The following is a 72,089-nucleotide window of genomic DNA, read 5'->3' on the forward strand; positions in this document are numbered from 1 at the left end:
CCGACCTTTCTTCTCATGTTACTTTTTCTAAGTTACAAAGCCAGGGCTCAGAGTGTGGACAGGGGTGTACCCCTAATCCAACTCCTTGCCTGTTCCAAAAACCAATTCAATTTCAAATTGAATCTAATTCATGGTCCCCACAAGAGAGATATACCAGATCTGAGCCAAAACACAGAACAGATACTACACTTGATCTTAGACAAACGTTCACTGCTCCCTGTGGTGATATGCATCACTGTAAATACACAAGGGGTTAATGTAGATACACAGGACTAGGTAAACACTAGAGGGAGCACCACAACACAGACATTCAACCAATAGGCCAGTAAGATAGGACACGACCAATGGGCAATCAAGACACCGAGAGGTGACACGACCACAAGGGGGCTACCCATATAAAGGGACAGGGCACACATGCTCTTTCTCTTTCCACAGGTGACACTCAGTGAGAAGCACAGGGGCAGATCGGAAGCATCACACTCACTGCATGGATTAGAGCAGACTGGTTTGTTATATTGAGTTACGATAGCAAGATTAGCAGGAGAGTCAAACTCAAGGAGGAGAATTGTTAACTGTTCAATAAATGTGTTAAACCTATCTCCAAGTCTGAACCTTCCTTTGTCAAGAGTATACATCAAGGAAGCAGCATATGCTACATGAAGAAGCATAACACAACACTCCCAACTGACAAAGTGCGCTAGTGACACACACAGGTACAGAAGGAGCATTACCATGAGACGCCCTGGCAAAGCCCTGAGAGGTAACCCATAGATTTTAAATGATAGCAATAACCTTAAAGAACATGCGAGGCAATTCAACATTCTGCAGCAAATGGGCTGTGAAGGATTGAAAGCCTCCCAGAGACTGCCCGGGGACTCAGCAACTGCAGACGACAGGTCTATATTTTATGCCATTGTTCCAGCCACAAAACGATTTTTTTTTTATTTGCTCTGGCAGGGATAGATTCAGAGTGAGTAGCGCGCAGCCGAATGACAGATCTGGGTGTGACCTTGCTGCTGCTGTGGGCGGGAGAGGCAGATCCCTCCATCGGGCTTTGGCACTCGCCGAGCTGTTTGGATCAGCTGGGCCACCGTCCTCGGTTGCTACGGACGACGGCGGCTGGCGGTGAGGGGGCGGGAGCACCCATGGAGCGGCGGGAAGAGCCGGAGAAACGGGGCCGGGATTTCAAGCAGTTGGTCCAGGACAGCAAGCAGGTAGGGCAGCCGGACTCCGAGCATGATCCCGGCTCGCGTACCCACTCCGTGGGCTAAAAGCCGGATGGAGCAACACAGGGGCTATGGCAAGGAATATAGCCACGCACAAATGCGTTGTTCCGTTTCCCACGTGACAATAATGGCTGCCTTTCAAAAAGTACTGAATTACCTGTAGTGTACTTTAGGATATCTTGATGTCTCGGTGTGTCTTCTAGCACCAGTGAACGTACTCCAGTAATAACTTATATTTATGTAGCGCCTTTAAAGTAATAAACTTCCCAACGTGTCCACCCTGACAACTGAACCAGATCGCCCAGTTTGCAGGGGGGAATAAGGTGCCTTCCTTCGGAACAAGGCAACAAACCCACCTCGGATGGGAGATCTGCCTAGAAACACTCAGCCGGCCGGGCAGCATCGATGGAGAGAGAAGCTGAGTTAGCCATCTCTGGCCAAGGGACCTCGAACTGCAAAGTTAACCCCTTTTTCTTTTTGGTCCCTCCACAGATACTGCCAGACCTGCTGAGTATTGCCAGCATTTTGGGCTGCCAGCTCTCCCAGGATTGGCCTGGAGACTCCAGGAATTTCAAAGATTAATCTCCATTGTGCTGTGGGCAATCCTGGAAAAAAATCATAGAACATTAAAAATATATATTTTAAATTTCTTTAAAAATTTCTCTTTACGAGATAGCAAAATATTAAATAGGAGGGGAAAGGTTGTTCCACAGATAGTCACAGTAAGAAGTCTTACAACACCAGGTTAAAGTCCAACAGGTTTGTTTCAAACACGAGCTTTCGGAGCACGGCTCCTTCTTCAGGTGAATGAAGAAGGAGCCGTGCTCCGAAAGCTCGTGTTTGAAACAAACCTGTTGGACTTTAACCTGGTGTTGTAAGACTTCTTACTGTGCTCACCCCAGTCCAACGCCGGCATCTCCACATCATGGCCACAGATAGTCAAGCATCATTGAATTGGATAAGTAATGAGGTTTTTTTGCTTTCTAATTAGTGTAGATGTGTTGGCTGACTTATGTCTGGAGTATGGGGGTAATTCATGTGAAGAAACCCCAGGAGCACATTTAATCACAGTTGGTAACCCTAACAGCATTTTCTGGGGGTTTTTCAGATTTTCAGCATCTGTAGTATTTTGCTTTTGTTTGAACACTTGCAGTTGACTTGGTCAACATTTATTCCTCAAGGAACACCAAAAAGTTTTCTCTTTTAATGGAATATAGCTACGCACAAATGTGTTGTTCCGTTTCCCACGTGACAATAGCTACTATTGTCTTTCAAAAAGTACTTTAATTACCTGTAGTATACTTTAGGACATCTTGATATCTAGGTGTGTCTTCTAGCACCAGTGAACACACTTCAGTAACAACTTATATTTATGCCTTTAAAGTAATAAAACTATTCAGGATACTTCACAAGAATATTTCAAAACAAAATATGGTGCCGAGACACATAAGAAATATTAGGTCTGATGACCAAAAGCTTGGTCAAAGATGTAGGTTTTTAAGGAGTTACTCAAATGTGGAAAGCAAAATGTGGAAAGCAATGTGGAGAGCTGTAGTGGGGAGAGTTCCACAGTTTGCAGCCCAAGGAACTTAAGGTGCAACCATCAGTGGTGGATTGGTTAATATTGGAGATGCTCAAGAGGCCAGAATTTGGTGAGTGGAAATATCTTGGAGGGTTGTGTGGCTGGAGAAGATTACAGAAATAGAGCGGGGTGAGGACATGGAGAGATTTGAAAAGAAAATTGAGAATTTTGAAAACAAGAGGTTGCTTCAGCTGGTGATAATCTAGGTCAGCGAGCACAGGGGTGATAGAGGAGCAGAACTTGGTGTGAGTGAAGATATGGGCTTCAGTGTTTTAGATTACCTCAAGTTTATGGAAGGTAGAAGTGCATTCGAGTAGTCAAGTCTAGACGTAAGAAAAGCATCAAAGATCATCAATGCACAGAATTTGAACTCTGATCTCTAAAATAGCATCTTTTACCTATAGTTAGGTAGATGTTGATCAGCAGGGCTGTTATGACAATATATAAAATTAACAAAATGCTATATTTAAACAAAAATGAAACATTCAGGCAATTTTGTATTGTTTAGGAAATTGATGCAGTGCAAATTACCTTGGAGAAACTACGTGGTCTCTCCAAGGATGAAAAAACAGAAAATGCCTTATTACGATCCAGAATAGATGAACAGTCGCAGCTCATCTGCATTCTAAAACAACGAGCTGATGAATTCTTGTTGCGTTGCCAAACTTTGGAGACAATTAACACTGAGCTGGGGAACCAGCACAAGGGCCTCAAGCAACAATTAGAGGGCCAACGAAAGCAGTCAGCCCAGCTCGAGGAGCGATTCATGGACCTGGCATTCAACCACCAAGAAATTATCAAATTTAAGGATGAATACAAGAGTCAGAATGCAGAGCTCAGAAAGCAAAATGAAAAGCTCCAGAAAGAAAATGAGGATATTTTTTGTAAAGCCCTGGAACAAAAGGACGATGAAATATTCAAGCTCTCCAATGAGTTGGGAAAATGTTTAAAGAGGTGCGAGGCACTGGAACAGGAATGCAAGTAAGCAGTGTGGATGATGATTTCAGAATATGAAATATATTAATTTAGCAAAACACAAATATTTAATCTGTTATAACATTTTTAAAGTGAAAATCTACCAGAGTAAATCATGATTTAATTTTTTTTTAAATAAATTTAGAATACCCAATTTTTTTTTCCCAATTAAGGAGCAATTTAGCCTGGCCAATCCCTCAACCCTGCACATCTTTGGGTTGTGGGGATGAAACCCACTCAGATATGGGGAGAATGTGGAAACTCCAAACACAGTGGTCTGGAGCTAAGATTGAACCCGGGTCCTCAGCGTCGTAGGCAGCAGTGCTAACCACTGAGCCACCGTGCTGCCCCATGATTTAATCTTAATGCTCAGTACCAATTTGTGGAGTCAGGATGCACAGCTGTACCGTTGTCTAAAGCAGCGCACAATGTTCATGATGGATGCTCATTATCAAAACTCAAGTGCGTAGCCAACATGACTTGCAGTATTCATTAGTTGCACTCATTGTTTGGGAGGGATGAACATAGAATATTTCTGATGCCTCTTAAAGGCAATCAGTTCCTCTTAAAATGAACACTTGCAGGGCAGGAAACACTTGTCAATATACCATTGGCAACAGCAAGCACCAGGAGGTCACCAGGGTCCAACCTTGATATATTGAAGGTCCTGGTGTAAGTAATGGACAGGAGGAGGAAGATGCTCTTTTTGTCAAAGTTCAGAAAGGACTCCTGGCAACAGTGTCATTGTCAGAGATTTCAAGGTAAGAAAATTACTCTCTCACTCTGCTCCCATCAACACTGTTTCCACCCACCATGTGCCCTTCTCCCACTTTACCTTCTTGTTATCATTACACCTCCTCATTCCTATTCATATACTCATTTTAAAGCTTAATTGCTGCTATCATTGCCCCAATGCTAGATCAAGGGGTAACATCAGTGTATAATTAGGCTGACATGGTTCACAATGGTATATAAGTAAAGTGCATCTCCTGACCAGCACTTTGCTCGTGATTGAGGTTTGTTTGCCTGCCTTTCATTGCACCTCGACTCAGCACTATGCTTCACACGCAACACCACATCACTCTCAGAGGAGTATCCCGGGCAAGGGTCTACCTGCCATACCAGCTGTAAGGGGTCTTGTGAAGGGGCCAGAGGGCAAGGCCTCCAGTGGGAAGGGAGCACTAGTGGTCAGAGGTTCGACACAAAAACATGATGTGTGGGGTTTGAGGTAGTGGGAGGCATCCTCTGGGCTAGAATGGGAATGAGTGTCACAGAGGGACATAAGCGAATTGGGGTCAGAATGGGAGATTGTGAGATGAAAACATGCTTAAGTTCACATGGCTGATTGCAGGATCTCTGTGTCTATTCGTCTACCTGTAACTCCGTACCATGTACCAAATAACAGATTCAAGACAGGGCTTCTTGGGTTAAAAGCAATTTGAAACTTATTTTGTCAGCTAGTAGTATCTACTGGTTAGCTTCAAGTTTAACACAAGTACAGAATTTAGGAAGGTCCGACTAGCCCTGCAGTAAGCTAGTCAGATGTATCGATTGTTTGTTCTGATGCATATACAGATAAGTTGAATTGAATTTAAAATACAATTATAGTTTGTGGTAATTCAGCTCCAAATCAAAATGTACAATATAAAAACGAAACAAAAAAAAGGCGGTTTGCAAAGCTAGCAATAGGTTTCAGAAATTAGGTAAGATTAGAAAAAGAGGACTTCGGTGGCAGCTATGAAGGAGTAAGTCGCACATTTGGTGGCTCGCGCTCGGATTGGACTTTTGGACCTTTTCCCCCGATTTCTTACCGGACTTGAACTGTAAAACTGAAGACAGAGGCAATTGTGTACTGAATTCCCACATCGGTGCAAGGAGAGAAGGACTAGAAGTGCTTGTAAAAGCAGAAACAGAAAGACAGAGAAGGCTTGGGCTGAAGCTGCAGCAGGAGACAGCATGGCGGAGGACCGGACCTCTGGTTTGTCGACCGAGTGGTCAACGGAGCAGGTGATGCAAGTTATTTAGGAAGGCTTTGCTAAGCAGAAACGGAACTGCTTGGACCTGATAAAAGAGTCGATTGAGCGGCTGCAGCTTAGATTGCACGCCCAAGATCGGGCGATCCAGAAGATGGAGAAGGCGCTGGCTGAGAAGGAGGAACATCAAACTGCGGTGGAGTTGGAAGTGGGGATGCTGAGAGACCAGCAGAAGAAGCTCCTGCAGTAGGTGGAGGACCTAGAGAATAGGTCCTGCTGGCAGAACTTGAGAATCATTGGGCTCCTGGAGTGGTCTGAAGGAGCGGACTCGGGGGCATACATCACAGACATGTTTGAGAAGCTGCTGGGGGACGGGGCATTCTCCCGACCCTTGGAGGTGGACAGGGCTTACAGAGCACTTGTGAGAAAGCCGCGAACGGGAGACCCCCCGAGGGCAATGGTGGTGAGATTCCACAGGTACTTGGATAAGGAACACATTCTACAGTGGGCCAAGCAGACATGCAGCTGTAAGTGGGACTATAGTATCCTGCGGGTCTACCAAGACCTGAGTGTGGAGGTGGCCAGGAGAAGGGCAGACTTCAACCAGATTAGGTCGATCCTTTTTAAGAAAAAGGTTAAGTTCAGACTGTTGTATCCGGCCTGTCTCTGGGTCATGTACAAGGAACAGCACTTTTATTTCGAGTCACCTGAGGATGTGCTGGACTTCGTGAAAAGGAAAGGACTGGTGGTGGACTGAGAACTTTTGAACTTTGCCGCAACGTTCATGGTTTTTTTTTCTTTTTGTTTCTCTGTTCTTTAAAAAAAAGTTTCCCGTTTTTCGTTTTGTGGAAGCTGCTTGCAATGCTTTCTATATTGATTTGGGACCAGTGGCAGAGCTGAGTGAGTTAAGGTTTTCATTTGCACTGTTGGGGGAAGGAGGTGTGCTTGCTTAAATTTTGGTGTTTTTCTGTCGGGCATTTATGTGGGGATTGTTTGAATGAGGGGAGTTGGGGGGCGGGGGGGGGGGAGGGAACAATTGGTGGGAGACTATCCAACGCCAGGGATGGGGGCCACCAAGCTAGCTTGGGGGGCGGGGGGGGGAGGGAACAATTGGTGGGAGACTATCCAACGCCAGGGATGGGGGCCACCAAGCTAGCTAGGCGGGCTAGCTCATGGAAGCGCAGTGGGGGGTGTGCATATGTTCGGTTTATCAAAGGCGCTGGGTTACAGAGTATTGTTACTGGGGGGGGGGGGCAGGACGAAAATGTTCTGCTGATGAGGAAGGGACTTGAGCCAAGGGACAGAGAGGAGGTTGGGGGAGGAGGCTGCCTGGGGGCAGGCCGGTGGAGGCGTGGAGCATGAGCTGGAGCGGGCCCAAGAAAGGGGATGGCTGATCGGCGAAGGAGAGGGGTGCTGAGCCCCCCCCAACTAGGCTGATCACCTGGAATGTTCGAGGTTTAAATGGGCCGGTCAAGAGGGCACGCGTATTCACGCATCTTAGGGGACTGAAGAAGGACGTGGTAATGTTGCAGGAGACGCACCTTAGAGTAACTGACCAGATTAGATTGAGGAAAGGCTGGGTCAATCAGGTCTTTCACTCGGGACTGGATTCAAAGACTAGAGGGGTCGCGATCCTGATCAATAAGCGGGTGATGTTTGAGGCGGGAAGAATAGTTTTGGATGTGGGAGGTCGGTACATTATGGTCAGTGGGAAACTGGAGGGGGTGCAGGTGGTATTAGTAAATGTGTATGTGCCAAATTGGGATGATGTGGAGTTTATAAAGAGGATGCTGGGGAAGATTCCAAACCTGGACTCGCACAGGTTGGTCATGGGAGGGGACTTCAACACAGTTATTGACCCTGGCTTGGACCGGTCAAGCTCGAAAATGGGCAGGGTTGCCAGCAATGGCAAAGGAACTAAAAGGGTTCATGGAGCAGATGGGGGGTGGATGCATGGAGATTTGGGCAGCCGTGGGTGAAGGTGTTCTCCTTCTACTCACATGTGCATAAAGTGTACTCCCGGATCGATTTCTTCATTTTGAGCAGGGCCTTACTGGCAGGGGTGGTGGACACGGGGTACTCGGCGATCACAATCTCAGACCATGCTCCGAACTGGGTTGACCTGCAGGTTAGTAAAGACAGTAACCAGTGTCCGCACTGGAGGTTAGATGTGGGACTTTTGGCTGATGAAGGGGTGTGCGAGCAGCTGAGGAAATGTATTCAGAACTACCTGCAGGTCAACGACATGGGGGAAATTTCAGCAGCGGTGGTCTGGGAAGCACTGAAGGCGATGGTTAGAGGGGAGTTGATCTCGATTCGGGCCCAGAGGGAGAAGGTAGACAGGGCAAAGATGGACTGACTGGTCAAGGAGATACCGTAGATCAAAAGGAGGTATGCAGAGACCCCAGAGGCAGGGCTTTTAAGGGATCGGCAGAGGCTACAGTCGGAGTTCGCTTGTTAACCACAGGGAGGGCGGTGAAGCAGCTGAGAAAGGCGAGGGGGGCGATGAATAAGGCGTTTAGGGATTTCTACAGTGGGTTGTATAGGTCGGAACACCCTACGGGGTTCGAGAGGATGAGGCACTTCTTGGGGGGGCTGAATTTCCCAAAGGTGGATGGGGAGCTGGTAGAAGGGCTGGGGGCCTCAATCGGGTTGGAAGAAATAGTGGAGGACCTGAAGGCCATGCAGGCGGGTAAAGCCCCGGGGCCGGACGGGTACCCAGTGGACTTTTATAAAAAATTCTCTGGGATATTGGGGCCGGTGTTGATGAGGATGTTCAATGAGGCAAGAGAAAGAGGGGTGCTGCCCCGACGATGTCACAGGCCACGATTTCTCTGATTCTGAAGTGGGACAAGAACCCGGAGCTCTGTGGCTCCTACAGGCCGATATCCCTGTTGAATGTGGACTCCAAACTGCTGGCCAAAATCTTGTCCTCCAGGATTGAGGATTATGTTCTGGACGTTATTGGGGAGGACCAGACAGGGTTTGTTAAGGGTAGGCAGTTGGTGGCCAATGTAAGAAGGTTGTTAAATGTGATCATGATGCCCCCAGAAGGTAAAGAGGTGGAGGTAGTGATTGCAATGGATGCAGAAAAGGCTTTTGATCGAGTAGAATGGGATTATCTGTGGGAGGTACTGGGACGGTTCAGGTTTGGGCGGGGCTTTATTGACTGGGTCAGGTTGCTGTATCAGGCTCTTGCGGCAAGTGTACGGGCGAATAGGACAACATCGGACTGTTTTAGACTGCACCGGGGGATGAGACAGGGATGCCCCCTCTCCCCACTGTTGTTCGCGCTAGCTATAGAACCTTTGGCAATTGCTCAGAGAGCCTCAAGGGGCTGGTCCGGTGGATGGGGGAGGGGGGGTGGGTGGAGCACAGAGTTTCGCTCTATGCAGACGACCTGCTTCTGTATGCATCGGACCCACTTGAGGGGATGGAAGAAATCATGAGGATTCTAGGGGAATTTGGCCGGTTTTCAGGGTATGAGCCAAATATGGGGAAAAGTGAGATGTTTGCAGTCCAGGCGAGGGGACAGGAGAGGTAATTGGGAGAGCTGCTGTTTAGATTAGTAGGGGGAAGCTTTAGGTACCTAGGCATTCAAGTGGTGTGGGAATGGGACCGGCTGCATAAATTAAGTCTGGCCCGGATAGTAGGCCAAATGAAGGACGATTTTCGGAAATAGGACGTGCTCCCGTTATCATTAGCTGGGAGGGTGCAGACGGTGAAGATGACGATCCCACCGAGATTCCTGTTCGTGTTTCAATGTCTCCCCATCTTTATTCCGCGGTCCATTTTTAAACTCATCAACAAAGTGATCTCTGGCTTTGTTTGGGCGGGCAAGACCCCGCGGGTAAGGAAGGTAATGCTTGAGCGGAGTCGGGGAGAGGGCGGGCCGGCGCTGCCAAATTTTAGTAACTATTATTGGGCGGCGAATATAGCCCATGATCAGGAAGTGGGTGGTGGGGGAGGGGTCGGCATGGGAGCTTATGGAGACGGCTTCATGCAAGGGGACCAGTTTGAGGGCGTTGGTAACTGCGCCTCTGCCATTCCTGCCGCCACGGTACTACAACAGCCCCATGGTGGTGGCGGCCCTGAGAGTCTGGGGGCAATGGAGGAGACGTGGGAGCAGAGGGAGCATCGGTCTGGTCCCCAATCTGTAAAAATCACCGGTTTGTCCAGGAAGAATGAATGGGGGTGTTCCGAATACGGTGGAGAGCAGTGATTGAGAGGATGGGGGATATGTTTATAGAGGGGAGCGTTCCGAGTATGAGGGCTCTGGAGGAGAAGTTTGGGTTGGCGAGGGGAAATAAATTCAGGTATCTGTGGGTGCGGGATTTCCTACGTAAACAGGTGTCAACCTTCCTGCTCCTACTGCTAAGGGGGATTCAGGACGGGGTAGTTCCCAGAGGGTGGGTAGGAGAAGGGAGTGTCTCGGACATTTACAAGGAACTTATGGGGTCAGAGGAGAGGCAGACCGAGGAGCTGAAGCGCAAGTGGGAGGAGGAGCTGGGAGGAGAGATAGAGGATGGTCTATGGGAGGACGCGTTGATTAGAGTCAACGCGTCCGCAACATGTGCCAGGCTCAGCCTGATACAATTTAAGGTAGTTCACCGGGCTCACATGACAGTGGCCCAGATGAGCAGATTAATTGGGGTGGAAGACAGGTGTGCGAAATGTGCAGGAGGACCAGCGAACCATGTCCACAGGTTCTGGGCATGTCCGAAGCTTAGGGGATTTTGGCAGGGGTTTGCAGATGTCATGTCCATGGTGTTAAAAACAAGGGTGGTGCTGAGTCCAGAGGTGACGATTTTCGGGGTGTCGGAAGACCCGGGAATCCAGGAGGAGAAAGAGGCAGACATTCTGGCCTTTGCTTCCCTGGTAGGCCGGAGATGGATACTATTAGCTTGGAGGGACTCGTCGCTCCCGAATAGAACATAGAACATTACAGCGCAGTACAGGCTCTTTGGCCCTCAATGTGCACCGACCAGTGAAACCAGTCTAAAGCCCATCTACACTCTTCCATTATCATCCATATGTTTATCCAATGACCATTTAAATGCCCCTAATGTTGGCGAGCCCACTACTGTTGCAGGCAGGGCAGTCCACGCCCTTACTACTCTCTGAGTAAAGAACCTACCTCCGACATCTGTCCTATATCTATCTCCCCTCAATTTAAAGCTATGTCCCTTTGTGCTAGACATCACCATCCAAGGAAAAAGGCTCTCACTACCCACCCTATCTAATCCTCTGATTATCTTGTATGCCTCTATTAAGTCACCTCTTAACCTTCTTTCTAACAAAAACAGCCTCAAGTCCCTCAGCCTTTCCTCATAAGATCTTCCCTCCATACCAGGCAACATAAGATGATCAGGGGAATAGATAGAGTAGACAGTCAGAGACTTTTTCCCCGGGTGGAACACACCATTATAATGGGACATCAATTTAAGATAAATGGTGGAAGATATAGAGGGGATGTCAGAGGTAGGCTCTTTACCCAGAGAGTAGTGGGGGCATGGAATGCACTGCCTGTGGAAGTAGTTGAGTCGGAAACGTTAGGGACCTTCAAGCGGCTATTGGATAGGTACATGGATTAGGGTAGAATAATGGAGTGTAGATTAACTTCTTCTTAAGGGCAGCACGGTAGCATTGTGGATAGCACAATTGCTTCACAGTTCCAGGGTCCCAACTTCGATTTCAACTTGGGTCACTGTATGTGTGGAGTCTGCACATCCTCCCCGTGTGTGCGTGGGTTTCCTCCGGGTACTCCGGTTTCTTCCCACAGTCCAAAGATGTGCAGGTTGGGTGGATTGGCCATGAAAAATTGCCCTTAGTGTCCAAAATTCTATGATTAACCTAGGACAAAAGTTTGGCACAACATCGTGGGCCGAAGGGCCTGTTCTGTGCTGTATTTCTCTATCTATCTATCTATCCTGGTAAATCTCCTCTGCACCCTTTCCAGTGCTTCCACATCCTTCCTATAATGCGGCGACCAGAACTGCATGCAATACTCCAAATGCGGCCGCACCAGAGTTTTGTACATCTGCAACATGACCTCATGGCTCCGAAACTCAATCCCTCTACCAATAAAAGCTAACACATCGTACGCCTGCTTAACAACCCTATCAACCTGGGTGGCAACTTTTAGGGATCTATGTACATGGACACTGAGATCTCTCTGCTCATCTGCGCACTACCAAGAATCTTACCCTTAGCCCAGTACTCTGTATTCCTGTTACTCCTTCCAAAATGAATCACCTCACACTTTTCTGCATTAAACTCCATTTGCCACTTCTCAGCCCAGCTCTGCAGCTTATCTATGTCCCTCTGTAAGCTGCAACATCCTTCCTCACTGTCCACAACTCCACCTACTTTAGTGTCATCCTCAAATTTACTCACCCATCCTCCTACGCCCTCCTCCAGGTCATTTATAAAAATATCAAACAGCAGTGGCTCCAAAACAGATCTTTGTGGTACACCACTAGCAACTGAACTCCAGGCTGAACATTTCCCGTCAACCACCACCCTCTGTCTTCTTACAGCTAGCCAATTTCTGATCCAAACTGCTAAATCACCCTCAATCCCATGCCACCGTACTTTCTGCAATAGCCTACCGTGGGGAACCTTATCAAATGCTTTACTGAAATCCATACACACCACATCAACTGCTTTACCCTCGCCCACCTGTTTGGTCACCTTCTCAAATAACTCAATAAGGTTTGTGAGGTATGACCTACCCTTCACAAAACCGTGTTGACTATCAAATTATTCCTTTCTGGATGATTTTAAATCCTATCTCTTATAATCCTTTCCAAGACTTTGCCCACAACAGAAGTAAGGCTCACTGGTCTATAGTTACCAGGGCTGTCTCTACTCCCCTTCTTGAACAAGGGGACATTTGCTATCCTCCAGTTTTCTGGCACTATTCCTGTAGACAATGATGACATGAATATCAAAGCCAAAGGCTCTGCAATCTCCTCCCTAGCTTCCAGAAAATCCTAGGATAAATCCTATCTGGCCCAGGGGACTTATCTTTTCACACTTTTCAGAATTGCTAACACCTCCTCCTTATGAACCTCAATCCCGACTAGTCTAGTAGCCTGTATCTCAGTAATCTCGACAACATTGTCTTTTTCCTGTGTGAATACTGACGAAAAATATTCATTTAACGCCTCGTCTATCTCCTCGGACTCGACGCACAACTTCCCACTCCTGTCCTTGACTGGCCCTACTCTTACCCTAGTCATCCTTTATTCCTGACATACCTATAGAAAGCTTTAGGGTTTTCCTTGATCCTACCTGCCAAGGACTTCTCATATCCCCTCCTGGCTCTTCTTAGATCTCTCTTTAGGTCCTTCCTGGCTAACTTGCAACTTCACCCTAACTGAAACTTCATGTCTCATCTTTACATAAGCCTCCTTCTTCCTCTTGACAGGTGATTTAACTACTTTAGTAAACCACGGTTCCCTCGCTCGACCACTTCCTCCTTGCATGACAGGTGCATACTTATCAAGGACATGCAATAGCTGTTTCTTGAACAAGCTTCACATTTCAATTGTGCCCATCCCCTGCAGTTTCCTTCCCCATCCTATGCATCCTAAGTCTTGCCTAATCGCATCATAATTGCCATTCCCCCAGCTATAACTCTTGCCTTGTATATACCTATCCCTTTCCATCGCTTAAGTAAGCGTAACCGAATTGTGGTCACTATCACCAAAGTGCTCACCTACCTCCAAATCTAACACCTGGCCTGGCCAGTATCAAATCCAATGTGGCCTCGCCTCTTGTTGGCCTATCTACATACTTTGTCAGGAAACCCTCCTGCACACATTGAACAAAAACTGACCCATCTAAAGTACTCAAACTATAGCGTTTCCAGTCAATATTTGGAAAGTTAAAGTCCCCCATAACAACTACCCTGATACTTTCGCTCCTATCCAGAATCATCTTTGCAATCCTTTCCTCTACATCTCTGGAACTTTTCAGAGGCCTGTAGAAAACTCCCAACAGGATGACCTCTCCTTTCCTGTTTCTAACCTCAACCCATACTACCTCAGTAGACAAGTCCTCATCAAACGTCCTTTCTGCCACCGTAATACTGTCCTTGACTAACAATGAAATGAAATGAAAATCACTTATTGTCACGAGTAGGCTTCAATGAAGTTACTGTGAAAAGCCCCTAGTCGCCACATTCCGGCGCCTGTCCGGGGAGGCTGGTACGGGAATCGAACCGTGCTGCTTGGTCTGCTTTAAAAGCCAGCGATAAACCTCCCCCTCTTTTACGACCTTCACTGAGCTTACTGGAAAATCTAAACCCCGGAACCTGCAGCAACCATTCCTGTCCCTGCTCTATCCATGTCTCTGAAATGGCCACAACATCGAAGTACCAGGTACCAACCCATGCTGCAAATTCACCCACCTTATTCCGGATGCTCCTGGCGTTGAAGTAAACACACTTCAAACCACCTTCCTGCCAGCTGGTACACTCCTGCGACCTTGAAACCTTACTCATGACCTCCCTACTCTCAACCTCCTGTCCACTGGAGCTGCAATTTAGGTTCCCATCCCCCTGCTGAATTAGTTTAAACCCTCCCGAAGAGCATTAGCAAATTTCCCCCCCAGGATATTGGAACCCCTCTGGTTCGGGTGTGGAACATCCCGTTTGTAGAGGTCCCACCTACCCCAGATGAGCCCCAATTATCCAGGTATCTGAATCCCTCCCTCCTGCACCATCCCCGTAGCCACGTGTTCAACTGTTCTCTCTCCCTATTCCTCGTCTCGCTATCACGTGGGACGGGTAACAACCCAGAGATAATAACTTTGTTCTAGCTCGAAGATTTCACCCTAGCTCCCTGAATACCTGCCTTACATCCCCATCCCTTTTCCTACCTATGTCGTTGGTGCCTATGTGGACCACGACTTGGGGCTGTTCCACCTCCCCCTTAAGGATCCCGAAAACATGATCCGAAGTCGGAGACCTGGCTATCGGACATGGCTAGCTTTCTCTGGAGAAAACCAAGTTCGCCTTGAGAGGGTCACTATTAGAGTTCGCCCGGAGGTGGCAACCATTCGTCGACTTCTTCACAGAAAATTAATCGTCAGCAGAAGGGGGGGGGGGGGGGGGGGGGGGGTTTAGTTTAGCTTAGAGTAGGGGGTTACTAAAGGTGGGACCTGTAAGGGAAGGAGACTGCTTTTGCACTATTTTTATAGTTTTGTGTACGTTGTTTATTGTGTTGTTATAATACCTCAATAAAATGTTTATTAAAAAAAAGAATAGAAAAAGAGGAGGAAGTGAGATCTCATCCCGATAACTAAACTCTTTAAAGCTTTAAAGTTCTGTCCCTTTTTCGACTGTGATTGGGTTTAAATAATTTATAATTCATTCAAGTCGAGCAAATGTCTGTCTGTCAAATTAAGAGATAAAAGTTTTTGTGTAATTTTGTTTTTGTCCATAACCTGGCTTGCCAATTATGCCTCTAACATTCATTAGATTAACACAGTTTTTAAAAAGTCATTATGTCCCTGACTAGCTGTTACCATGGAAACGTATCTTGTCCAGGCCTGGAAAGGCATGCGAGTCTCATTTCACTGGCCTTGAATTGTAGCAACTTGAAAAATGTGAGAATTGTGTGTCTTATCTGATCAGTTCCCAAGCAGTCAGTTTTCCTTACTGTCACGGTTAATATATGACTTTAAATTTTGTTAATATGATTTATTTTAATAATTTCTTCCTTTAAACCTTCTTTACCTTTTTTAAAAGATTGGTTTCTATTACTGATCTCACAAAGACTATCCCTGTCCCGGCCTAAGGATGTTGAGGGTATGTCAGTTTAGAGTCAGTAGTGCCCAGAATGTTGTCCAGAGGTAGTGTTTGTAATACCACACGCCTCAGTTCGGGTATGAGAGGCTTTTGCCATTATACTGGGTCGCAGATGACACATGGGGAGGCACCTGCAGCCTAATGATGGTGAAAAGATAGTGTTGGGGCATTGGAGAGTTCTGGGGAAGAATGTGCTATAAGTCTCACTGGTCAGGATGCCTCAAGATGGGACGGGATAAGGCCCACCTGGGCATAGGTACATACACCTCCAAAAATTCAGGGGACAACACAGAATTTCCACTAAGAGCATAAAGGGCTCGAGGTTGGAGGGGAAGGATTGACAGTAGTTGGAAGCAGAGAAACCTGGAAATTGAGCTCCAGACCAATGGAGGGATTTGCACTGTTAAACAGGGAGGGTTCCATCTGGTCTGGGAGTGAGACCTCAGCCATCATCCAATCTGAAGTAATGGCACAGAACAAAATTTCACTGGGCAGCACGACAGCATTGTGGATAGCACAATTGCTTCACAGCTCCAGGGTCCCAGGTTTGATTCCGGCTTGGGTCACTGTCTGTGCGGAGTCTGCACATCCTCCCCGTGTGTGCGTGGGTTTCCTCCGGGTGCTCCGGTTTCCTCCCACAGTCCAAAGATGTGCAGGTTAGGTGGATTGGCCATGATAAATTTCCCTTAGTGTCCAAAATTGCCCTTAGTATTGGGTGGGGTTACTGGGTTATGGGGATAGGGTGGAGGTGTTGACCTTGGGTAGGGTGCTCTTTCCAGGAGCCGGTGCAGACTCGATGGGCCGAATGGCCTCCTTCTGCATTGTAAATTCTCTGAAAAATTAAAATGATGTAAGGCTGTAATGGTGAGGGCTCTGAGGGCCGATTGAAGGACTATTACTGGGAGGTTGATTGACAGGGCACCCAATTGAATTGTCTTTCCCCAAATGAGGGGAGATGCACATCTGAAAGGCTCCAGCGGCAATACAGGAAATCAGGAGAGCTAAACACTTGAGGTGCATTCACATGAGACAAATCCCCATTCCTGGCACTAATCAACGCGTTTGATAAGGTTCCCCACGGTAGGCTATTGCAGAAAATAAGGAAGTATGGAATTGAAGGTGATTTAGCGGTTTGGATCAGTAATTGGCTAGCTGAAAGAAGACAGAGGGTGGTGGTTGATGGCAAATGTTCATCCTGGAGTTCAGTTACTAGTGGTGTACCGCAAGGATCTGTTTTGGGGCCACTGCTGTTTGTCATTTTTATAAATGACCTGGAAGAGGGTGTAGAAGGATGGGTTAGTAAATTTGCAGACGACACGAAGGTCGGTGGAGTTGTGGATAGTGCTGAAGGATGTTATAGGATACAGAGGGACATAGATAAGCTGCAGAGCTGGGCTGAGAGGTGGCAGATGGAGTTTAATGCGGAAAAGTGTGAGGTGGTTCACTTTGGAAGGAGTAACAGGAATGCAGAGTACTGGGCTAATGGCAAGATTCTTGGTAGTGTAGATGAACAGAGAGATCTCGGCATCCAGGTACATAAATCCCTGAAAGTTGCCACCCAGGTTAATAGGGCTGTTAAGAAGGCATATGGTGTGCTGGCCTTTATAAGCAGGGGGATTGAGTTTCGGAACCACAAGGTCATGCTGCAGCTGTACATAACTCTGGTGCGGCCGCACCTGGAGTACTGCGTGCAGTTCTGGTCACCACATTATAGGAAGGATGTGGAAGCTTTGGAAATGGTTCAGAGGAGATTTACTAGGATGTTGCCTGGTATGGAGGGAAGGTCTTACGAGGAAAGGCTCAGGGAATTGAGGTTGTTTTCATTAGAGAGGAGAAGGCTGAGAGGTGACTTAATAGAGACATATAAGATAGTCAGAGGGTTAGATAGGGTGGACAGTGAGAGTCTTTTTCCTCGGATGGTGATGACCAACACGAGGGGACATAGCTTTAAATTGAGGGGTGATAGATATAGGACAGATGTCAGAGGCAGTTTCTTTACTCGGAGAGTAGTAGGGGTGTGGAACGCCCTGCCTGCAACAGTAGTAGACTCGCCAACTTTAAGGGCATTTAAGTGGTCACTGGATAGACATATGGATGAAAATGGAATAGTGTAGGTCAGATAGGCTTCAGATGGTTTCACAGGTCGGCGCAACATCGAGGGCCGAAGGGCCCGTACTGCGCTGTAGTGTTCTATGTTCTAACCCCTTGTGCCTAGCACTGAAATTCTCCAGAACTGAAGCAAAGCACGGGTCTATTGGGCAGCTGGACAAGTTGGAGCTGCATCTTAAATGCAGGAGTTCAGAATACAGTCACTGACAGCTGACCAGATGAGAAGCCTCAGAACCCCTCATCAAATAATCACACGTCCATACAAAACATTTGCCCTTCTGTCTTTTCCAAAGAGTTTAGTCTGAGTGTGCAGTGAATGAAAATCCCAGTCACAGACCAGAAAGCTGACACATTCAAGCACCGGGCCAAAGCAATGTTTTATAGCAGTGGTTGATATTGAAGGAAGGGCGGACCACTTTGAAAGGTACCATGCACTGGCTAGGGTTACAGTGGCAATTAAGTGCCAACACTGGACTCAAGACCATGAACCGACACTGGTCATCGAAGAAAATAGGACATTTGAAGACTTATGCCTCACTCGTGTTTTTCTCATTTAAGCTGCAGAGGGGACACCTTCAGCAAGATGAATGCTGGATTTATTGCTGCCTGCATCATTCAATGCTGGCAGGAGAGAAGATGGAGAAGATTGTGACAGAGGCACCAGGCTCACCAGAGGGTTGAGCTTCACCCTTAATGGCAAGGGGCAGCAGGGCCTCCTCTGGATGCAGAGAATGAGGTGACGCTCAAGACTGAAGATTCATGTCTTTTCTGCAGACAAGCAACAGGCAGTGCCACCAATGCCTCCACATGCACAGAGATCTGTTGGCGCTCATCTGCCACATTCTGCAAGATTTGACGCCATGTGGACTGGGATAACATCCATTGCCAGTTGCTGTGAAAATCAGTGCCATCTTTACTCATCACTGGCTCTTTCCAAGGCTCCAATGCGCCAACTCTCAAGCTTCCATGCGCAAGTGCATATAGGAGGTAACAGACATGCTGTTTCCCAAGGCCTACGTTTACATTAACTTTGATAGCGATAATGTGTGGCACGGAGGCTCAGTGGTTAGCACTGCTGCCTCACGGCGCTGAGGACCCGGGTTTGACCCTGGCCCCGGGTCACTGTCCATGAGGAGTTTGCACATTCTCCCTGTGTCTGTGTTGGTCTCACCCCCACAACCCAAAAAGATGTGCAGGGTAGGTAAATTGCCCCTTAATTGGAAAAGATAGAATTGGATACACTAAATTTATAAATTTATTTTAAAAGAAGAAAAGAATCTTTGATTGCGTTCCACAAGTTCAGGGTGCTATCGACTCTACTGGTGTGACTACAAAAGCTTCCTGGCAACAATTACTCCGAGACATAAATAGGAAAGGCTTCCATTTTGGTCAATGTCCTGCTGGTTTGTAACCACAACAAACAAATCCTGCAAGTTTGCACCAGAAATTGCCATGATTGGGGTGGCGCAGTGGCATGTTGCTGTCTTATGGTGCTGAGGACCCTGGGTTGATCCTGGCCCCGGGTCACATGCCTATGTGGCGTTTGCCCATTTTACCCGTGACTGCGTGGGTCTCACCCCCACAACCCAAAGATGTGCAGGGTAGGTGGATTTGCCATGCTAAATTGCCCTTAATTTGAAAAATTAAAAAAAAAAATTGCCATGAGTAGGTTGTCGAACCCAGACATATTTGAGGGAACACACAGGATCCAGGGTTGGCCCCTCGGTGACAAAGGGTACCGCCAAAGACATGTCTAATGCCCATATGGAGGCCACAAAAATCCAGCTTAGCCTAAGTCAACAAAGCCCATACAGTTACCCAAACATTAGTGGAGCAGCCAATTAGCATGTTAAAGATGCAATTCTGATGCCTCAACTGATCTGGCGGAGCACTTCAATACATTCCCTCGATAACCTCATGGATCATTGTGGCTTGATGCATGCTGCACAATTCGGCACTGCAAAGTGGAGAGGAGCTGCATGTCTCCTCCAATGAGGACACTCAAAGCGATAAAGTTGAGGAAATCAAGGCTGCAGGGGAAGACACTATTGCACGGAACTGATGAGGCAGGTTTGCATCTGAGACCGTCATTGTCACCATATTTCACAAGGAGGATGACGATTAAAAGTGGACAACTACCCTTCATCATGGACCCAAATGAACATCAGCCTGATTCTCCCTCTTTCAACCACCCACTTCAATTGGAGTGAGAGAGCATTTAAACATCAGGCTCACATTGTCCTGGTGCTTTGAAGGATGATGAGGCTTCAGGAGCAAGTGCCCTGGCTGACATAAGGTCGTAACTGTAGAAGGGCACCCCAGCCGCTGACATCAGAAGGTGCTGCCTCTTCAAGCATCTCTCCAACATCTCAATTGTCACAGGAGCTGAGTAAAGGCAGGAGCAGCTGTATAATCCTGAGTGCGCACTGTGTCTGGCAAAGCACCTTAATGAGATCCAGGACAATAATGTGCCGTGAGAGGCAGAGCTCTGGCACGTTGAGTTAGGAATGCGGTTACACTTAAGGGTGAGCTTATCAGGTGTACACTTGGAAAATGAGCAACGGTCAAAGCAGATTATGCGAGCTGTGTTTTTTGGCTCATTGAAAACCCCGTTGTATGACAGAGAGAACATGTGGTTCTAGTATATATGAAGCTTCTCAACGTATTTCATCGTTTTTTTTCCTTGCACTCTCGATCTTCACTTTCAACAATCCGGAAGAAATAGCTGAACATCTGAACCTCAAACTTACACCGCCAAGATCTAACATGACATGACCCAGTAGAGCGAGAGAAGGAGCTCCCTTCCACCATCACACTTCACTTTAAGGACAAGGCATAACTGATGCCAGAAACAATCTGAGAATGGGGACACAGTGTGGTCAGTTGGAAACAGAAAATTAACCAATGGCACATGAGAGCAACACCTGGGATAAGTGAGGGGAGGAACCATAGTGTCACACCGGATTGTCAGCAACACAGCTAATCATAAAGAGGAGGCATACAAAAGATTTGTAATATAGGTATGATTCTATTTACATTTTTGGACACTATACATCTTTTAACACCCATGCCATCGATATGATCTCAAAAGTCTATTGTCTTCCTGACCCGACCACTATGTTTTGGTGCTTCCCCAACGTCCAAAGTGGAGGTGGAGGCAGCTTGCTGACTGCTATGCTCTGTTGTCTGTCATGACTTTGGTGGCCATCTTCTGGAGGACCAAGACTTGAAGGGTCCTAGCCTGTTTTGGGTCTCCTGCTCTGGTGCAGGTACACGCTCCGAGGCCTGTGGAGCTGAATCTAATTGGGTTGGGATTGGCTGAACACTGCCAGAGTCAGCTGGGTGGATGGCGATGGGGTTTACAGCTGTTAGTCCACATCCCTAATGGTGCCCAAGAGGCCTCAGCTGACTCCCTGAGGAGAAGGTGAAGCTGGAGTCAGATTGAGTTGGACTGTCCTCTTGCGTAGCTACATAAATGTATGCCATCATGCCTACACTGATGAAGTGCAGCTCTCACCGCAGTGCAGGTCCTAAGTCCTGGACCAAGGTTTCCATGGCGGCTTCATCCTACCAGTGTTGACGTTGTTGCATTGGCATGCTGGAACGATTAACTCAGACTGAAGGTGAATGGACTCCTCCATTGTGCATTGATATCTGAGGAACGCGGTTGACTTTCCTTTCTGGTGTTCCGGTGACTTACTGCAGCTCCAACAGCTTAGGTAAGACCGATTCCGGAGACTTATCATTTGACTTGCATGCAGCAGGATCCTGGCCTCCAGCAGTCCCCAGAATTCCAACAGGTTTGGATGTCCCTGCCTCTGCCTGTTGTGTACCAGGTTGAATGCTGTCCTCGACAGATTCTGACCCCCGAGCCTACCTTAGAACTAGGTCCCACCAGGGTGCTTGTGTCTCTGGGCTAGTGGAGGTTATGGGTGAGAGCTGTGGTTGGTCTTCAGCAGTACTGTCACCTGGCTCCTCGTCTAAGGTGTCGTTGGAGCTTGAGCTGAGGGCCTAGCTGGTTGAGGGCCTCGGGTGCTTGGCACAAATCCCCAAGAAAGAAAGTGGAAATGGCAGGAAACACGAAGAATGGTCAATTCACTCAGTATGGCTTTCGAAGGGATGAGTTGGTGCAGGATCCTCTCTTGGGTGATTGTTGCCAACGTCATTGTCACCGCAAAAATGGCCCACATGTCTCCAGTCAGCGTGATGGCTCAGTTCTCGTAGGGAGTGAGACTTTGATCTCCATAACTCCACCCCCAGTCTGAGACCTCTCCCTCCAATTGTTTGGCCGCTTGTCCTGCATAAAGTCAGATGGAGAGGATGTGAGCAGAACACGTGTCAGGGCAGACAATAAGAATGCCAGACATGTGTAGGTGCTGCATGGAGCCGTGGACGGGATGAGGACACAAACTGCACTAGATATGAGGCCAGATGGAGATGTGAAGGTGTGTTAAAGAGTGGCTGATAAGGTCCCTTGTCTGGCAGCTTGTGAGATGCCAGTGAATGTCTGATGGGCTGGGGAGTGAGAGTTAAGAGTGATGAAGTGATTGACTCACACTGGCAGAATGGAGGAGATCATTTATCCTCATTCTGGCTGATGTTCTCTATGCAGCATTGGCACTGGCAGCCTTTGCTACTGTCTTACAAGCCAGAGTGGTAATGTTGGTGGGCCTCCTGCAGCCCAAGCGGGAGTAGAGAATGTTGCACTGAGCCTTTAGGGTGTCCAGTCGATGGCCCAGGGAGGCATCATTGAACTTGGGGGCTGCCATCTTCATAGCCTTTGGGATCATGGATTCAGTGGAGCAGTCCTGCACTACATGCAGCGACACCGCTGTGTGTGGATGTCTTTAAATATTGTGCCTGGAATGAGGTATCAGTGAGCAGATGGTGGGGTGGGTAAATCAGAGGCTACCCGCCTGTGATGCGTTGTTTTTCCTGTGCGTGTAATTAATGAGGTGGGGAGAAGATGGTATGAAAACCCATCATTGCAACTGCCAGGAAAAATGCTAATTTTCAACACCCGTTGCCCTCTTTTACCATTCCTTATTCTATCTCACTGCGCACTCTGCAACTGTAATCACTAGCCTCTTCTCGCTCTCTGTTTTCTTTTTAAACCAGAAGTTAACGCTTTTTCTTCTCTTCATTGCAGGTGCTGAAAATGAGGCTGCCCGTTGGTCAGTGAAGAGGAGGCCAGCCTTAAAGGCTGACACAAATTCACCCTCACAAGCACCAGTTCAGATATTGGTGACAGACATGCTTTAAAGGCGAGGCTAAAGAAGCGGTCTTCATGTGGTGAATTGTCAGTCGGAGATGTGCAGGAGCTGGGTGGAAGATAGGGTGTCACAGCTGACATCTTAATGAAAGCTCTGCTACAGAAGGCTCAGACCAACTTTGGTGGCCCATACTATCAAAGGAGGTTGATGGCCATTATTATTATGAATTCATGGATGTGACATCGCTGGCTGGACTAGCAATTTTGCCCATCTCTGATTGCCCTTGAGAACCACAGAATTTTCAAATGTTTACATCAGTTATTTCTGAAGACGGTGGTGAGCCGCCTTCCTGAATCTTCGCAGCTCATGTCGTGTAGATACATCCACAGGGTTGTTAGGAAGAGAGTTCCGGGATTCTGACCTTGCAAATTATACCAGAAAAGGCTTGGTGCGGTAGACAGCCAACCAGCTAGCTGGTGAATAATGGGGGCGATTTTGAGCCTGTACTCTCCACCCATGAGAAACTTGGCACGGGCTCAAAATCCAGATAGAATTGAAAAACTTAGGGCGCGATTCTCCGCAAATGCGGTGAGTCGTAAAGGCTGCCGTGAAACTGGCCGTGTTTCACGGCAGCCTTCGCGCCCCCTCCCGGGACCGATTCTCCCTTCCGGGCGAGGCTAGCAGCGGGGCCTCGTGAAGCACGGCATCGCGGGCTTAGCGACCGTCGCTAAGTCCGCGCGCCAAGCGTCACGCCGGCTGACGCGCACAATGACGTCAGCCGCGCATGCGCGGATTGGACGGCTCCAATCCGCGCATGCGCGGGGCCGTCATCTCCCTCGGCCGCACCGCGGTCTGATCCTGCGGGGCGGCGGAGGGAGAAAGAGTGCGTCCGTTATGGACGCACTGCCCGCGATCGGTGCCCACCGATCGCGGGCCCATGCCCCCCTTGGCACGGCTGTGGTACTGGCCCTGGATGCCCAGAAGGGGCATGTTGCGGCCGTTTTTACGACGGCAGCAAGCAGGTGTGTTTGCTGCCATAAAAACGGCCGTAAAGGCCTGGGAACTCAGCCCATCGGCCTGGGGAGAATCGCTGTTCGCCCTAAAAAACGGCGAGCAGCGATTCGTGTCGTGGGGCGGCCGTGGGGGGGGGAGAATAGCGGGACGGCGTGAAAAATGTCGGGGACGCCTTCCCGCTATTCTCCGACTCGTCGTGGGCAGCGGAGAATCGTGCCCTAAATTCTCTCTGGTGTGATTTGGTTTTGGAATTTTTACCTACCCACCCCCTCTTGTGGATGAGTGCGAATTGCACCGTGGGAGTCCGGGAACCTTGGTCGGGGTTCTGCAAAACTGTGGCTAAGTGTTGACGCCAACATAAACACTGGAGTGTTTCACACCGGGTCAACGGGCCTCTTGGCCCAGCGATTCTGGAGCCCACAGGGGGCCAGCACAGCGCCGATACGCACCCCTGCACTGTCCGCCACAGGTCCTTAACTCTACCTATAGTATTTCTAAGACCTGAGTACGGAAATCCTTACTTTCCGCTGTGGTAATTGTTCTCACACTTTTGTATTTTTCCTGTCCTATCTAAAAATCCCATAGGTAGGAAAATGTGGCACCCATATACACTAAACCTGTAGCCAAGTCTACAATGGTTACTACACCTTTAATCTGACTTCATGCTTCTAACTTACTTTATTTCTACTTCCATTCAAATACCAAAACATTGGCTGGAACTTTCCAGGAGCAGCAGGAGTCTTGCTGCCTAGGACACCACTTCAGCGGTTGGCAGGACCTAGCCGAATATTACAGGTAGTAACCAATTAAATGCTGTTACCAGGTCTTCTGTCGAATAAAAGGTGCTGGCAGCTTAGCAGTGCAATCAGGGGTGGTGGCTGCTGCTGGGGTTGCATGTGGAGGGCATCAATGGACGTGTGCCCATAAAAGACGTTAAGTGGAGTCTGGGGCACCAGGCCAGTCAAAAGGTTGCACCGATTGGGTGAGACAGTCACTGAAGGCAGATGTACCGATGCCATTGAGGCACCATTGCTGCCAGGGGTCCCCTTTGTGGGCCAACACCCACCCAATCCCCTGGGAAGCTACCAAGGTTTACCATACCTGCCTGGCACTGTGGCAGCAGTGCTAACCACTCCATGTTCAGTTCCAGCCTTGGGTGTCTGTGGAATTTGCACATTCTTCCCGAGATTGCGTGGGTTTCCTCCGGGATTGGGCCTAGGTAGGGTCCTCTTTCAGAGGGTTTTGGAGACTTGATGGGCCAAATGGCCTCCTTCAGCACTGTAGGGATTCTATAGAAAGGAAATAGCTAAAATTAAATGGTGCAAGCTACCAACTGTCTGATTGTGGCGCCATGGTGGCACAGTGCTTCGCACTGCTGCCTCACAACGCCAGAGACCCAGGTTCAATTCCAGCCTTTGCACAAACCCCTAGCAGCGAGGGTGCATAAATTAGAAGTGTAATGGAATATTCTCCACTTGCTTGGATGAGTGCAGCTCCAACAACATCTAAGAAGCTTAACACCATCCAGTAAGGGCGGCACGGTGGCACAGTGGTTAGCATTGCTGCCTATGGCGCTGAGGACCCGGGTTCAAATCCCGGCCCTGGGTCACTGTCTGTGAGGAGTTTGCACATTCTCCCCGTGTCTGCGTGGGTTTCACCCCCACAACCCAAAGATGGTTAGGTGGATTGGCCACATTAAATTGCCCCTTAATTTGAAAAAATTAATTGGATATTCTAAATTTATTTTTAAAAAAACACCATCCAGTACAAAGCAAACATTCACTCCCTCCCCCGCGGAAGCACTGTAACAGCAGTGTGTATTATCTATGAGATGGACTGCAGGAACTTAGAAAGGTTCCTGAAACAGCACCTTACAAACCCACAACCTCTACCACCTATAAGGACAAGGGCAACAGATGCATGTAAACACCAAGATGCTCTCCAAGCCACTCATCATTCTGACTTGGAAATATATTGCCGTTCCTTCACTGTCGCTATGTCAAAATCCTGGAATTCCCTTCCTAACAGCACTATCGGTGTACCTATACCACACGGGCTACAGCGGTTCAAGAAGGCAGCTCGTCACCACCTTCTCAACGGTAAGTAGGGATGGGCAACAAATGCTGGCCTAGCCAACAGTGCCCACATCCTGTGAACAAATAAGAAAATGTAGATCAATTTACTGACATGAATATCAGGCTCTTGTCAATCCAGAGATTGAGGGTTATTGTAACTGTAGTTCAATGCCCTTGATGGATTTTCTCCTGCCTAAAAGGATTATTATTAATTCTTGTCATGTTTTAGACGAGTTCTCTGAAAGCTAATGACTATATATCTTGCTCCTATATTTCAGTCACATAACACAGAATTCACGGAGAAAAGAAAGTGAGGTTTTAGAGAAGCAAACAACCACAGAGAAGTTTTATCTGAATGAAGTGCAATCATTAAGAGCAAAGATGAAAGAATCAGAAGATCGGTGTAATGGTACGTACTCAAACACATAAGCGATAGTAGTATTGTAAGTAATTCCAATTTACTAAAGTAAGTTTGAGAAATTAATTAAATGGTAGTAAACTTTTCATACAACCTTGTATTTGCCACATGTTCCTTAATTTTAAAACATCTGAACAGCTTGTGTAAGTAATGCTCAGGCACCATTTTAACTTTGGATAACCACCTAAAATAATTTTAGCAATGTAGTTTTAGGTTGAATTGAGCAAATAGTTTTGATATTGCTGTTATTATCAAAACAGGCTGTCTCTCTTATATTTTTTCATTGGGACTACCCAGTTCAAAACAGTATACTGGTTGTTGCTAGCTACATATCAAGGTGAAAATGTGACTTGATACATTGACAAGTACCTTTCTAAGTCTGACACCTGGACTATTTTTAGTGGCTGAACTGAAGCAGAAAGAATCTGCAGAAACCAGAAATCGTGAAGAAGCAGAACTCCAACACAAATTGCATCTGCTGTCGCAGGAGAAGGAAGAACTTCTGGAACTTTCCATGCAGCGAGGGAAAATTATACAGGTAGATTAAGTTGAAATATATAACAGAATATCAAATTAAATACAGAAAAAAAATGACTTCTAATATGTTATTAACAGTTCTTTTTTTTTAACAAACAATTTTATTGAGGTATTTTTCGGCATTGTAAAACAGTTACAGATAACAAAAAAAAGGCAAAAATGTGCAAACATCAAAGTAAAATCAATACTTCAATCAAACCATACTGCACAAGCCCGCTCCTCCCCCATAGACATTACCCGCCTATTTATCCCTCCTACTCTACTCTAATCTCCCCCCCCCCAGCTGACGTCCACTCTCGCGCGAAGAAGTCGATGAATGGTTGCCACCTTCGGGCGAACCCCTGTACAGATCCCCTCAAGGCGAACTTAATTTTTTCCATACCCAGAAAACTTGACATGTCCGAAAGCCATAATTCGGTCTTCGGGGGTTTTGAGTCCCTCCATGCCAGCAATATTCGCCGCCAGGCTATTAGGGAAGCAAAGGCCAAAACATCGGCCTCTTTCTCGCCCTGGACTCCCGGGTCTTTCGAAATCCCCAAAATTGCCACCCCTGGACTCATCACCACCCTTGTTTTTAGCACCCGGGACATGATCCCCACAAATCCCTCCCAGTACCCCCTAAGTTTAGGACATGCCCAAAACATGTGAACGTGGTTCGCTGGTCCTCCCGCGCATCTAGCTCACTTATCCTCTACCCCAAAGTATTTGCTCATCCGAGCTACCGTCATGTGGGCCCGGTGAACAACCTTAAATTAAATCAGGCCGAGCCTGGCACATGTTGCGGTTGAGTTTACCCTACTCAGGGCTTCTGCCCAGAGCCCGTCCTCCATCTCCCTGCCAAGCTCCCCCTCCCATTTGAGTTTCAGTTCCTCCGTCTGGGACTCTTCCCCCCTTCATGAGCACCTTGTAAATATCCGAGACGCTACCCTCTCCTCCTTCTCTGCTAAAGACTATTCTGTCTTGGATCCCTATTGGCGGGAGGCGTGGGAAGGATGGGACCTATCTGCGGACAAAGTCCCGCATCTGCAAGTACCTAAAGTCATTACCCCTTACCAGCCCAAATTTCTCCTCCAAGCCCCTCAAACTCGCAAAGCTCCCCTCCAGGAACATATCGCTCACCGCCGCCATGTTCGAAACCCTCCATCCATGTTCCCAGGGGAAAATCGATGATTATCACATATTGGAGCCCAGACAGACGTACCCACCACCCCTACATGCCTCCTCCACTGGCCCCATATCCGCAGGGCCGCCCCCACTACCGGGCTGGTGGAGTACCTGGCCGGCGACAGCGGTAGGGGAGCCGTGACCAGGGCTGCCAAACTGGTGCCCCTGCACGAAGCCGCCTCCACCCGCTCCCAGATAGACCCCGTACCCACCATCCACTTCCTTATCATGGCTATGTTAGCCGCCCAGTAGTAGTTGATCAGACTCGGCAATGCCAGCCCTCCCACGCTGCGGCTCCTTTCAAGCATCGCCTTCTTCACCCGCGGGGATTTTCCCGCCCAGACAAAGCTCATGATGATTTTGCCAGTCCTTTTGAAGAAGGACCGTGGGATAAAGATCAGGAGGGTTTTAACAGTTCTGAATACAACCCTTGTATGGGAGAAACAAATAGCTTAAACTGCTTAAAATTGAAAAATGAATATACAATTATTTATGTACTGTCCTGTAGAACTATAAAACTCTGCAACTGTCCTTTCCATGCAGCACGGTAGCATTGTGGATAGCACAATTGCTACACAGCTCCAGGGTCCCAGGTTTGATTCCGGCTTGGGTCACTGTCTGTGCGGAGTCTGCACATCCTCCCCGTGTGTGCGTGGGTTTCCTCCGGGTGCTCCGGTTTCCTACCACAGTCCAAATATGTGCAGGTTAGATGGATTGGCCAGATAAATTGCCCTTAGTGTTCAACATTGCCCTTAGTATTCAAAATTGCCTTTAGTGTTGGGTGGAGTTACTGGGTTATGGGGATAGGGTGGAGGTGTTGACCTTGGGTAGGGTGCTCTTTCCAAGAGCTGGTGCAGACTCGATGGGCTGAATGGCCTCCTTCTGCACTCTAAATTCTATGAATTGTATGATAATCTATGAAGTTAGAAACCTATGAATCAGCAGCAAAAAACTCGTCCTTGTGCCAGTTAACAGACGTTTTCTCTGTCTCAGCACTCTTCATCAAGGTATTCCTGTCTCTTCACAACAGCTTTCCTTTCTTGATCTCCTGGGCAAGCTTTCCTTCTCATTCAAGCCATCACAATGTCTCATTTTCTCTCTCTCGAACCCCATCATCTAGGTGCCCAAGATATTCTTTTTCTTTCATTTCACCCAAATTATTTTTTTCCTTTTCCTCCTCCAGACACGAGGCATTTTAAAAAAAACTTTTTTATTTCCCAGGTGTTCTGAAGTTCACTCATCAGAGATGGATTCCTGCTCGTCTGCAGAATAGGGCTAACTTTGATCACGTAGCAGTTCTCAAATTTTTTGTAGCTGAGCCCCACCATTTCAGATGTTCCAGGCCTAGGGTATGAAATTGTGTGTATTTTATAAGTGGTTCTTGTTGATCTGGAGAGATACGTGGATACAACATGGAGCTTGGAGAGGGGCAACATGGAGCTTGGAGAGGGGCAACATGGAGAGGGGCTGTTTAGCTCACGGGACTAATCGCTGGCTTTGAAAGCAGACCAAGGCAAGCCAACAGCACGGTTCAATTCCCATAACAGCCTCCCCGAACAGGCGCCGGAATGTGGCGACTAGGGGCTTTTCACAGTAACTTAATTTGAAGCCTACTCGTGACAATAAGCGATTTTCATTTCATTTTTACTTGTCATTGGAAGAAGTCTAATTTCTGCATCATTGTGACTTTGTGAAACATAGGAAAAACAAAAGGATATTCAGCAACTTGAGGAGAAATTAAGATTAACAGAAAAAGCAAAAAAAGATGCAGAAGAAAGGTGAGGAAGAGGAAAATAAACGGTTGCATGTGACACCGAACATTGATTGATAATAGATTTTTCTGAACTTTTCATGCAATTTTACACTGATTACAGACTGCAATAGTTCTCATTTGCTTATACCTATACGTATACATTTGCAGAAGCATGCATTGATAAATCAGTTGGTATTCTGTACTCACAAATATATAATAATAGACTTCATGGGCAAAATTTAACACCCAAAAAATTCTGTTTTGAGTGCGTATAGCGGGATCATTCTCAGCGCTAACAACCCCCTAGCAAATCATAGAATTTAAAGTGCAGAAGGAGGCCATTCAGCCCATCGAGTCTGTACCAGCCCTTGGAAAGCAGCCTACCCAAGCTCCCCCCATCCCCGTAACCCAGCATCCCCACCCAACCTTTTTTGGACAATAAGCGCAATTTAGCCTGGCCAATCCACCTAAGTTGCACATCTTTGGACTGTGGGAGGAAACCACAGCACCCAGAGGAAACCCACGCAGACACTGGGTGAATGTGCAGGCTACGCACAGACAGTGACTCAAGCCAGTGACCCAAGTTGGGAATCGAACCTGTGACCCTGAAGCTGAGAAGCAACTGTGCTAACCACTGTGCTACCATGCTGCCCGCTATGGGACTCTTCATTTTTTTGGCCTCAGAGAGGAACACCCCACCAAGGCCACACTTACCTCACTTCCTGCACTGATGAGCTCAGCTGTCCCCGAGCCCCTACCCACCCCACCACTTTAAGGGCAGGGCACCCCCAGGCCCAATTCCTAGCACAGGCAACCTGGCACCCAGGCACCTTGGCAGTGCCAGACTGGCAGTGCCACCCAGGTACCCTGGCAATGCCAGAGTGGCCCGAATGGTTCATTTAAATATGTTAATCTGGATCTCGCCCAGTGAGGGTGAGATCTCAATCGCGACATCTCAAGAGATCTCATTAGATCTTGCGGAGCATTCCTAGCATTGCAAATCTCCCGAGAATCCTCTCATGTGACTGCAGCAAGACATCCTTGCTCCTGTTTGAATCCTCTCGCTATGAAGGACAACACACCATTTGCCTTCTTCACCTGCATGCTTACTTCAGCGACTGTATAATTGGGTTCCGCGCCGGGTGCCAGGCCGATTGCACGTTACCCGATTCGCTCCACCTGGCGCAATCTGGATCTTGCCCTCAATCTATTTCCCTTTCTGTAGATTGTCTGATCTGCTGATATTTCCAGAATTTTCAATTTTATTTCTCATATTACCAGCATCTGCATTATTTTGCTTTTGCATTCGTCCGAAAACAGTTGATTTATATTAAATGTCTTGGAGGAAGTACTCAATTTGAACAGTACCACTTGACTGACTACAGTCTACAAATTGCCAGAAGATTACAATCGTTAACCTATGCACCCACATTCTTTCAGAGATTGTCACACATTCTATCTTTTCCGACATATCTCAAGAAGTTGCTGTAAAAATTATCAAATCATTTTTAAACTTTGGGATAAACTGAAGGAGGTTCAACTACTTCAAAAATTAAGATCAAGAGAAAAAGCAAAGATGCAAAAAGTGAAGCAACAAACTGGAAAATCGAACCTATTTATTGGGAGGTCCAAAAATGTGTTAACTTAAGATTTTTAAATCTTAATATTTTTACCATGAAGCTATTATACTCTCGTGCCCTCATTCCCATTTGCTTTGAACAAAATTAAAGCAAAATAAGAAACTAGAGTAGGTTAATGACGGTGCATGCAATTACTAACATTTAAACATAGTTATGAATGTATATAATTTTCAGAATGCATATTTGCTGAATCTCACCACCAATTATACAATTCTCACAAGCTGATTAAGTTCCATAGCCAGGCGAGCAAAGACTTGGGCGGTTATGTCCACTCCTTATCTAAAGATGCTATAAAAGCTGGTCAATAAGGAATTAAGAGAAAATAGGAAAGTTTTACCTTCAAAGTAAAATTAAAATTTGTTAAGCACAGAAAGAAAATGGCATGCAATTACTTCAGTAGCAGTTACTCATCCATCATACAATTGCTTGTCTAAAAAGCTATTGTTGAGCCTTATTATGAGGCATTCCTTTGAAACATTGCTATCAATTTGTTTATGTAGAAATAGTTGTATTTCTGTTACACATTTAATTTACCAGGTGCTTTATATTTCAGGTTTCAAAATGAAACTGCAGCAGTAAATGCAAATGTCAAAGTCAAGGAGTTACAGCAACAGTATCACAAGTCTCAACAGGTTTATGCTGACTTGGAACGGGTAAACTCTGGCTATAAATCTGATCATTCTTCCTCTTATTTTTGTTACTTGTGCTATTGCATATTGTAAATAGCATGTGCCTTATACATTAAACTGTTATACTGTGAAAGTGAAAATGCCAATAAAAATATTTTAAAATATATATATATATATTCTTGAAAGAATTGGATTTCCTGCTCAGAGATGTATGACTACCACTCGGACAAATCATTAAGTGGTACACAAGAGTAACCAACCTACTATTTTAAAACATAAATGCGTCTGTCTTTCATTTCTAGTTTAACGCCCAACCTGTAAATCATATTAAGGGATTTGAATGTTAATTTAAAATGCTTTCATGTAAATAATACCACCCTATATAATATAGTCCTTCCATTCAGCTATCCCTTCTCGTTCCAAGGAGGCAGGAAAACCTTCAGCCAAAGATTTGCAAGGCGGTTGACTCACCCCTTAGATATTTTTGCCAGCCTCAGCCATTGTGTGCACTTCTGTTCTATCTCAGGCCTAAATCAGTACTGAGTAGTAACACATTACACAACACAGTATCTACTGCACCCAGTTTAGAAAATCAGAACGTCTATACTAACTATGTGCTATGGGTGAAGTTAAACAGGCAGGTGCAAGTTAAAGCTACATGTACTTAATTGTGGTCTCATAAATTCACTGCAGGAACACAATTTTGGTTACGGAATGACAAAACCTGGGCTGCAGGTGTGAATGTGTAGAAATCTGGAATGAAGAAAGAACTCTAGATTTACTGGATATTAAAATATTTCCCTGTATGGTCTACAAATTTTCATTACATCCTGCAAAACCATCCATGGTGCACCTTACTGTAGTCTGAATGTAAGCAGCTTATTATAGAATTACTCAAATTGTTATTTGCTAACCTCTTTTTTTTTCATTATAGGAATTTGAAGCTTTCAAAAAGCACAGCAATGACCTGCTAACAAAAGAGAAGGAATTGAATGCCAAACTACGTCATCTGATTGACTAATGCCAAATTTAACTATCAGTGCATTTTGCTTACTTTGGATTATGCACGAAATTGACCCTCTATACTCAGTTGAAAATAAAAGGACCATTTTAATTAACTACTTTTGAAATAGTTTATCTTGCCCATGTAATCGTTATCCATAACAGGTGAAATCAGTTTTGTCGTAAGCTTGTTTTTCCTGCACTTATAATAATAATAATCTTATTGTCAAAGTTGGCTGACATTAACACTGCAATGAAGTTACTGTGAAAAGACCATAGTCACCACATTCCGGCGCCTGTTCGGGTACATAGAGGGAGAATTCAGAATATCCAATTCACCCAACAGCACATCCTTTGGGGTTTGTGGGAGGAAAGCGAAGCACTCGGAGTAAACCCACGCAAAGGGGATGGGATTCTCCCATTCGGTGGCAGAGTGTCCAAGCCGTCGGAAACGCCATCGCTTTTCACAACATCGTGAACGGGCTGCTGGGAGTACCGATTCTGGCCCCTACAGAGGGCTAGCATGGCGCTGGAGCGGTTCCCACTGCTCCAGCCTCCCATCCCGGCGCAAACTGTGCGCCGCGCCAGGCCCCATCTGAGGTCACTCGGGGTCGGAGCTCCCCCCCACCCCGGGGTCGGAGTCCCCTCCCTCCCCCTCCAGCCCTCCTCCTCCCCCTTCCCCCACTCCCCATCATTCCCCCGCCTCTCCTCCCCTCCCTCCTTCCCCGCCCCCTTTCCCCTGCCTTCCTACCCCTACCCCCTCCCGCCATCCACCTCCCTCCCCGTCACCCCTCCCCTTCCTCCCCCCCAACCCTCTTCCTCCCCCCCACCCTCTTCCTCCCCCCACCCTCTTCCTTCCCCCCATCCTCTTCCTCCCCCCCATCCTCTTCCTCCCCCCCACCCTCTTCCTCCCCCCCACCCTCTTCTTCCTCCCCCCCACCCTCTTCCTCCCCCCCCACCCTCTTCCTCCCCGTTCCCCCCCCCCAGCCTCTTCCTCCCCCCACCCTCTTCCTCCCCCTCCCCCCCACTCTCTTCCTCCCCCTCCCCCCCACCCTCTTCCTCCCCCTCCACCCCCACCCTCTTCCTCCCCCTCCCCCCTCTGTCCTCCTCTCCCCCCTGACCCCCCCCCCCATCCCTATTCTGCAACTAGACTAATATCATTATGCAGCGAGTGTAAACATTTTCAGTTGGAAAGCAATCTTTATAATTTAGATGAGAGTGAAATATATTTGCATTTTTATTGTAGATTCTATTGATTGGAAAGCAAACATCACAATTGTTTTTTTTTAAATTATGCTGTTTCAGGGCAGGATTTTTGTTGTGCCATGCATCTGCAGTTTCAGAGTGAGATACCAATTGTATATAAAAATCTCTAATACAAACGATTTGGTATGAATTCACACTGTGCCGGTGTTTTATCTGCAAACCATAAACCATCCAGTTTATTTTTCTTAAACTGAAAAATAGATCTTTTTCACAAACCTTTCTAGAAAAAATAATTTTGCGTTTAGTTGATCTGCTATAACAGGGGCACTTGATTTTAGCTTTACTGATCTACTAATCAGTTTCTCTAATTAACCAGAATGCTAATATAGTAAACACACTTGAGGCATTATTTAGTTCCAGTGATTACAATAAGAGTTAAATATCAGGCAGTGTATAATGAATGAGCAGCCAATCTCATAGTAGCCGTTTTATTCCATCGCCCAAGATGAATTTCAACATTTTAATCTTTTTCATGGTAAGAGATGCAACAGCAAATTTTTCATATCCCAACAGCCTCAGGGCATTCCAATTGTTCTTCTCTTCAGCTTTCACCCTGTGATTCATCAAACTCTCCAATTCTATGATAAAAGGGGGAAATATGCAGAAGGGCTGTGAACAACCCCCTATTTAATTCCCTAGCAACTAGGCTTGCACCATATGCAGATCCAGACCGAGGTCTACCTACTCGGAAAAGCCCAGAAATCTAGCGGCAACATACTAGAAATGGATTTCCTGTCTTAGCACCTGGAGCTGAGCATTTTCCAAGTGCTGTGCACGGGGAAAAGGGCACTAAAGTAACCTTTAGATATCAAGCCTCTGCTATTGCCTCAGAAGGTAGATACTGTTCAGTGCAGAACCAGGAAAATTTCAGTTTTGAGGTAGAGTCTCATGTTCCCTCAAGTCAGCCGAAGTGGCAGCATTGTTAACGAGTGGGTAAATCACATTATTTTTTATCACTGCACAGTAATATGAGCTGGAAGATGCAGTTGAGGCAAAATGGAAAGGGGAAAGACTATGGAGGGATTTGAAAATTGGTAAATTTTAAAATCACAATATTGACAATTTGACAATGTAGGTCAGCAAACACGGACGGGTGATGCCCGATGACTAGGAGTTGGTATGAATTTATATGGATACAGAGGGCGAGGGAACCAAACCAAGATCATAGCCTCAAGCAAGGTCTTGCATGGAGTTTGAAAAAGTTTTATTCCAGGTAACATCCTATGCTAATTATATTTGATGATTCGTGTGGCAAATAATATATTCTATCCATAGGCTTTGCTCTTCCATATGCATTTGATACTGCATGTGGACTTAACTAACTTCATTCAACATTAATACAATGGAACGGAAGGTAATTTTCTAAAAGATACCCATGAACTGCATTTTTAAATACTCAAGATGCAATACACTGGCATTTGTTCTGTACCATCTCCGGGCAACAATGTAATTGAACAATGTTGGAGAGAAGAAAAACCTCAAAGTCTGTTTTTGACCGTGTGGTGTTGGTAAAACTTTGTTTAATTTGGAAAAACTGAGTGCACACAGGAGATAGATTCTGCGACTATCCTGTAGCTCACAAAAGTCAGCTCTGCCTGTCCCCAGAATCACATGCATATATATTTAAAGTTCTTCGGAGTCACAAGCAGGTATCGACGTCACTGAATCATTCCAAACAATACAAAGTGATCAGAATACATATTTTCTGGTCTCCGTAATGGGAAAATAATTAAATAATGTTTCCTGACAATCTCATGGGTTTGTGCTTAACATATGTAACTTCTAGAAGAGGTGTGAATGTATTGGACAATAGATCCCTTAGACTTACTGGGGCCTCCTGGGTTTCCCTTTTCATATTCAAATACTCTGAGATGATTAAATAATTTCCAATATGGGTGACTTTAACCCCTTGCCTGGTGGTTTGCCCTTGACCTGTGCTATTACCATACTTTGAGACATCTTTATTATACCAATCCCAACACACAGCAATTTCTTCTGCTAACGAACAATATTTTATAATCCTCAAACTGGAGCTCATATCTGCTGCTCAGGAAAGGATGGCGAAGATGATTCTGGAAAAGAGCGAAAGTAACAGGGTAGTTGTTATTGGAGACTTTAACTTTCCAAATATTGACTGGAAAAGATATAGTTCGAGTACATTAGATGGGTCGTTCTTTGTACAATGTGTGCAGGAGGGTTTCCTGACACAATATGTTGACAGGCCAACAAGAGGCGAGGCCACATTGGATTTGGTTTTGGGTAATGAACCAGGCCAGGTGTTAGATCTGGAGGTAGGTGAGCACTTTGGAAACAGTGACCACAATTCGGTGACCTTTACGTTAGTGATGGAAAGGGATAAGTATACCCCGCAGGGCAAGAGTTATAGCTGGGGGAAGGGCAATTATGATGCCATTAGACATGACTTAGGATGTGTAGGTTGGAGAAGTAGGCTGCAAGGGTTGGGCACACTGGATATGTGGAGCTTGTTCAAGGAACAGCTATTGCATATTCTTGATAAGTACGTATCAGTCAGGCAGGGAGATAGGGGTTGAGCGAGGGAACCGTGGTTTACCAAAGTGGAATCTCTTGTTAAGAGGAAGAAGGAGGCCTATGTGAAGATGAGGCGTGAAGTTTCAGTTGGGGCACTTGATAGTTACAAGGAAGCGAGGAAGGATCTAAAGAGAGAGCTAAGACGAGCAAGGAGGGGACATGAGAAGTCTTTGGCAGGTGGGTTCAAGGAAAACCCAAAAGCTTTCTATAGGTATGTCAGGAATAAAAGAATGACTAGGGTAAGAGTAGGGCCAGTCAAGGACAGTGGTGGGAAGTTGTGTGTGGAGGCTGAGGAGATAAGCGAGATACTAAATGAATACTTTTCGTCAGTATTCACTCAGGAAAAAGATTATGTTGTGGAGGAGATGCTGAGACCCAGGCTATTAGAATAGATGGCATTGAGGTGCGGAGGGAAGAAGTGTTGGCAATTCTGGACAAGGTGAAAATAGATAAGTCCCTGGGGCCTGATGGGATTTATCCTAGGATTCTCTGGGAAGCCAGGGAAGAGATTGCTGAGCCTTTGGCTTTGATTTTTATGTCATCATTGGCTACAGGAATAGTGCCAGAGGACTGGAGGATAGCAAATGTGGTCCCTTTGTTCAAGAAGGGGAGTAGAGATAACCCCGGTAACAATAGGCCGGTGAGCCTCACGTCTGTTGTGGGTAAAGTCTTGGAGAGGATTATAAGAGTTACGATTTATAATCATCTAGATAGGAATAATATTAGGGATAGTCAGCATGGTTTTGTGAAGGGTAGGTCATGCCTCACAAACCTTATCGAGTTCTTTGAGAAGGTGACTGAACAGGTAGACGAGGGTAGAGCGGTTGATGTGGTGTATATGGATTTCAGTAAAGCGTTTGATAAGGTTCCCCACGGTCGGCTATTGCAGAAAACACGGAGGCTGGGGATTGAGGGTGATTTAGAGATGTGGATCAGAAATTGGCTAGTTGAAAGACAGAGGGTGGTGGTTGATGGCAAATGTTCAGAATGGAGTTCAGTTACGAGTGGCGTACCACAAGGATCTGTTCTGGGGCCGTTGCTGTTTGTCATTTTTATAAATGACCTAGAGGGCACAGAAGGTTGGGTGAGTAAATTTGCAGACGACACTAAAGTCGGTGGAGTTGTAGACAGTGTGGAAGGATGTTGCAGGTTACAGAGGGACATAGATAAGCTGCAGAGCTGGGCTGAGAGGTGGCAAATGGAGTTTAATGTAGAGAAGTGTGAGGTGATTCACTTTGGAAAGAATAACAGGAATGCGGAATATTTGGCTAATGGTAAAATTCTTAACAGTGTGGATGAGCAGAGGGATCTCGGTGTCCATGTACATAGATCCCTGAAAGTTGCCACCCAGGTTGATAGGGTTGTGAAGAAGGCCTATGGTGTGTTGGCCTTTATTGGTAGAGGGATTGAGTTCCGGAGCCATGAGGTCATGTTGCAGCTGTACAAAACTCTGGTACGGCCGCATTTGGAGTATTGCGTACAGTTCTGGTCGCCTCATTATAGGAAGGACGTGGAAGTTTTGGAACGGGTACAGAGATTTACCAGGATGTTGCCTTGTACGGAGGGAAAATCTTATGAGGAAAGGCTGATGGACTTTAGGTTATTTTCATTAGAGAGAAGGTTAAGAGGTGACTTAATAGAGGCATACAAAATGATCAGAGGGTTAGATAGGGTGGACAGTGAGAGCCTTCTCCCGCGGATGGAGGTGGCTAGCACGAGGGGGACATAGCCTTAAATTGAGGGGTAATAGATATAGGACAGAGGTAGGTTTTTTACACAAAGAGTAGTGAGGCCGTGGAATGCCCTACCTGCAATAGTAGTGAACTCGCCAACATTGAGGGCATTTAAAAGTTTATTGGATAAGCATATGGATGATAATGGCATAGTGTAGGTTAGATGGCCTTTAGTTTTTGACTTCCCATGTCGGTGCAACATTGTGGGCCGAAGGGCCTGTACTGCGCTGTATCGTTCTATGTTCTATATCATAAACAACTTCCATTCACCCATTTGCTGAATTACATTGGCAATATGCTGATTTTAAAATATTTTCGAATCTCTCCATGGTCCTGTCACATTTGCAAGTTCTAATCCTGACCTCTGGCCTCTTGAGAACCTGATTTTAAAATAATTTCACAATTAACATCCATGTCTTCAGGGTGGCATGGTAGCACAGTGGCTTCACAGCTCCAGGGTCCCAGGTTTGATTCTCTGCTTGGGTCACTGTCTGCACGTTCTCCCAGTGGCTGCGTGGGTTTCCTCCCAGTCCAAAGATGTGCATGTTAGGTGGCTTGGCCATGCAAAAATTGGGTAGGGTTGTTGGGTTACAGGGAAAGGGTGGAAGTGTGGGTGTAAGTAGGGTGCTCTTGCCAAGAGCTGGTGCAGACTCAATGGGCCAAATGGCCTCCTTCAGCACTGTAAATTCTCTGATTCTCTAGGTCCAAAACTTTAGCATTCCTCAGCAAATCTCAACATATTTCTTAAAAATATCCTCTGACCAATTACATAGAATATATATTCTTCAAGTTTAGAGCTCGGAACATGTATGGCCCAACTCAGTGAAACTATAAATCAACTACCCACTAAATTTATATATTTGGCAATACTTGTTTAAAGCAATCCACTCCTTGTAACAATAACATTCACATTTATTGAATTTAACACCAGTTGTCAAATTTATTGTTAAGTGATGCAGTTGGACAAATGTGCCATGTTGGTCACTGAATTTCTCCAGAACATGGTTTTGCATTCTAGAATCAGAATTTTTATTTTTCACTTTCTGACATAGAAACATTAAATAGCATTTTGATGTCATCATGAAGACAATACATCTGAAGATATTTCATACAAGTTACAATACAAAAGTTGTTAAGAGTGCTCTTCAGCCAACTTCTGAGCCTTAGCAACGGCTTCTTCAATAGGACCAACCATGTAGAAAGACTGCTCGGGCAAGTGATCATATTCACCTACAGGAAAAAAGGTGCAATAGTGAGAAAAAGCAAATAGCTGCACTGTATTTATTATAGCCTTTAACTATTTGACAACCTGAAAATACATTTAAAAAAACATACAAAAAGGGGGAAAAATCAGTGATAACTTGCCTTGAAGGATCATCTGAAATCCTTTGATGGTCTCCTTGATAGGCACCAGCTTTCCAAGATGACCAGTGAACACCTCAGCAACCTGGAAAGGCTGTGATAGAAAACGCTGGATCTTACGAGCACGGGCCACAGTCAGTCTGTCTTCTTCTGACAATTCATCCATACCCAGGATGGCAATGATATCCTGCAAAGACTTGTAATCCTAAAGAGAAGAACACAAGAGTAAGAAAAACAGTTAAACCATTTTTGGTCATACATATGGGATAGGAGAAAATATTATAACTAAATTAGCTGGGTTGAAGTGTCAAAGAATTCAGATGGAAACAGTCTAAAGGCTCTTCAGTACAAGTCCTTTATCTTTATAGCAAAAAAAAGTCAGCTGAAAAACTTAGCAGACTCTGAGAAAATTACTTCAGGCTGGCTTTATTTTTTATTTTCTATAAGTGGTAGAAAATTCTGAACAGAATGACCATTAAACAGCTTAGGTGATTCAGTGACAAATGTTGAACCAGTCAATTCAGATGCAGTCAACGGTTCAACTTTCAGCTAACCTTGTGCCATTGAAAAAACATTAAAGTTATTACAAGGTTCAAGAAAATTTATTGAGATATTTGGAGGAAAAGATTCTAGATCAGATGTTAGCTATATTGTTTAATAGTTATTTTTTTTTTTAACAATGAAGCAGACACAAATGGAAAGAACAATACCTTAATATAAAAGTTAAATCCATACAAACCTGTAGGATCTTCTGTACACCACGAGCAATGTCATAGTGTTCCTGCCCAACAATGTTGGGGTCCATAATACGCGAAGTAGAATCCAGCGGGTCTACAGCTGGATATATACCCAATTCAGCAATTGCACGTGACAGTACAGTTGTAGCATCCAAGTGGGCAAAGGTAGTAGCAGGTGCAGGATCAGTCAAATCATCAGCTGGCACATATAGCCTGAAATAAATGAATTCCCTCAGTACAAGGTATAGGTCCGTGCAAAACCATCTAATGATTTAGTGATTAATCACTGCTTAATAAAGTCAATACTGCATTATAATTGGGCAATTAAGTAGAAAAAAAATCAAATATTAGTTTAGTTACCTGCACAGATGTAATTGATCCTTTCTTTGTGGTGGTGATTCGCTCTTGCATGGTACCCATGTCAGTGGCCAGGGTGGGCTGATAACCTACTGCAGAAGGAATACGCCCAAGCAGAGCAGATACCTAAAAGAGAAAGATTATAGGAGAATAGTACACAATTTGTCCAAAATATGACAAGTTTTATGAAGCTACTGTCGCACTTAATGTACCACCAATGTAAAGAAAAACAAGTTTACCTCTGAACCAGCCTGTGTGAACCTAAAAATGTTGTCAATGAACAGCAGCACATCTTGTCCTTCTTGATCACGGAAGTATTCAGCAACAGTTAATCCAGTCAGTGCGACTCTAGCACGGGCACCAGGTGGCTCATTCATCTGACCATATACCAGGGCTACCTAAGGGAGATTAAAATGAAATCAGAGGGCATAGTTGCTTATACTGACACCATGCAGCAAAACATTCAGAACCACAAAATGTACACTGGACATTAATTCCCATCTTACTCATGATTTTATCTAGTTTTCTCCTCAAATATATTAAGCCATTCACTTCAACCACACCACATGGGTAGTTCTGAATTCTACACAGCATTTATACACCATTTCATATTTAGAGCACCTCGTTTTAGACTCAAGATGGCAGATGTATTTGCTGTTTACATCACTATTTAAATACCTAAAAAAGCAATGATCACAGCCTTTTCAGATAATTATCCAATTCTCTTTCCAATAGGATTTTTATTTCCAACCTTAAATCTGTGCCAATCTTTCTGTCAATGGAAGCAGTTTATCCTCATCTACTGTTCAAAGCCCTCTGTATCAATTATTTTCTCAGCCTTCTGTACTCAAAAGGAGAACAGTCCCAGCTTCTCTAATCTATTTAATTAAACTTATTCATACCTGAAACCATTTTTTGAATCTTTCCGGGCCCTCTCTCAACACTGTCATGTCCTTGTAACAATGCCCAGAACTAGATGCAGTACTCTAGTTGAAGTCAAACCAGTGTTTTAAACAGGTTGATCATAACTTCACTTTTTGTACTCTAGCAGCATATTTATAAAGCCCAGGATCATGTACGCTTCATGAACCACTCTCAACCTGTACTGCCACCTTTAAAAATAATTAAACAACCACTGCAATCCAAAAAAATCAGGGTTGAAGTTATGACCAAAATTGCTGAACTAAATGTCCAGAAGAGTGTAAAAGTGCTTCTATGTACATTTTCACCATTCTTGTTGACAAAAAAAACTATACAATATTCAACACTTTACCTTGGAAGTTGCATCTTTCAGATTGATGACACCAGATTCAATCATTTCATGGTATAAATCATTGCCCTCACGAGTGCGCTCTCCTACTCCAGCAAACACAGAATAGCCACCATGGGCCTTGGCAACATTGTTAATAAGTTCCATGATAAGTACGGTCTTACCGACACCAGCACCACCAAAGAGACCTAAACAGACAAGCAGGAAGCTTTAGCTTGATTTGTATCAAAATGCAAGCCTAAGAAATTTGCCTTGGTTGGGGCTGCTCATTTTAATTTCACTCCAATCCAATGCAAAACAAAGGTTCTAGTCTAAATAGCCAGTTCAGAAATCCTCATGTTTGATAAATACTCTCCAACTGCATTTGAAATTACATACAGTAAAGCTGAATAACTTCAAATAAGCCACAGCTTTAATTTACACATGGTTTGGGCAAGAAGCTTTACAGTCGAGCTGCATTAAAGGCAATAACCTTACACCGTGCACTTGCTTCAGCGACACAAGTGTGCAATTCCATTCACTCCTTGCCCCACCAACCCCCATTGTATTTGGGAAATGTTTGTATTCGAAAAATGCTTTTATAAACAAAGTGGCAACATACTGACCAATAAATATTTAACTCAAACTAAATCAAGTTTATTTCTGGTCATACTTACCAATTTTGCCACCCTTGGCATAAGGAGCCAACAAATCTACAACTTTGATGCCAGTCACCAAGATCTCTTGTTCAACGCTCATCTCCACAAATTCAGGAGCTTCAGCATGAATTGCAGCATATCTAAGGTGTGAATGAAATCACATGCAAAAACAGCATATAAATCATGACAAACCAGGTGAGCAGAAAGCAACAAGGATTCACCCAAAGTTGGCATAATTAACTTGATCAATCCAATTTAAAATTCTTTCACATTCTATTTTATTTCTAGTTACAATTTTCTGAGACAATGGTTTTGGCATTTATATTCCAGATCTAGATTTCAGTTTACAGTCAACTACTGGTGAGGAATCATGACTAGAAACTGGACCAAAATAATAATTTTTTTAAAAAATATTTTTATTCTCCTTTTTCACATTTTCTCCCAACTTTACACCCACCAACAATAAACAATCAGTAACAAATATGTCAATCCCCATATCAATAACAAGGATCCCATCCTCCCACCAAACATTAGCCTGCATATTCACACAAACAAATGACAAAAAGGGATCACCCATAGTTGCCATTAATACACAGCTCCCCTCCCCCAACCCTTCCACCCACACGCCCCAACTAATGTTCGATGCTATCCAGTTCTTGAAAGTGCATAATGAATAATGCCCATGAATTGTAGAACCCCTCCATCCTTCCCCTCAGTTCAAACTTAACCTTCTCAAGAGTCAAGAATTCCAACAGGTCTCCCCCCCGCCACGCCAGGGCACAGGGTGGAGAGGTTGCTCTCCAACCTATCAAGATCCACCTTTGGGCGATCAACTAGGCGAAGGCTACAACATCTGCCTTCGTACCCGTTTCTAATCCTGGCTGGTCCGACACCCCGAACATGGTCTCTCGGGGGCCCGGGTTCAGTTTCACGTGCACCACTTTAGAAATTACCCTAAAAACCTCCTTCCAGCAATCCTCCAGCTTTCGACAGGACCAAAATATATGAACGTGCTTCAATTCCTTCCAGTCGTGCCTTCTCCTCTTCCAAAATAGCTCTGTAAACCGCTGACGCTAGCTCCTTCTCTTGTCCCCTTATCATCAGCACCTCCTCTAGCAATGTGGAGGCTGGCTCCATCAGGAAGCTCTATCTCCTTTCTGGCAAAGTCTTGAACCTGCATATATCTAAACATTTCCCCCTGCACCAGTCCATACTTCACGTCCAGCTCCTTCAATCCCACAAACCGACCCCCAAGAAACAAATCTTTTAGTTTTTTATCTTAATCCCCTTCGCCTCCCATTTCCTAAAATTTCCATCCTACCTCCCTGGCTCAAATCTGTGGTTCCCCCAAATTGGCATTTCCCTTGACCCTGCCCCCAACCTGAAGTGTTGGCGAAACTGCCTCCAATTTCTCAATGAAGCTATTATTACCGGACTCCGAGTATTTCCCCGGGGTTATCGGGAGCGACGCTGTTGCTAGTGCTTTCAATTCCGACCCCCTGCACAAACTCTCCTCCATTCTGACCCACTGGGAAGCAACCCCTTCTCCACGTTCGCCGCCCAGTAGTAATACATCAGGTTCAGATGACCCCAAAACCCCCGCCTACCTTCCCCTCTGTAGCAGCACCTTTAACTCTGGCCACTTTCCCTCCCCATATGAACAAAATAATCCTTCCCTCAATCTCTGAAAAAATCCCTTGGCAGGAAAATCGGCAGGCATTGAAAAAAAAAAACACAGAAATAGTGGCAACACGTTCATTTTAACTGCCTGTACCCGACTCGTCAGTGACAGTGGGAGACCATCCGACCTTGCCAGATCAGCTTTCACTTCCCCAACAAACTAGAAATGTTGTACCTGCAGAGCAACCCCCCTCCCAGGCAACCTTCACCCCAGATACCCAAAGTGAGTCCCTCCCCAACAGAATGGCAGCCTCCTCCCACCCCTGCACCCACCTCCGGTCAAGACATCACAAAATACTCACTTATCTAGATTTAGTTTGTACCCCGAGAAAGACCCAAACACTTCAAGCAGCTCCAATATTCCCCCTATCGACACACTGTTCCAACAAGTATAAGAGCAAGTCATCGGCATATAAGGACACCCTATGCTTTATTTCCCCCCCCACAATATTCCTTTCCATACCCCCGAACTTCTTAATGCGATGGCCAACGGCTCAATCATGAGTGCAAACAGCAGGGGAGGGGGACATAGGACATCCCTGCCTAGTCCCACGGTGAAGAAAAGTATCGCGAGTTGATGCTGTTTGTGCAGACACTCACCCTTGGCTGCTTATATGGTAGCTTTACCCAATCACAAATCTTGGTCCAATCCCAAACCGCTCCAGAACTGCCATCAAGTACCCCCATTCTACCTGATCAAACGCCTTCTCAGCGTCCAATGCCACAACCACCTCGGTTTCCTTCCCCTCTGCCAGTGCCATAACGACTTCAATACCCTTCTAATGTTTGAAAAGAGCGGCCTCCCTCTCACAAACCCCGCCTGATCTTCACCTATCACCTTCGGGAGGCACTCCTCCAGCCTACCCGCCAGTACTTTTGCCAATACTTTTGCGTCCACAGTCAGATGTGATATGGGCCTATACGACCCACACTCCGGCAGATCTTTATCTTTTTTTAGCAACAGGGAAATCAATGCCTGCCTCTTCAAACATCCCCACCATCATGGCTGCCAGCTTATCCTTAAATTTTTTAAATAATATTCCACCAGAAACCCATCCGGTCCTGCCACCTTCCCCGACGGCATACTCCCAATCGCATCCTTTATCTCCTGCTCCACTATCACCCCTTCTAATGTAGCCCTGTCCCCCTCCCCCTAACCTACTCCAACCCATTTAGAAATCTCCCCCAGGTAGCTCGGATCTGTACAACCTCTCAAAATTCATCAAAACCTTGTTAATCAGATTCGGAGCCACCACCAACTTTCCTGCCCTATATCCTCACCTGAACAATTTCCCTTACCGCTGCCTCCCTCCGGAGCTGACCTGCCTTATCTCCATGTTTACAACATAATATTAAAACTGCTGTACTTAGCTTTATCTTTGCACTATGGGTTGGTAGACTTTTCATTTATTTTTCTCAATTGTGTGTAGCCGTTGCACAAATCACAGTCACCACATGAGAATTGTACTGCAAGTTGTGGCTTGCACTCTCGTCAGCCAGAATCATTTTGTATACATGTAGACTTTCCTCCCACACAAATCTGTTTGCTCAATACGGTTTTAAAGCACTCGGGTCATCCAAGTGGACCATGAGTAATTTTCAGACCTGGTTTCAGAACAGCACCATGGAAATGGCTGCAACATAACTTTATATTAGTGCATTAGGAGTCAGAACAAGATTCCACCTCAAGTTACACAACCCTTGGTATTGATGCAGAACAGCAATGTAACTGCAGCCACTAGAAAAAACTTAAACACTAAAAATCTAGCGACTAGTTTGATGAAAATAAGGCATCCTCAAGAAATGTGCACATAAATCAAAATTACACAAATGCTGTGCAGCACAGCATTAGATCAGAAATGAAATCAAAGAATTGGTCTACCAAAACCAAGCAATTGTGAATTCTGATTGTTTAATAAATAATAATCTTTATTGTCACAAGTAGGCTTACATTAACACTGCAAGTAAGTTACTGTGAAAAGCCCCTAGTCGCCACATTCCCGCGTCTGTACGGGTACATGGGAGGGAGAACTCAATGTCTAAATTAACTATCAGACCATCTTCAATTTAAAAACACGGGGCTGTCATGTTCTTTTTCAGAGACTGGGTAATCCAAGATTGCACTTGTATCATACCATGTCTCTCTTAGCAGCTACTCCTAACGTTATAAATTTCCTGCCACATTAAAAATATATGATGGCTTGTTGTAGAACAGTTTATGTCAGTCAAATGCATTGGCTCAGTTGATCTGAAGAACCCACACCAGTTTTCAGCAGGCTAACAAGTCTGAAATTCAGACTGGAGATCAAAGTGATATGACAAGCTGATTATTCCAGTACTGTGATTGCATTTGTTTGTTCAATTAAATAAAACTATTTCAAAATGTTCACATTTGCTTCCATTATTCAGTGGCACAGCCAAAATTCTCAGTGCAACATAATCTTTAACCAGTCAATAAAACCAACACAGGGGAAACTAGCCTAGAATGCCCCATATTCAACTTGAAATTATGTGCTTTAATTCAACATTAAGCAAGACATAGGAGCAGAATTAGGCCAATTGGCTCATCGAGTCTGCTCTGCCATTCAATCATGGCTGATATGTTCCTCATTCCCATTCTCCTATCTTTACCTCTTAAATCCTCACTCCCTTATTAAACAAGAAACCCCTTTATTAATCAAGAATACCAGATTTGTCCTCGAGGTGCTGTTACCTACAGGGTTACAGACCAAGAGCTAGAAGGTGGAATTGGACAGCATAGTTCTTTCTTTGAACAGGGGCTGGATTCTCTGCCCTGCCACATTTCTGTTTTACCCTGCCGGCAGGATGTTCCGTTACACCGGCTAGTCAATGGGGTTTCCCATTGGGGGCAGCCCCACGCCATCAGGAAACCCCCGGCCTGCCAGCATCCCACCAGTGGAGAATCCAGCCCAAGAACTAGGAGCAGGCAATTTAGCCTCGTAAGCCTGCTCCACTATTCCAATACGATCTTGGCTGATCTCACCATGGCCACAACTCCACCTTCCTTCCTGCCTGTTTTCCATAACCGTTCAACACATTACTAATTAAAAATATGTCTAACCCCTCCCAGCATCTACCACACTGGAATTCCACAGGTTCAGGACCCTCTGGGAAAAGCAGTTTCTCCTCATCGCGGTTTTAAATTTACTACAGTAGTCCCCCTTTATAACGCGGGTGTTGGGGTCCAAGACCCCCACCCGCGTTGTAACCGAGCCGCGGATATCCATGATGGGGGTTTTAAATTTATTTAAAAATCTATGCTAGCGCTTCCCATTGAGTGTCTAGGGGGGGGGGGGGGGGGGGGGGCGGGGGGAGAGGTCAGACCCCCGTAGACTCAAAATGGGAAGCGCTAGCATAGATTTTTAAATAAATTTAAAACCCCCATCGTGGATCCAATTAAAATTTCAGCGGCCGGCTCACTTTGATCCGGAGAGAAGCTGCTCTCAGTGAAATAATCAGCCGGCCGCTGAAATTGACACTGCCCGCTGCTCTCTCCCTCCAATCCAACTTTTAAGTATTAATGTTTCTGATTGGAGGGAGAGAGCAGCCGGCAGTGTCAATTTCTTTTTTTTCCCTCCGGCTTGCCCCCTCTCCCCCCACATCCTCCAACTAGACCCCTCTCGCCCCACACCCTCCGGCTCGCCCCCTCTACCCCCCCAACACCCTCCGGCTCGCCCCCGCAGGGGGGTCTCCCCCACACCCGCAGGGGGGTCTCCCCCACACCCGCAGGGGGGTCTCCCCCACACCCGCAGGGGGGTCTCCCCCACACCCGCAGGGGGGTCCTCCCCCACACCCGCAGGGGGGTCCTCCCCCACACCCGCAGGGGGGTCCTCCCCCACACCCGCAGGGGGGTCCCCCCCACACCCGCAGGGGGGGTCCCCCCACACCCGCCTCCCCTCCTCTCCCCCCCCAACACCCGCCCCCCCTCCTCTCCCCCCCAACACCCGCCCCCCCTCCTCTCCTCCCCCCCCAACACCCGCCCCCCCCTCTCCCCCCCAACACCCGCCCCCCCCCTCCCCCCCACCACCCGCCCCCCCCCCTCTCCCCCCCAACACCCGTCCCCCAACACCCGACCCCCCCCAACACCCGCCCCCCCAACACCCGACCCCCCCCAACACCCCCCCCAACACCCGACCCCCCCCAACACCCCCCCCAACACCCGACCCCCCCCAACACCCCACCCCCCTCCAACACCCGCCCCCCCCTCTTCTCCCCCCCCAACACCCGCCCCCCCTCTTCTCCCCCCCAACACCCGCCCCCCCTCTTCTCCCCCCCCAACACCCGCCCCCCCTCTTCTCCCCCCCAACACCCGCCCCCCCTCTTCTCCCCCCCCAACACCCGCCCCCCCTCTTCTCCCCCCCCAACACCCGCCCCCCTCTTCTCCCCCCCCAACACCCGCCCCCCTCTTCTCCCCCCCCAACACCCGCCCCCCCCCTCTTCTCCCCCCCAACACCCGCCCCCCTCCTCTCCCCCCCCTTCTCCCCCCCCTCTTCTCCCCCCCTCCCCCCCCTCTTCTCCCCTCCCTCTCTTCTCCCCCCCCTCTTCTCCCCCCAACACCCGCCCCCCCTCTTCTCTTCTCCCCCCCAACACCCGCCCCCTCCCTTCTCCCCCCCCAACACCCGCCCCCTCCCTTCTCCCTTCTCCCCCCAACACCCGCCCCCTCCCTTCTCCCCCCCCCCAACACCCGCCCCCTCCCTTCTCCCCCCCCCCAACACCCGCCCCCTCCCTTCTCCCCCCCCAACACCCCCCCCTCCCTTCTCCCCCCCCCAACACCCCCCCCTCCCTTCTCCCCCCCCCAACACCCCCCCCCTCCCTCCTCCTCCCCCCCCTCCCTTCTCCCCCCCCCCTCCCTTCTCCCCTCCCCCCCCCCCCCCCAACACCCCCCCCCCCCCCAACACCCCCCCCCCCCCCCTCGGCAGTGTCAATTTCAGCGGCCAGCTGATTGTTTCAGTGAGAGCAGCTTCCCTCTCTGGATCAACGTGAGCCGGCCGCTGAAATTGACACTGCCCGCTGCTCTCTCCCTCCAATCCAACTTTTAAGTTTTAATGTTTCTGATTGGAGGGGAGAGCAGCCAGCAGTGTCAATTTCAGCGGACGGCTCACTTTGATCCGGAGAGGGAAACTGCTCTCTCACTGAAACAATCAGCTGGCCGCTGAAATTGACACTGCCGGCTGCTCTCTCCCTCTAATCAGAAACATTAAAACTTAAAAGTTGGATTGGAGGGAGAGAGCAGCGGGCAGTGTCAATTTCAGCGGCGGGCTGATTATTTCAGTGAGAGCAGCTTCCTTCTCCCGAGCCGGCCGCTGAAATTGACACAACTGACAGTTGGGGTCCATCAGCCCCCCCGCGGTATATCGCGAACCGCGGTATTGCGGAGCGCGGTATAACGGGGGACTACTGTACTCCTTATCCTGACACTATGACCTCTTGTTCTCCAAAGCCTCACAAGAGGAAGCATCCCTGCCACCTCTACTTTATCCATACCTTTTATCATCTTGTGTACCTCAATTTGATCCCCCCTTATTCGTCCAAACTCTATTATAGAGAGTACAGGCCTAAACTGCTCAATCTCTCTTCATAAGATACTCATCTCTGGAATCAATCTAGTGAGCCTCCTTTGAACTGCCTCCAAGGCCACTACATTTTTCCTCAAATAAGGGGACCAAAACTGCACAATACTCCAGGTGCCTCTAGGTGAGATCTCACCAATGCCTTGTAACACTTCCTTGGCTATAAATGACAACATTTGCTTTACTATCTGCTGTACCCGCGTGCTAGTTTTCTGCAACTCATGCACAAAGGCACCAAGATCCCTTTGCATCAGAGCGCCCCAAAGTCTTTCCACATTTAGATAAGTTGCCTTTCCATTTTTCCAATCAAAGTGGATGACCTCACACTTATCCACATTAAACTCCATCTGGCCCACTCTCCTAATCTATCAATATCCATTTTAAGATTCTTATTTCCTCGTTGCAACTTACTGCCCCACCTATTTTAGTGTCTTCTGCAAACTTGGCTATAGAACCTTCTATCTCTGTATCCAAGTCATTAATATAGATTGCAGGTTGGGCCCCCAAAGACCGAACCCTGTAGTACCCCGCCAGTTACATCTTGCCGATCAGAAAAAGACCCATTTATCCCATCTGTTTTCTATCCATCAGCCAGTCTTCTATCCAAGCTTATAAATAAGCCCTATCCCATGTGATTCAACCTGGTGTGTTAACCTTCTGTGCGGCACTTTATCAAACACGTTCAGAATTTCAGATATATTACATCTACAGGATCCCCATTATCCACTTTGCTGGTTACATTTTCAAATTATTCAAACATGATTTACCCTTCATAAAACCACGCTCATTCTGATGGATTGCGTTTCAACTTTCCAAATGTCCTGATATTACTCCCTTAATAATGGATTCTAACAATTACCCCAAAACAGATGTTAAACTAGCTGGTCTGTAATTTCCTACATTCTGCCTCACTCCCTTTTCGAATAAGGTTGTTACATTAGCAATTTTCCAATCCACTGGAATCTTTCCTTTGTCCAGGGAATTTTGGAATATTATAACCAATAAATCCACCATCTTCGCTGCCACTTTCTTTAACACCCAGAACGTATGCCATCAGGCCCTGTCTGCCTTCAATCTCAATAGTTTGTTGAGTACAAGATAGCTAGAATAGAATTAGAAAACCTCAATTTCTCCTCTGAATAAATATCCCGTGATCAGAGATAGGAAAATGCACAACGAACATCAGTTAATGTCAGTTATGGGGTTAGTTACAATGGTTCTTTTGACAGTTTTTGGAGAACACCATATATCTGGGGCTGTTTAGCACACTGGGCTAAATTGCTGGCTTTGAAAGCAGACCAAGGCAGGCCAGCAGTTCGATTCCCGTAACAGCCTCCCCGAACAGGCGCCGGAATGTGGCGACTAGGGGCTTTTCACAGTAACTTCATTGAAGCCTACTCGTGACAATAAGTGATTTTCATTTCAATCATTCATTTCATTATTGAAGAATACCATATTTGTTTTCTAATAAAGCCATTTATCTGGCCACACAATGGGAAAATATGAATACCGTATATACTCGCGTATCATGCGACTTTTGAAGACCTAAATTGTAACCTAAATTTGGGGGGGTCGCATGATACACGAGATACAAAATTCGCGGGTGTTTTACTTGCTGTTTTTTCTGATGGGAAGATGTTCAGCCACTTGACGTTTCCATTCATAAAAACATGAATGGAAACGTCAAGTGGCTGAACATCTTCCCATCAGAATGCTGTGGTCAAAATCTGAAGAGTAGTATTCCTGATCATATGGGTAGTTTATTCAATACATGGCCGTCTTTTTCCGATACAGAATTCACGGGTGTTTTACTTGCCGTTTTTATGAATGGAAACGTCAAGTGGCAGAACGACGCTAGTAAAGACAGCTGGAAAGCTGTTCGATTCGCGAACAGCTTTCACAACAGAATCCACTCTGCAGAATCCACAGACAATGATACCATTTGGAAGTTTTAGTTTGGGCATTAATGTCCAAAAAAGTGACTCGCATGATGCATGAGATATAGCATAGAATCATGTTTTGGGGACGAAAATTTAGGAGTCGCATGATACGCAAGATCGCATGATACGGGAGTATATACGGTAGCTAATATTTGGTACTTGGATCTAGAAAAGCACTTTTGAAAGTTCAATCACACAATTATATAAAGCAAACATTACTTGTAGTACAACACTTACTCTTTGGTGTTGATTGGTCCCCTCTCGTCAATGGGCACCCCAATGACATTCATGATTCTGCCGAGTGTTTCTGGCCCAACTGGAATCCTGATAGGAGCACCAGTGTCCAGAACTTCCTGCCCACGGACCAACCCTTCAGTACCATCCATTGCAATTGTACGTACGGTGCTTTCACCTATACAGGTTTAAGTTTTACAGTCAATCTCAACTGTAGGAAAAGGTATCAATTTAATTCATGACATTTCTCTCAGATGGCAGTTGTCCTCAAGACATTTCAGAAGAACAGAAGTCATTTTTTTTTCATTCAAGATTGTCACAAGATTCCTCCCACAAGTCCCAAAGATGTGCTATTAGGTCATTTGGAATTCTCCCTCTGTGTACCTGAACAGGCACCGGAATGTGGCGACTCGGGGCTTTTCACAGTAACTTCATTGCAGTGTTAATGTAAGCCTACTTGTGACAACAAAGATTATAAAAAAGTAGGCTTACGTTAACACTGCAATGAAGTTACTGTAAAAAGCCCTCAAGTCACCACATTCTGGCACCTGTTCGGGTGCACAAAGGGAGAATTCAGAATATCCAATTCAGCTAACAGCATGTCTTTTGGGACTTAAGAGGAAGCCCACGCAGACACCGGGAGAACATGCACTCTGCACAGACAGTGACCCAAGACGGGAATTGAACCTGTGACCCTGGTGCTGTGAAGCAACAGTGCTAACCACTGTGCTATCGTGCCACCCACGATGTCTCATCATTATCACTTTGATGTCTCATCATTGCATTCTACCTGAAAATAAAGTCAAATAAAACTGCACTCACCAAGATGCTGGGCAACCTCCAGGACCAGCCTGCTCTCACGACCTGTCACATCCAGAGCATTCAGGATTGGAGGAAGCCCTTCATCAAACTGAACGTCCACAACAGCACCAATGACTGCAACAATTCGACCCCTTGCCACACCTGCCTTGGCAGAAGGATTTGCTTTGGCGACATAGTTTCGTCCTACAATGCAAAGTTAAATACACAGATTAATAGTCTGAACCAACCTCAACTGTCTAGTCCTGTAGTAATGAATAGTAACATTCAGATTTCAATAGTGCCTATCTTCTGGATATTCAAAAGTAGATAATGAAATATTAATTTTGGACATTTGACACAAGCTTGAGCAACAGTTTTGCTTCTACATAAAAAAATGGCATGCATATGAATTGCAAAAGTTCCAAACTGAACTTTAGAATGGCTAAAATTGCATTAAGGAATCAGAATTGAATGACTAGCCGGCACATTCCTTCACACCACAAACAATCCATCCACTTTGGAATACAGTTATTAACAGGACAACCTCAACCCCTGGAGTAAAGCTTCCATATGATCAATTGTGTCAAATTCCAGCTATGAATCAGTAGAATCTACAGCAATACTGTAAATTTATTTCAGACATCTGAAGACTGAAAGCAATTTTTGTCATCCAGGCATCTGCCACGAGAAATTGACTGAATTTATATGCAGCAACGCTTCAGTTCCAGTCCGGGACTTGGACTGTAAGGACTATCAGTACCCTCATTGCATCTTAAGATTTCAATTGCAATATTTTAAAGATTAGAGTTCACACAAGCCGGAATGTAGAAATAAGGAGTTGACAGAGCATTTGAAAAATTGGGAGTTGATTCGCGACCCAATGTGGGTGTAAAAGGTAGGCCATGTCTAACAAATATGACTGAATTTTGAGGAAGTAACTTCAGTAGACAGGGGAATGTAGTTGTGTGGATTTCGAGAAGCCACTATACAAGACTCCACAAGACTTAACCAAATCAGAGGCAAAATGTTGCCTGCTTCAGGGGTCTATCCAAGGTGGTAAAAAAGATTATGGATATGAAAAATTACTAGTTATATGCTATGCCACTATATTTGTTCATAAGATTGATAATATGTAGTCAAGGGCATAAAATGACAGACTGAGTGCCAGACAGATTTCAATGCAAGCTAGTGGAAGGTCTCCTATTTTGTACAAAAAAGATAATTCAGTATTTGTTTTCTAAATAGTGAACAGCGGCACTCCAAAGAGATTTAGGGGGTCCATGTAAATGGATTCTAAAATGTAGTAGCCAGGAAAAGCAATTAGAGGCTCATTGAATATTAGCCTTTATAAGATAGCTAGGAAATGAAGGAGCTGCTGTTTTACTAGTTGCACAAAGCCCTAGTTAGACCACTTCGGAAGCTCTGAACAGTTATGGGCACTTTACCTCAGACAGGATACATTGGCCTTTGGAGTGCAGATTTACAACATTATCAGGGATCCAAGGGCTAGATTTTGAGTAACAGTACAAGGTTTTCATTCCATGGAAGATGGATCATTTGCTTAATGTTTTAAAGATTTTGAAATGGGTGGGAAGAATTGATGACGAGTGCTTAATCTCAAAATCAGAGATGGGTCATTATGTTAGGAAACACTTCTCCCAAAGGGCTGTAAGAAGCATGGGCCTTGCCCACAAAAAATATGCTAGCTTAATTTATTTTAAACAAGATTGATTTTTGTTAGCGAAGTGCATCAAGTAGGTAGAACCAAAACAACTGTTGACAGTAGGATACAGATCACCCATATTCTTACTGAATGGTGGAACAGGTTTGAGATGAATGATCCATTTGATTTGCAATCTTCTTTATGCAGTCTCCAGTAAATAAACTCATTTATACACTGGTTCCAGTTGTTGAAATGTCTAAAACACTGAGGACAGTGCTAACCAACAGACACCATGAATTATCCCCAGGTCTGGCTACATGATTTTGGCCCCATGTAACCACTTTAACCAAGATCTCAATGTTCATGTGGAAGCTTTGCAGTCTTCTCTTCCACCAAATTAGAATTCTGGCATGGAACGGCAGACATCAAGCAGCTTCTAGGTTTTTGTCTAACACTTGCAAGAGGTATAGTACTTCAAATTTAGAATGATAAATACCATTGAGGGAGACCCATTCAGACTCTTGATACAGCTACCAAATTAATCCCAATCCCCAGAGTCCTATTCTCCTGGAGCAATTAGCCAAATTGGTAATGAGGACTACTCCCCCTCCATACAATAAAACCATAAGGAGTAGGAGCAGAAGTAGACCACTCAGCCCATCAAGTCTGTTCCACCATTCAACCAGACCATGACTGATCGGTTATAATCCTCAATTCTCTTACCTAATTAAAAAACTCTAATTTGGCACGGCCTTGAATATACTTAACCAGCATGTAGTGCCCTCCGCGACAAAGAATGGATTCACCACCCGGAAGAAATGCCTCATATCTTAAATCAGCCACCCATTACTCTTTGATTTCGTCCTCTGGTCCTAACCTCTCCCACAAGAGGAAACATCCTCAGCAGCTATCCCGTCAAGCCTCTGAGAATCCTATGTCTCAATAAGGTCACCTCGCATTCTTCTAAACTCCAATGAGTACAGGCAATGTTGCTAGTACTTCCATTTTTTTTGTCGTTATTTGACATTAAAACAATTTATCAGATAGCCAAGGAAGTATCATAATATGCAAAACCACTTAGAGCCTGTAGTTTAGCTTTTCTTCCCCCACCAAAACATTAAAAAGGATTGAAGGACACATGCATCCACTGTGCAAATAGATAGATTCTACCAAGGAAAGGGTGCCTGTCACTCGTTTTTTATTTGTCAAATCTGCAACTCAGAACAAGGGCTAATTAACTTTTTGGACAACATTGCAGGTGGGTAGCCTGCAGCTCGAATGTGCGACTGTGCTGTGAAACTGGGCCAAAGACTGTGCAGAGCTGTGATCAGCTGTCAAGGTGAAACGGAAGGACATCGGAGAAGCCGAAAACCACGTTAGAAAATAAACGTAAACAGGCGAGATTTAACAAAGTAAATGGAAAAGAAACTGCTGGATTGAGAAATGTCTCCCACACCCCCACCCAAAGTCGCGGATGCGAGAGGAGGGGGAAGGAGCAGCTCCAGGCCACTAGGCCCCAGACCTGTGCCTCCAGGACGATAAAAGGTCAAAGTGAGCACGGCTCCCAAATTAGCGGAAGCACCGACGCTGCTTCCCCCAACCCGGGTCATTAATTCAACGAAGCGACTCCAGAGAGAAAGGGGGCCCCGGGGTTCAGATCTGCGGGCGGGGGTCGGATAAGGAAATTTGCAGGCCTGCTCCTGGCGGTTCCGCCACTCGGCGCCAACGGGGAACTCGGCGCCAACGGGAACACTAAGGCCAAGCAGCCGATCCGGGATACCTACGTGAATAGAGTGCACCGGCTGCACCCGTTACAGACGGTATGGGGTTGACCACAGGCCGGAGTGCCTGCACCACGCCCCGGCTGCACCGTCCAACAGCTCCCAACATGGCGAACGGCAAAGTGGACTAGGACAAGCCGCAGGCTGCAGTCATATATATAGACAATGGCGGCCCTAGTGCGCATGTCAACACCAGGCGCGCACCGCATTGAGGGGCATGTAGTCCGTTTAACAGAAAGCTTCATAGAGATTGTCGCAAAGTGAACTACATCTCCCCTAATACCTCTCAGCTACGGGCTGCATGCTGGTTATTTGCTCATGAGGTCTGCGTTAAAAAAACGCGCTTTTTATGCTGTGCAAGTCGTGCGTGATATTAAACCCTAAACCAGGAGTGAGCATGTCTAAAAGCAAAGCAACCATTTTATGGTTGAGGTAATCCAACCACACGACCTGTCAGCTCTGGACTTAGTGGAAGCTGTTTCAATTTTGATTCTGAAGCACAATTTCCAGTCTTATCAACTGGGCTCGCATTTCTATATCCGCCTTCGGATGAGGTGAAATGTTGACGTCAAGGTCTCTCAAAGTGGACTATTCAAGGAAGAACAGAGGAAATATCCCAGAGTCCTGGCCAACATTTAATCTCAACCAATATCTGAAAGAGTTACAAAAGTAAAATATTACAGTATTACAGATGATAGAAATCTGAAATAAGAACAAAAATGTTGGAAATAGTTTTTAAAATGTCAGGTCAAAACCTCTGCATCTGTTTTTCTTGCTGGTTCTTCCCGTTTTATTCCTTAATTTTGAATTTGGACAGCTACACTCCAACCATTAACACCTCACCTGGTCACAGCTTTTGTTTAACAGAAAAGTGAGAAAGCTGGATTCTGTCATGAGGAAATCACGTCGACAAAAAACAAAATTTCTGCAGATGCTGCCAGACCTGTTGAGTATCCAACACCTATTTTTATCTCACATATTTTGTCATTGAATCCCCCCCTGCTCTCCTCCACCATATCACAGGCCTTCCCTTTTGACTTCTACCACCATCCCAAACCACTTCCTCAATTATTTCTCTCTCTCCTCATTCTGATGAAGTGTCATTGTCGACCTGAAATGTTAATGCTCATTCTCTCCACAGATTGTGGCTGGCCTGCTATTTCCAACATTTTCTGTTTTTATTTCTACCTACATAACCGCCCATATAGATCTTAAATAAAAGCAAAATACTGTGGATGCTGGAAATCTGAAATAAAAACAGAAAATGCTGGAAAAACTCAACCGGTCTGGCAGCATCTGTGGTGAGAGAAACATAATTAATGTTTTGAGTCCAGATGATTCTTCAGAGCCTGCCTTGGCTCATCTGCTGATAAATGCCTCTTCCATGCCTATGTTACCTTGAGACGACTATTTGAATGCACTCTTGATTGACTTCCCATCTTCCACCCTTCATAAATATAGCTCTACTGCCTGTACCCGAATACCACATCCCATCACCTGTGCTTGCTGGCCGACATTGGCCCCTGGTTAAGCAAGGCCTCAAATATAAAATTCTCATCCTTATTTTCAAATCCTCTTTGCTTGCCCCTCCCCTCCCACTGTAATTTTCTCCAGCCCCACAGCTCTCCATGACATTTGCGCTTCTTCAATCCTGGTCTCTTGCACATTCTGTATTTTAATCCATCCACATTTGCAGGCATGCCTTCAGTTGCTGGGACCCAATGCTCTGAAATTTCCTCCCTAAACCTCTCAGCCTCTTTTTCCTCCTTTGATGTGCTTCTTAAAACCTACTTTGACCAAATTAAAGCCTTCCTTTGTGCTTAACCATCCTATACTTCTATGATTTGCTGCAGTAACTCTGACCTCTTGTGCATTCCCTCTTCATCCCTGCATTAGCGACTGTACCTTCAGACAGCTAGGCACTATGCTTTGGAATTTTTTCACAAAACTGCCTCCAAAACACCATTTCTTCTTTTATTATTATTCTTAAGGCTCTTCATAAAACCCAACTCTGTGATCACACATTTGGCCACTTCTCCCAATATCTTCTTCTTCAGCTTTATGTCTCTATTTTAAGAGTCTGTGATGCATTTTGGTTTTCTAAATTAAAGGTGCTATATTAATACAATGTGTTGTTTCATTCATATCCGATTACTCTTAACAATCTGCTTGCTTCACATAGCCCATAAATTCCAATTTGTCCAAAATGAAGCCGCTGTTAACCTATCCTTACAACAATTGAAATTTATGTAATGTCTTTAACTCTAAAATAATTTCAAAGGCATTTCATATTTGGGAAAGGGGCAGGAGAATTGTGAGAGGTGAAAACATTTTCGTTGAAGAGATTTTAAGAAGGTTCATAAAGTGGTAGAAAGGCAAAGGGGTTTAGGGAGCCGTCTCCAGCAATTGAAGCTGAGATAGGCTCTGCCACTAGAGTAAAGGCAAAGGAGGAATTCAAAGGAGCCAAGAGCCAATGAAACAGAGCGTACGGAAGAGGGAATAAGGCAGAAGAAAGTTGTAGATGTCAATTGGATGCGGTAATTTAAAGATGTGTAGGTAGGTGAATGCACACCTCACTTCTTATAATCCCATCTCTCAGGTTCAATGGAGACACTGGTCAATATTCATAACACTTATTTTTAATAATTTATTATAACATTGATAAAAATCAGTACCCTGCACCCCTTGTAAGCTAGATCAGCACTTACAAATCAAAATGCAAAATAATCAACCCCCATCTCTGGTGGAACTCCTCATCCAGCCCGCTCAGGGCAAATTGTACCTTTTCCAAGGCCAAAACCTCCAACAGGTCCCCAGCCACGCTGAGGCGCTGGGGGAGAAACTGACCTTCGCCCCAACAGGGCCCACCTACGAGCGATCAACGAGGCGAAAGCCAAAACATCTGCCCACGCTCCCGTCTGCAACTCCGGCAGACCGACACCCCGAATATGGTCTCATGGGGAACCCGGCTCCAGTTCCACATACAGAACCTTGGACATAGTGCAGAAAAACGACCTTGAATACCCTTCCAAATTCGGGTACGACCATAAGATATGGACATGGTTGGCTGGGCCCCTCCCACACCGCTTACAACAGTCCTCCACCCCCTGAAACAACCAGCTCATCCTTGCCCTCATTAAATGCGCCCGATACACCACTTTAGCTGAATCAACCCCAGCCTCGCACACAAGGTCGAGGCATTAACCCATCGCAGCAATTCTCACCACAATCCTTCCTTGCACTTGGCCGTAATCCCTTCCATTGATTCCTTATCCTCCTCCATAATTCTACCATAAATCACTGAGACAACCCCACTCCCCTGCTTCCTTTTTTTTAAGCTAAATCAATGTCAGACTCATAAACACCAGTCTCATCACTTCTGAGCTGCACCCTTGAATTGCTGCTTCTGAAAAGTTGCTGCTTTGCTTCCTGCTGTTTCTTTAGCTTTGTTGTTCAATTTTACTCCTTCCAATCCCCTAATTAAATTTATTTTCTGAGATGTCTATGCTGTGCAGTGCTGCTACTGTTGCCGGCCGCTGTCTTTTCTCATGTTTTCTTGAACTGTTATTGCTATCTGCTTACTATCACTACTGTTCTTACTACTCAAACACATGTTTCTCAAAAAAAAAAGATCACGGGCGGGATTCTCCGTCGGCCAATAGCGGAATCGCAAAACGCAATTTGGCGGAGAATCGGTACTGATGCTGAAATCGTGGCCGGCGCCAGGTTCACGTCAAATCGCAATTCTCCGGTGCTTCGACTGCAGCGTCAATAGTTTCTATCCCACAGGTACAGTAAACGCTGTTTGCATATCATTAGCCGGGCCTGATCCGGTATTGTCCAGGGCGTCTGTGATTCTCCGCCTCCACAGGTGGGAATTCCCGACTGCGAGGTTCACTTGTGACCTCCCAGGCACGGGACCGCCATTGCCGTGGCCCACAAGGCAGCCAGCTTGAAACTACAGAGAGTTGTGAACACAGCCCAGTCCATCACACGAACCCACCTCCCATCCATTGACTCCACCTACACCTCCCGCTGTCTTGGGAAAGCAGGCAGTATAATCAAAGATCCCTCCCACCTGTGTTATTCTCTCTTCCAATTTCTTCCATTGAGCAGGAGATATAAAAGTCTGAGAACATGCACTAACGTGATCAAAACAGCTTCTTCCCCACTGTTACCAGACTCCTGAATGACCCTTTTATGGAATTGATCACTTCACACATCTTCTCTACTGAGTAGTACTACATTTCGTATGCTTCACCCGATGCCTGTGCATTTATATTTACATTGTGTCTCTGTGCATGTCCTATGTATTTTCATGCTTGGAATGATCTGTTTGGACTGTACGTAGAACAATACTTTTCACTGTACCTCAGTGCATGTGACATTAAATCAAATTCAATTCAATTCTTGCTGCGCACTCTATTGACCACCCACCTTGGCCCCTGGTTCTTTAGAGTGGCCGAATGGGTACCCCCACCCCCGCACGCCAGCCCCCACTCTCCTACCCCACCAACACCACACACCAGCCCCTGCACCCCACCCTCCGCCATACCACCCCCCAACTAGCTGCCACCCACCGGTGGGGCATCATGCGGCCCGCCCAAGGGCAACACCCACGGTAGCTCCCACACGGGGTCACCGGTGGGGCCTTGAAGTGTATTGCTGGCAAAGGCAGCGCCAGCCGATGGTACCCTGGCAGCAGATATGGACGCCAAGGCCAGAGACCCCTGCACCGACGGGGCTAGTGATCCAGGGATTTGGGGGAGGAGGGGGGGACAGAGTTTGCAGTGCCAACAGGGGTCACCGTGTAGCCCGGCAGACGTGGTAGGGCACAGGGATACACACCATGCTAACATGTCTGCCTTTCACCCCCTGCAGACAATGAATATTGGAATTCATCCAGCAATGGTGGCCTTCCTCCTAGTCCCTGCAGACCTGGGGGATGCACTGCAGCTGTACAAGCTGGAGCTGCTCGAGGAGGAAGCTGCAGCAGCAGAGCCTGCCCCAGAGGGACAGGAGGCAACTGGTGAGGATAAAGAGCAAGCCGCCCAATAGGCCGAGGAGGAGGAGGTGCAAAGGAGGCGCCTCATGAGGCCTTGTGTGTATCGACACCGCCTGTCATTCGATGACCTGCAGTACAGGGCATGTCATCAAAGACTCCGGCTGAGGAGGGGGACAGTGCGACATTTATGCCAGATCATGACGCACCTGGTATCGCAGGAGAATTGGGGAGGACACCCATTACCGGTGGCCGTCAAGGTGACTGCCACCCTGAACATCTACGCCACGGTGTCCTTCCAGGCGGTGAGTGGGGGCCTGTCTGGTATCTCACAGAGCCCAGTGCACAGATACATCCGCTCCGTGAGAAAGGCCCTATGTGCCCATTTGGCACAATACATCTATTTTAATATGGACAAAGCCCACCAGGGTGCCCGGCCAGCAGGGTTCAGTACCATTGGCGAGAAGCCCATGGCCCAGGGGGTGATCGGCGGGATGCATGTCACTACGAGCACCTGCAGATGACAGGCCGCTCTTCTGAAAGGGGTTCCACTCGATGAACATGAGTTGGTGTGTGACTATCAGATGTGCATCATGCACGTCTGCACCTGATTCCCGGGCAGTGTGCACGACGCCTTCATCCTGGCACATTCAACTGTTCCTGGCCTCTTTGAGGCACCCGCTGGCTGGGGGTTTGGCTCCTCGGCGAGAGGGTTTATCCATTGCGGTCATGGCTGTTGATGCCTATCCGGAGGCTTCAGACTGATGGGGAGACACCCATGCCACGGCCAGGGGCGTGATCGAGTGGTGCCGCAGCATCCTATGATGCAGTTCAGATGCCTGGGCCGCTCTGGAGGGACCCTCCAGTATGGTGCTGGGAGGGTCGCCCGCATTGTTGTGGCCTGCTGTGTACTCCACCACATCGAGCATCAGAGGACAATATGCAGGAGGAGGAGGATGAACGCCAGTCCTTGTCCGACGAGGAGGATGCAGGGATGGGCAGGACATGGGGCCTGGGCAGGCACAGCAGGCTGCACAACGTGTGCGCCAGGGCCAATGCGTATGGGGTGCTCTTGATCGCCTCCAGGTTCACTGACTGGGTGGGGAAGAACTAGCCAGGGGCATGGACACCACTCCACTAGGTTCTCTATCTCCCTCCTGTATTCATCGTTGTTCTAGATCCAACCTACTACGGTCGTGTCATCAGCAAACTTGTAGATGGAGTTGGTGCCAAATTTTGTCACAGTTGTGTGTGTATAGAGAGTATAGTTGAGTGTTCAGTACGCAGACTTGTGGGGCCCTGGTATTGAGGACTATCATGGAGGAGGTGTTGCTGTTTATCCTCACTGAATGTGGTCGATGGGTCAGGAAGCTGAGGCTCAATTTGCAGAGGGAGGAGCCAAGTCCCAGGTTTTGGAACTTTGATATGAGCTTGGCTGGGATTATGGTGTTGAAGCTGGAGCTGTAGTCAATGAATAGAGGTCTGACGTAGGAGTCCTTGTTGTCGAGATGCTCCAGGGTTGAGTGTAGGGCCAGGGAGATGGCATCTGTTGTGGACCGATGTGGTGGTATTCGAATTGCAGTGGATCAAGACATTCTGGGAGTATGGAGCTGATGTGTCTCATGAGTAACCTCTTGAAGCACTTCATAATGATAAATGTCAAGGCTACCAGATGGTAGTCGTTGAGGCACGTTGCCTGGTTCTTCTTTGGCACCAGTATGATGGTGGTCTTGTTGAAGCAGACGAGAACCTCAGAACGGAGCAGGGCGAGGTTGAAGATGTCCGCGAACACATCCGCCAGTTGGTCCGGGCAGGATCTGAGTGCACAACCAGGGAACCTGTCACTTTATTTTGGAATCATAGAATTTACAGTGCAGAAGGAGGCCATTTGGTCCATTGAGTCTGCACCGGCTCTTGGAAAGAGCACCCAATTTAGCCCACGCCTACACCCTATCCCTGTAACCCAGTAACCCCACCTAAACGTTTTGGACACTAAGGACAATTTAGCATGGCCAATCCACCTAACCTGCTCATCTTTGGACTGTGGGAGGAAGCCGGAGCACCTGAAGAAAACCCACGCAGACACGGGGAGAACGTGCAGACTCCGCACAGACAGTGACCCAAGCCGGGAATTGAACCTGGGACCCTGGAGCTGTGAAGCAACTGTGCTGACCACTGTGCTACCCTGCTTTCCAAGGGTTCACTTTCAAGATAGCTGATCTGACTTTGGAAGCTGTGATGGCAGTTTCCTGGAGCAGTTGACAACGGTTTGATGGTTTCCTGCTCAAACCGAGCATAGAATGCATTGAGTTCATTGGGGAGGGGTGCGCTGCTGCCGCAGATTCTACTCAGCTTTGCTTTGTAGCCCATTATGTTGTTTACACTTTGCCACAATCGATGAGAGTCCGTGACGTTAGTCTGTGACTCTAACTTAGTCTGGTATTGTCTCTTGGCATCCCTGATGATTTTGCAGAGTTTATGCCTGGATTTCTTGTTTAGGTCAGGGTCACCTGTCTTGAATGCCTCAGACCTGCCTTCAGTAGGGAGTGAGTCTCCCGATTAAACCATGGTTCCAGTTGGGGAACATATGTACTACCTTTGGCATGCAGACATCTACACACTTGCTGATGAAGTCTGTGACGGTGGTGGCATACTCATTTAGGTTGGTCGCTGAATTCTTGAATATGGACTAGACCATGACTCCAAGCAGTTACGTGGGAGCTCTTCTGTTGTTTTGGACCAGCACTGCACAACCTTCTTAACCGGATTCTCCCGCTTAAGTTTCTGCTTTTATGCCGGGAGAAGATGCACTTTTATTTTACAAAGTGCAGTCGGGGATGAATTGGTAGCGCCCTTGATGTTTGTGTAGCGGTGGTCCAGGATGTTGGCACCCCTGGTGGTACAAGAGATGTGTTGGTGGAATTTTGACAGTACATTCTTGAGGTTGGCCTGGTTGAAGTCCCAGCCTTGATGAACAAGGCCTCCGGGTGTTCTGTTTCACTGTTATTTATAGCGGTGTACAATTCGTCAAGCGCCTTCTTAACTTCCGCTTGGGGTAGGATGTAGACAGCCGTGATAATGGTAGAGGTGATCCCTCATGGAAGGTAGTATGTGTGGCACTTCACAGTCAGGTATTCTGGGTCTGGCGAGCAGTAGTTTGCCATGGTCATCACGAACGAGCACCATGAGGAGTCGATGAGGAGGCAAACCCCTCCACCCTTCGCTTTGCCTTATAACGGCTTGTGGTCCATCCGGTGAGAAGACGTCAGGTTCTATAGCACAGTCCGGTGAAACAGGGTGAGCCACGTCTCTGTGAACAGAGCACACAGCAGTCATTTACTTCCCTCTGACAGGTAAGTCTAGCATTAGCTCGTTCGGTTTGTTTTCGATCGCTTGGATGTTTGCCAGGACTATGCTGGGGAGAGGAGTCTTGAATCTGCATTGTCACCTGCACACCGCCACGTTTCCCTCGCTTCCTTGGTTGGTGGCTGCACCTGGATGGTCCTGGGATCCAATGGGAGAAGCCTGATCTTGTTGAGGTAGGTGGTTGCGTCTGGCAGGGTCCCATACGCTGGTTGCGATTTCAGGGTTGTCGGTGGGGAGTACGGGGAGGGGGGTACAGGGACAGGGGGGGACATGTTTGCAATCCGGTCAAGCCCACGAGGACGTGTCTATCTTTCGGCGCGTTCGGATTCTCACATGGGGTCTCTGCCGTTTGGGTCACAGACAGGGTCTTCCTGAGTCAGGTTGGGCTGGGTCTCATGTTCATTTCCAGCACTGGTGGGCTGGTCAGGTGTTCCTGGAATGGGGCTTTGAAATAGGCCTGGTCGGGCCTCCATGTGTATTCCGTTTTCCTCCATCTGCCGGTATGTCGGGGCACTAGGAGGGCCTCTCCGGGTCAGGTCGGGCCGGGTCTCGTCGTCAGGGGCCGGGTCGGGCGTTCTGGCATCTGGATCAGGCGGGTCCGGTGTTTGGCGTCGCTCCCCAAGCTTGGTCAGGCAGTCCGAGGGCTGGGTCAGGTCCTGCACGAGGTCAGGGCCAGACCTCTGGGCTGGGCCTCATCTGCTTCCAGTTCGAGGCCGGGGTGGGGTCATGGGAGGAGTTCTGCTGGGTTGGGATGAATGAACAAGAGACCAGAACTGGGGGAGTGCAGGGGAGTGTAAGGATGGAGGCGATTACAAAGATAGGAAGTGGTGAGGTGGAAGAGGGAATTGGAAACAAGGAAGAGAATTTTGGAATTGGGACATGTCAGACTGAGAACCAATGTAGGTCAGCAAGTACAGGGGTGATGGGTGAACAAGGAATCTTAAATTGAATCTGTTAGGGAATTGGAAATAGTGTAGATTAAAAAGCACAGCACTGATGACCTGGGAGAGGCTTAGTGTAGAACTCAATGTGACGAGGGTTTAGATGATTCTAAATTTATTGGAAATGGAAAAACAACCATCTTGCCCTGCAACATCAACTTAACCTTTGAACCACTCAGCAACAAACAGTAAAATGTAGCTGGGACTTCCTTTCCTGAAGATTTTGTTTCTTACTACTTATTTTTATTCTGGTAATGATTCGAAATGTAGTTTAATTGGACACAAGGCTAACAAGAAGGGCATTGCAGAAATCAAATGTGGAGATGGTGAAGGCAGAGATAAGGGTTTCAGCAACGACTGAGATAAGGCAGGGCAGCACGGTAGCACAAGTGGATAGCACTTTGGCTTCTAGCGCCAGGGTCCCATGTTGCTGGGTCACTGTCTGTGTGGAGTTTGCACGTTGTCCCCATGTCTGCGTGGGTTTACTACGGGTGCTCCGGTTTCCTCCCACAGTCCAAAGATGTGCAGGTTAGGTAGACTGGCCATGATAAATTGCCCTTAGTGACCAAAAAGGTTAGGAGGGGTTATTGGGTTACGGGGATAGGGTGGAAGTGAGGGCTTAAGTGTGTCAGTGCAAACTCGATGGGCCGAATGACCTCCTTCTGCAATGTATGTTCTATAGTGGGCAAGTCGCAGAAGTAGAGGTTATCAATCTTCATGGGTGGATATGACTTTGGACTCTGAAACCCAGCTCTGGGTCTGGCCTAACATCAGCGTTATAGAATCTGGTCCAGCCTGAGTAAGCAGCAAGCGAAGGTAATCAGAGTCATGTAAGGGTCAGAACAGTGATTTTGATCTTCGCATTGTTGAATTACAAGCTCTGGTTCATCCAGAGAAATATCAAACGGATCCCAGAGAGGTGGTTTAGGGAAAGCTGAAGACATTTGTGGAGCCCGAGCTCAGAATCATTAGCATGCATATGGAAGCTGATGTTCGAGTTTCCATCTATGGCTGGACATATTCTAAGGATTGTCATCCTTAGAATTGCACCCCCCGCCCACAATTCCTATTATTGGTTGTTCATCATGTGCACGGAACTCCACCTTCCCAAGCCTTTTCAATGTGTCCCAGTTTTGACTTTGAAAATCTGGTCACCCTCTCTTAACAGCAACATTATCATTCTGCTATTGTCCCCCATGAGAGACTTTAGAGAAAATTTGGTACTGGTGCAGAGAAAACCGAGTCCTCCTGGTGCTAAAACTCTGTACTCGCCACTGATACTTAATCCCACATCATCGCAAGGAACCTGCCTCCCCTCTCTGCTGGGAAAAGATTGCCATGGGAGTGTCCCTTTAAGAAATGATTTTGGCTTATCACATGCTTCAGTGATGTCATTGCATGGGTGGAGCTGGGCTATGCTCTGGGAGTTGGTTTTACTTTTTTATTTTGTCAGGCAATGTTAACTGCAATGTTTTTGCCAAATCTAAAAGCCTTTTCTTGTCCCTGTTTGTAAGGTACTGCGTGTGACCTTCTCCACCCCAAAAACTTCTGAGCCTCCGAAAGAGCCATTGTCCACAACACACTCCCTATGTAAACTGGAATACAACACCTGAAAAGCAAACATAAATATGCTCACCCCTCACTGTCTTTAAGTTCACTAAGCCAACCCAATCACGAAAGATAGACTTTTACCCCACGAGCCCCCAATTTGTTATGGGCCAGGGTTTAGAAAACATCAAGGTATGTCATGGAGTTCACCTGACCGACAACTGTTTATCAATTTTGGTTATGATGAGCACAAGGGCCTGCCATTCAGGCGTTATTAAACAGAGGTCTTCAGCACTTTTAATCAAAAACAAGCTTAATTCTACAAAATTAGGTAACATTTTTATAAACACACACAGTAGGCGTTTTTATCAACTACAAACATAAATACCCCACACAGCTACAGTAATCTATGTACAACCCTTAATAAATTCCCCCCTTTAACTGTTCCAATTTAATAACAAGATCCCATAAACCAGTACTCCTTTTCAATAGGTGTGGCCCAGTACACAGCACTCAAGACTTGATATGGATACTCTTGTTTCCTTTCCAAAACAGCAGGTTTGAATTCCTTCCAGAAAGCAATTATTTATTTGCAAGTTATCAAACAGTCTGGGAACAGCTTTGACACTGAAGATAGGGAGACAGGCTAAGATACTTCTCTTTCTGAGTACAGCAGCCAAATGTGAAAAACAAAAGCAAAAAACTCAGAGCCACCAAAACAGCCCCAAACCAAAGCGAAAATAAAACCAACTCCCAGAGCCACAGCCCAGCTCCACCCACACAATGACATCACTGAAGCCATGTGATAAGACATAAAAATTTCTTAAAGGGATACTCCCATGACAAGACGGGTAACCCATTAAATCGCACAAACTCTGAGCTAGCATTAGTGTTCAGAGGCCATTTCATTGCTGCTCCTCCTCCTGCCAGTGCTGTTTTTCAGCAGTTAGTTAGGACCTGAATGGGAGAGTGACTGAGGCTACATAGTCCAGGCTGCGCACACATCCTCCGCCGACTCCAACAATCACCACTGGTCAATATGGCGGCCACACTAACCCCAGCCCAATCAGAGTCAGAGAAAACTATTGGCTTATACTCAGCTGTATAAGTATTAGATTAATTTATTTTCTTAAAATATCATACTTAAATCTCCCAGATTGCTTTCAATAGTCACCGGGAGATTCCAATCAACTCCTGCTCAATCTAGGAGGGTTGGCAGACCATAGTTGACGTGCCTATGACAGGTAAGTACTTCCAATTTAAAATACCATTCTTGCTTCTAGAAATTATCCCAAAACGGTTTTCAAAACATTTCCAGTCTGATTAGAACACTCTTAAATCTCCAAACATTAACTTTGAGTTAGCTTGTTTTGGCCAAATGGCCAATGGGGCCTTTAATCAATTACCTCATTCCTCTTTCGCAAGGGCAATTAGGGATGGGTGAATGCTGGCCTAGCAAGCGACACTCACATCCCATGAAAGAATAATGGTGCTGCTTGCAGTTTGCTAATCATAAATTCTATCCGGGTTTGACTCCTCACATGGTCAGGTCAACTTTGAATTAAAAGCCTTGTTTGACAAGCGACAAAAGACATGTTTAAAACCTAGACTAAATTTATGTAGCACAGCCCTGTATCTGCCTGCATTAATTGAGAAAAATTGAGCACAAGAGTAATACAGTGAGCATATATAGAACATAGAACATAGAACGATACAGCGCAGTACAGGCCCTTCGGCCCACGATGTTGCACCGACATGGGAAGTCAAAAACTAAAGGCCATCTAACCTACACTATGCCATTATCATCCATTTGCTTATCCAATAAACTTTTAAATGCCCTCAATGTTGGCGAGTTCACTACTGTTGCAGGTAGGGCATTCCACGGCCTCACCACTCTTTGCGTAAAAAACCTACCTCTGACGTCTGTCCTATATCTATTACCCCTCAATTTAAGGCTATGTCCCCTCGTGCTAGCCACCTCCATCCGCGGGAGAAGGCTCTCACTGTCCACCCTATCTAACCCTCTGATCATTTTGTATGCCTCTGTTAAGTCACCTCTTAACCTTCTTCTCTCTAACGAAAACAACCTCAAGTCCATCAGCCTTTCCTCATAAGATTTTCCCTCCATACCAGGCAACATCCTGGTAAATCTCCTCTGCACCCGTTCCAAAGCTTCCACGTCCTTCCTATAATGAGGCGACCAGAACTGTACGCAATACTCCAAATGCGGCCGTACCAGAGTTTTGTACAGCTGCAACATGACCTCATGGCTCCGGAACTCAATCCCTCTACCAATAAAGGCCAACACACCATAGGCCTTCTTCACAACCCTATCAACCTGGGTGGCAACTTTCAGGGATCTATGTACATGGACACCGAGATCCCTCTGCTCATCCACACTGCCAAGAATTTTACCATTAGCCAAATATTCCGCATTCCTGTTATTCTTTCCAAAGTGAATCACCTCACACTTCTCTACATTAAACTCCATTTGCCACCTCTCAGCCCAGCTCTGCAGCTTATCTATGTCCCTCTGTAACCTGCAACATCCTTCCACACTGTCTACAACTCCACCGACTTTAGTGTCGTCTGCAAATTTACTCACCCAACCTTCTGTGCCCTCTAGGTCATTTATAAAAATGACAAACAGCAACGGCCCCAGAACAGATCCTTGTGGTACGCCACTCGTAACTGAACTCCATAGACATAGTCAGAGAATTTACAGTGCTGTAGGAAGCCATTCAGCCCATCGAGTCTGCACCGGCCCTTGGAAAGAGCACCCTACTTAAGCCCCACGCCTCCACCCTATTCTCTTTATCCCCGTAACCCAGGAACACCACCTAACCATTTTGGACACCAAGGGCACTTTAGAACAGCCAATCCACCTAACCTGCACGTATTTGCACTTGCTCTAGTCAGAATTGTTCTTTCAGTCTAACATTTAGAGATGAACTCTGCAGCACAACTGGCAGTGGTGTTGTGAACATCTGCAGGAATGCAATGAATTACCTTTTCTCATCTTCTCATTGGATGGCATGGTGGCACAGTGGTTAGCACTGCTGCCACACAGTTCCAGGGACCTGGGTTCAATTCCGACCTCCGGTGATTCTGTGTGGAGTTCGCACATTCTCCGCGTGTCTGCGTGGGTTTCCTCCGGGTGCGCCAGTTTCCTCCCACAGTCCAAAGGTATGCAGGTTAGGTAGATTGTCCATGCTAAAACGACCCTTAGGGTGGGGTTGTAGGAATAGGGTGGGGAATTGGGCCTAGCTAGGGTGGTCTTACGAATGGTTGGTATAGACACACAGATGCGCATGTGCACAAAATTTTAAAGTCCAAAATACAGGAAAAACAGCGTCCTGCCAAAATTTAATCCAGAACAGGGGACAATCATGTAAATTTCAGGATGGGTTGGTCACCCTGATAGGTGATGCCTTATATTTCTGATGATGACATAGTTATTGTGTAGGCCAGCTCTGTGACTGCCAATATTCTTGGCAGGGGTCAGTAGCAATATCTTCCGTGTCTGTGGGTTTCCTCTGGGTGCTCCGGTTTCCTCCCACAAGTCCGGAAAGACGTGCTTGTTAGATGAATTGGACATTCTGAATTCTCCTTCAGTGTACCCGAACAGGCGCCGGAATGTGGCGACTGGGGAATTTTCACAGTAACTTCATTGCAGTGTTAATGTAAGCCTACTTATGACACTGATAAAGATTATTTAATATTGGGTGGGATTTTCCGACTCTCCCATGTCTTTTCTGGCGGCAGAAGCGGCTTGCCATTGGCTGCCTGTGGGAACCTCTGGTGCCGCCGATGTTTTATGTCCCACCCCACCACTTGTAGTCACCATTGGCAGGACCAGAAGATCCCACTGGTAGGAAGGGCCAGAAAATCCTGTCCACTGCCTCTTCCCGCTCTTCCTCCCTCAAGGTATCACTTCATATTTCACTGCATTAAAATTAATCTGCAATGTTTCTGCCAATTCAATCAGCCTGTTTATGTCCTCTTGAAGTCTATCACCATTTAAAACATTTAAAATTATGAAGGGAATAGATAGGATAGATGCGGGCAGGTTGTTTCCACTGGCGGGTGACAGCAGAACTAGGGGGCATAGCCTCAAAATAAGGGGAAGTAGATTTAGGACTGAGTTTAGGAGGAACTTCTTCACCCAAAGGGTTGTGAATCTATGGAATTCCTTGCCCAGTGAAGCAGTTGAGGCTCCTTCATTACATGTTTTTAAGGTAAAGATAGATAATTTTTTGAAGAATAAAGGGATTAAGGGTTATGGTGTTCGGGCCGGAAAGTGGAGCTGAGTCCACAAAAGATCAGCCATGAGCAGGCTCGAGGGGTCAGATGGCCTACTCCTGCTCCTAGTTCTTATGTTCTTATATTCCTCACAGTTCACAATACTTACAAGATTAGTGTCATCACCATTTTTTGAAATAATGCCCTGTACACCCAATTATTAAATTGACCAAGAGAAATCATTGTCTGAGTACCAAGCC

General features: G+C 46.4%; 2 protein-coding genes across 2 annotated transcripts; one reads left to right on the forward strand and one right to left on the reverse strand.

Moving 5' to 3' along the window:
• The first annotated feature begins 1,059 nt into the window (after positions 1–1,059).
• Positions 1,060–33,243, forward strand: zgc:172182 (coiled-coil domain-containing protein 89). The gene is made up of 7 exons (XM_038789775.1): positions 1,060–1,214; positions 3,317–3,789; positions 26,263–26,393; positions 26,804–26,940; positions 29,805–29,881; positions 32,050–32,149; positions 33,060–33,243. The coding sequence occupies exons 1-7, from the start codon at positions 1,146–1,148 to the stop codon at positions 33,144–33,146; spliced, it is 1,074 nt and encodes a 357-aa protein (XP_038645703.1). The 5' UTR covers positions 1,060–1,145; the 3' UTR covers positions 33,147–33,243.
• A 6,344-nt stretch (positions 33,244–39,587) lies between these two features.
• atp5f1b (ATP synthase F1 subunit beta) lies at positions 39,588–56,896 on the reverse strand. Its single transcript, XM_038789776.1, has 11 exons — positions 56,734–56,896; positions 53,308–53,490; positions 52,489–52,663; positions 43,059–43,180; positions 42,406–42,590; positions 41,372–41,530; positions 41,136–41,258; positions 41,063–41,064; positions 40,778–40,988; positions 40,042–40,243; positions 39,588–39,906 (listed from the first exon to the last, which is right to left on the reverse strand). Exons 1-11 carry the CDS (start codon positions 56,837–56,839, stop codon positions 39,809–39,811), a joined length of 1,566 nt encoding a protein of 521 aa, XP_038645704.1. The 5' UTR covers positions 56,840–56,896; the 3' UTR covers positions 39,588–39,808.
• Between the last annotated feature and the right edge of the window lie 15,193 nt (positions 56,897–72,089).

This window comes from Scyliorhinus canicula, chromosome 2 (assembly GCF_902713615.1).
Source record: "Scyliorhinus canicula chromosome 2, sScyCan1.1, whole genome shotgun sequence".
NCBI lineage: Eukaryota > Metazoa > Chordata > Chondrichthyes > Carcharhiniformes > Scyliorhinidae > Scyliorhinus > Scyliorhinus canicula.

Excerpts from the sequence above, each read along its gene's own strand:
- zgc:172182 (XM_038789775.1), top strand. The coding sequence starts at position 1,146 with ATGGAGCGGCGGGAAGAGCCGGAGAAACGGGGCCGGGATTTCAAGCAG. Across the intron at positions 26,394-26,803 it reads ATCAGAAGATCGGTGTAATG|TGGCTGAACTGAAGCAGAAA; the intron begins GTACGTACTCAA and ends GACTATTTTTAG. Across the intron at positions 29,882-32,049 it reads AAAAAAGATGCAGAAGAAAG|GTTTCAAAATGAAACTGCAG; the intron begins GTGAGGAAGAGG and ends TTTATATTTCAG.
- atp5f1b (XM_038789776.1), bottom strand. The coding sequence starts at position 56,839 with ATGTTGGGAGCTGTTGGACGGTGCAGCCGGGGCGTGGTGCAGGCACTC. Across the intron at positions 52,664-53,307 it reads GGAGGTTGCCCAGCATCTTG|GTGAAAGCACCGTACGTACA; the intron begins GTGAGTGCAGTT and ends AAACCTGTATAG. Across the intron at positions 42,591-43,058 it reads TGCCAAGGGTGGCAAAATTG|GTCTCTTTGGTGGTGCTGGT; the intron begins GTAAGTATGACC and ends TTGTCTGTTTAG.